The sequence below is a fragment of the Bombina bombina genome, chromosome 9 (genome assembly GCF_027579735.1).
Source record: "Bombina bombina isolate aBomBom1 chromosome 9, aBomBom1.pri, whole genome shotgun sequence".
In the NCBI taxonomy this organism is placed as follows: Eukaryota; Metazoa; Chordata; class Amphibia; order Anura; family Bombinatoridae; genus Bombina; species Bombina bombina.
Genome location: NC_069507.1, coordinates 267,009,439 through 267,081,527, shown reverse-complemented (window position 1 = coordinate 267,081,527; position 72,089 = coordinate 267,009,439). Strand labels below are relative to the sequence as shown.

Here is a 72,089-nt window from a genome sequence, read left to right as displayed (position 1 = left end):
CTTGTTATACCAACTGCAGAGTATAAAATATTTGAGAAATTGCATTTTTGGGTTTATTTGTGTATCTGAAGTAGCTGGTTTTGTGCTTTGAAACCACAGCCTATTACAATGGGTTAAGCTTCAGGTAATATCAGATCTTATTATGTTATCACTTTTATGTAAACAGACTTTCTTCCTTATCTTATATTTGTCTGAAACACCAACTCAATACATAGAGAGAACAATGGAAAATGATCATTTTATTACTTAACTATCATGCCCCCCACTGAGGGTGTAATCTCTTCTGCTGGCTGTGTTTACTTAGGCTTGTCACTAGCGTATACGCCAGTATCAAAACTTTCAGTATAGGTTGGGAAACCACAAGCTAAATCAGCTATTTCAAATGCTGAAATATGAGTAAAGGAGCTATTTGCAACCAATTTAATACACTCTAGCAGGTAAAAAGGATCATTGGGAATAATTTAAAGGGGAGAAAGTTTTTGGGTGAACTGTCCCTTTAATGTACAGGTTGAATAATGTGGGGCTGAGGCTGCATCCTTGTCTGACACCTCTCTTTTGTTCAAAGCTCTTTGTTTGTAGTTTGTTTATTTTTGCTTTACATTTGAGGGATGAATACATGGTCTTTATTATGTCATATTTCTTCCCACCAATTCCACTTTGCAGCAATTTCTTGTAAGTCCACAAAACATGCAAACACCTTCCCTGATGGTGAGCTTTTAACATACTTGTTAGTGATAGCTTGTAATTTGAATATGTGGTCTGTGGTTCTTTGTTTAGGGAGGAAACCTATTTGACTCATGTGCAGGGTTTTGCTATCTATTAGAAATTTTAATATTCTCTGGTTCAGGATTGTGCAGAAGAGTTTTCTCACATTGCTGTTTACACAGACTCCCCTGTAGTTATTTGGGTCAGTTAGATCCCCATGTTTGTGGATTGGGGTAACCAGACCTTATGTCCATGTTTCTGGGAAGTGCCCTGATTGTAAGATGATATTAAAACTAGTGTAGGGAGCGTATGTGAGGGGAACGTCATAAGGGAGGGGCTGCTGGGAGAGAACAATGGGTGATCTAGGTGTGCCAGGTGTGGGGGTTGAGACAGAGATAAGAAGAGAAGGCATTGGTCAGGAGAAGGGACAGGGGAGGAGCTGGGGGAAAAGGTGTTATAAGGAAGGGGACTGCAGGAGGGAGTCAATAACCTTTTTTCTTTGTTTCCCACCCTCCCACCCTAGACGCAGCAGAGCATGATGCAATAATCTGAGAGGTCACGTGAAAAAGCAGTACTTGCACGGCTAAGGGCAGGACGTTGACTAATTGGTCGAGTCGCAGTAAGACCGCCCATGCGCCTCAATAAGGGGAAGAACACAGCGCAACCGAAGGGCAGCAGGTGACCTGGCGGTCTACGCTGACTGGAGGATAGAAAACGGCAGCTGTTTTGACATAGTATTGATCATACAATCGCAACAAGCGGTGAAGTTTGTGCACGACACGTGGGCGGGGCAGAAGGGGAGGTGGGAGGATCCCGCGGCATACTCAGCCCTGAGGGGTGACCCGGTGGTCTATCTAGGGGGAGGGCTATGCCGTGGGTTCTCCCTTCTCCAAGCTGCCCTGACAGGGGGGGGTAGTTGTTACACCCCCCTAGGCGTCGTTCCCAAAATTCTGGTTTTAATGCAGTGGCATTATTTGATGCTTATTTTGAGTTGATTTATGGTTGAATTTTGCAAGATATAGTTTAAAGGTGGCAAAATTCAATTAAGTAATAAATCGTGGCCTTTCCACATTTCGCCATGACTACTGTGTCTGTGTTTTTATTTTTAGATAAGAATTAGATAAGCAAAATGGGGATCGGGGTGTTATGGTTTGATGTTATACAGGTATTGGGCAAAGGAATGCAGCCTCCTCACCTTAACAGTTTTGTGAGAGCCTCTTGGAGCTGTGGGCTGCTGTGAATCAGCATCTCATTTAGTATTTGGTCAGATCCACAAGCTTTTCTTGGTTTTAATGACTTTATGCCTTCTGCAACTTCCTGTAGTGTGAAGGGGAAGTCTAGAGGAGTTTGATAGTTCTTTAAAACATTTTCTAAATTTAACAGTTTTTTCATGAGTTTCTTTTTGTGACATACTGAGCTTATTAGGTTATAGATCTTTGTATAATGTTTGAAAATAATCTGTCCATATGTCACCATCTTGGATTGGAATATGCCCAGTGGCTTTTGAGGTGAATTTTTTCCACAAGCTCCAAAAGGAATTATTATCTGTTGATTTTTGAATTAGGGAGAGTGTTTTATTTAGGTGGTTTATTTTCTTGCATTTAAGGATAGTTTTGTACTCTTTTAGTTTACGGTTATATGTGCACCTCAGATCCTCTCGCAGTGGTTCTCTGTGTTTAAGGTTTGATAATTTTCTCACCTCAAGTCTTAAGGCTGCACATTCTTTATCAAACCAATCATTTTTATTGTTATTTTTCCTTTGTCTTTTGTCTGACAGTTTAAGGGATTTGTTTGCTGCTCTATGGAGAATAGTTGTTAAATCATTTGTTGCTTTATTAGTGTCATATGGAGTATAACTGTAGCTTCTATTAATGAAAGCATTAATTTGATTAATTATCTCCTCAGTTTCCAAGCTGTTCATAAAGATTTCCTTACTTTGTTGGGACCACAGGTAATAGGGGGCATTCTGTACAGATGTTTCCTGGCTTTCCACGTTGGGATTTTCTTTGAACTATTGATGTGTATGACAATTTGGTTATGGTCTGATAGGTAGGACTGGGGTCTTATGATCAGCCAACTGATCTTTCTGATGTCCAGGTCAGTTATCACATAGTCAATGACACTTTTACCACTTGATGAGTTAAATGTAAAACTTCCCAGCCTGTCTCCAGTTACCCTTCCATTTACAATGTACAGACCTAATCTTTTACAAACATCAAGGAGTTTTTTCCCATGTGTGTTTATTATTTTATCATAGCTGTTTCTCTGAGTGTCCATCAGGGTGTCAAAATTCATACTCTTTCCAAATATATGTTTATTTCCTTGGCTGGGGGTATAGTCCCTTGCATTGCTTGTACGAGCATTCATGTCTCTGATTAGCATAATTTGTCCTTTTGTTTGAAAGTTTGAGATCTCCCCCTGCAGTGTATTGAAGTATTCTGGGTCATAATATGGTGATTCCCGTGGTGGAATGTATATGGCACAGAGGTAGAGATTGTGAGATGTCTGTACAAGGTTCTTTGATATTTGTATCCACAGATGTGTTGCACCTCTCTTCACTGGGGTGATAAATGGTTTGAGACTCTCTTTGTACCACACTAATAACCCCCCTGAGAGTCTCCCTCCATTCTTATCTTTTGTTGTTGCAGGAATTATTAACTCTTTTTATAGTCCATAGGACAAGATGATGCTGTGCTTCTATCTTGCCATGTCTCCTGTAACAAGATAATATCATGGTTTCTTATATTTTGTTGAAAATCAGGATCTCTGATTTTGTCTCCAAAGGTGGAGGAAGTGAGTCCTTTTATGTTCCAGCTGCTAATTGTGAGAGTCCATCTTGTGTCCAGTCTATAGTGTGCTAATTAAGCTTTCAGGCTGTGAGAATTAAGGTTTGTTTGTTGTTTGTTTTCCCTCTTGCAGTTCATTTGTGATATCCTGGTTTGTTTCTAAAGCTTTTCATATAGTGCATGGATTAGTTCTCGAATTTCCCTAAGTTCTGAGTCTGCCTGCATATTTTGCCTTCTATTTCTTTGGAAGTCTCTGAAGTGGGCACTGTATTGGCTGTTGTTAGGAGCCCGTAGGTTCTCCCTGTACCGTCCATTTGAGGATATCAAGGATCTTTTACTTTTATTCCATGTATGTGAGTACCCACTCCAATGTGTAGTTGTTCTATCCCTGTTATTATCGGGGGGTGTCTCTCTAAATGTGAAGTGAGTATGTTGCGCTCCAGTGTTGTATCTTTTAGATTTTTGGCAAAAATACGTACCCCCCGTTTGTTCAGATGTACTTGATCATATAGGTGTGTACAGTTAATGTTGTGGTGTTGGGCCACCATTATGTTTGGGGTTTGAGCAAAAGCCTTTAGTTGCATATTGATGTTTTGGACAATATCACTGTGTATGTCACTCCTTGGTAATAGGCTAGAAAGGATGAATTTTGTTAGTGGGAATTTATTTCTTGTGATAGTTATCAGGTCTTCCATTGCATTAATATATTTCTCTGGATCTTGCAGTTCATTTGAGCCAGTGTGGATGATTATATATTTTGGGTTATTAAAATTTGGGTTTAGAATTCTCTCTTTTGCTTTTTCCATGTTTACACATTTGTACTTACCAGGGAAGAGGCGCTTTCCATCTAGGTATTTGCCATTTGAATCCATTAAGATGAGAACATCTGTTTCAGGGGTTTGCCTTGTGTGCTCTTCTGGTTTATTTTTTGTAAGATTCTGTAGTGATTTCTCAGGGATTTCCTTAGTGGCCCCCAGTACACTGGCCAGCTGCTCTGCTTGGTTTTCTGCTCTGACCTGGGCTGTAGTCTGTTGTTGCTTGACAGGGGGCTGTGTCTGGTCTTTGGGTGGTTTCTCTTGAGCAGACTGGGTCCCTGCTTGTGGTTCTTTCTGCCTTGTTTCTCCCAAGGTCACTGTCGCTGGGTTATGTACTATTTTGTTCTTTTGAAGGTTTGTTGTTGGTCTATGTGGAGCTATATATTGGTTGTTTGGGTGATTTTCCTGATGGCGTTTCAGTTCTTCCTTGGATTTCTTGAGATCACATTTTAATCTTTCATTGTCAATAATTAGATCAGAGATTTGTGATCTGATTTCCTGGATTTCCTGTTTGTGCTCCTGCTTGATGGTCATGAGCTCTTGCTTTACCCATTCTAAGTGATCTTTTTGTACAAGGTCCTTTTTTGTTGATTCACGGAACTCTGCAAAGTCTCTTTCTAGTGAGGCCAAACAGTCCCTTAGAGATTTGTCAGTTATGGGTGAGTGTTTCACTGCTTTATTCTGTTTCTCTGTCTGTGATGCCCTTGTATTTTCTGTTGATATAATATCTGATGAGGTTTTATTTAGTTCTTCTTCCCTAATAGCGAGTTCTCTATTCACCAAGCTTTTCTGTTTCAGTGTTTTAAACTGTGTTTCAAATAAATCCAGGCAGGATTCGCTTCCTTGTATCATTTCTGTGCCGTTATTATAAATATTTATTGTATAAAGCGTATTTTCACAGTCTTCTCCATCGTATACAATTATCTGTCTTCCGTTCCCATTTCCCTTTTTTTGAATGTTAATAAAGTTTTCCCGTAAGGTTTGGTGCCAGGCATCTTTTTGCTCTGTATGAAATAATAAGTTGGTTTTGTGCTTTTTTTTTGGTCTCTATAAGAATAATCAACGATAAGTAGTTCAGGGTTGTTGATGAGGATGTTTTCTTTAAATCCTTTTTGGGCTGCTCCAGTTTTGAGGTCCTCTGGGTATATAATTTTGTAGCATTCCTGGCCACTTGGTACAAGGTAATCCAGGGTCTTGCTGTTCCCGGGGTTCATTTTCTGTGCAGTATTATTGCTTAGATATTCAAAATAGTAAAATTGACATAAACCAGCTATAATATCCAAAAATATTGTATTCTGGTAACCTTTAGATCTTGTTAGTATTTCACTTGCATTCTAAGTAGTAGAAGACTCGTTTCCATGCATTAAAAGGATGTGATGCTTCTGTTGTCCCAGGGTATAGAGGTGGTAGTAGTATTTAGTTGAGACTTTTACTTTCTCTATGAGTAGATTCCAGGTTTTCCAAGTAGAAGTAGAATTATATTGTATTATATCCAGTAAAAATTCAGAAAGTTACCTTAATTCTCACAGCCTGTAGCTTAGAAGTTCAGCAGCATCTTGTTTTCATCATAAAATTTATAATCCTGTATTATCTCCAAACATATTGTATTCCAATATCTCTTCAGTCTATACTGTATGCAGAGCTAGAGTGTGCTAGAGTGTCCTCCACTGGATCTCAACGGTGCCAGCTTCCTGTGTGTCCTGCTGCTCTGCATATCCTCCACTGGATCTCTAATGTTCCAGCCTCCTGTGTGCCCTGCTGTTCTGTCTGTCCTCCACTGGATATCTAGTGTGCCAGCCTCCTGTGTGTTCTGCTGCTCTGAATATCCTCCACTGGATCTCTAGTGTGCCAGACCTCCTATGTGACCTGCTGCTCTGAATATCCTCCACTGGATCTCTAATCTTCCAGCCTCCTGTGTGTCCTGCTGCTCTGTCTGTCCTCCATTGGATCTCTAGTGTGCCAGACCTCCTGTGTGACCTGCTGCTCTGTCTATCCTCCACTGGATCTCTAATGTTCCAGCCTCCTGTGTGTCCTCCTGCTCTGCATATCCTCCCCTGGATCTCTAATGTTCCAGCCTCCTGTGTGTCCTGCTGTTCTGTCTATCCTCCACTGGATCTCAACTGTGCCATCTTCCTGTGTGTCCTGCTGCTCTGTCTATCCTCCACTGGATCTCTAGAGTGCCAGACCTCCTGCTCTGTCTATCCTCCACTGGATCTTTAGTGTGCCAGCCTTCTATGTGTCCTGCTGCTCTGTCTATCCTCCACTGGATCTCTTTTTTTTTTATATTTTACTTTTTATTCAGTTTTAGTTAAATTTACAACATGAACCATAATCATCAATCCTCAGCAAAAAATATATATACAAAGAACAAGGAAAAGAAGAAGTCTCATGTTATAGAACTTGAGGATAGATTGTGAATAAATGGCTTGTAAACAAAGTATAACATAATAGAATTCAGCAATTTTTAGAGTACACAAATAATTAAAGCCATCAATTTTCTAAACAGGATTTCAGTTCGACCGTTTGTCTATTCAACATCTACGGGGAAAGGGGATGGGGGAGGGCACAACGACAAAAAGAAAAAAAGAAAAAAAAGGGGGGCCTTTTTTACCAACGCCCTAATAAAACTGTCTCGGAGTGTCTAAGGGGATATATTAGATTATCTATTTCTTTCTGGGGGAAGATTTTAATGAATCTGGCCCATTTCTGGAAAAAGAGAGTTATTTCTCTTTCGGAAGTCAAAGTTATATCCATCTGCTCAATGACGCATTGCTTTTTCATGTAGTTTTTAACTTCTGATATACTCGGAGCTGAGGTATCTCGCCATTTATTAAGAATTAAATTCCTTGCGGCCAAAATTGTCATATTTATTATTTTTTTAAAGTTATGAGTGGAAGGGGATTCAACAAAGAAGATTACTTCTGCCAAAGAGAGAGAGAGAGGGCAATTTTAACGCCCTAGTAAGCCAAAATTCTAACTTCCGCCAGAACTGCGTTAATCGAGGGCAGGTCCACATCATATGGACTAAGTCCGCCGCTGGGAGCAAGCATTTTGGGCAAACATTAAAGTTGAGATTATGCCATTTAAATCCTTTGAGCGGAGTGTAGTAGGTTCTATATAAAATCTTAATGTGTGATTCCCTCCAGCTAGCAGATAAAGTAGTTTGTGTTATCGTGATTATAGACTTTTCAACCTGGTTGGGCCCGATGTCTAAATCTTGAGACATTAGATTCCATTTTTGCGTTATGTAATCTAGATTAAATTCACCCTTTTGGCTGACCAACAGGTCATACCAGGTTGAAATGGAGAATAGGTTGTTTTTAACAAGGATAGGCCAACTATCTAGTTTCCCCCAAGACCAAGACCAACCATATTTGTCGATAAGTGAAGAAAGATAATGCCTAGCCTGTAAGTACGCGAACAAGTCTTTATTACTTAGTTTGAATTCCTGTTTTAAGGTCTCAAAGGTTTTAATTAGATGAGCCTCCTGATCTATAAATTGTGTGAGGTAAGTCAATCCGAGGCTATTCCATTTCTGGAAGACCTGAGATTGGGTACCTCTTTGGAATTCCGGATTGCCACATAATCCTTGAAATTTCGGGATAGATAGATCTATGCCTAATTTATATCCTAGTTTTCTCCAAGCTTGTAATATTGTGGATATAGAACTAAGGCATTTCACTTAGGAATCAGATGCAAAGGGCAATGAATTAAGGCTGTGGGATTATATGGATATAATATATTTATTTCAAGAGTATTATTCGTGAAGTAATTCTTATTTAATAGCCAATCTATTACAGTTCGTGCTAAAAAGACCAAGCTGTAGCTGCTGAGATCTGGTAGAGCCATGCCACCATACCTCCTAGGCAGATGTAATCTAGTAATCGAAATTCGGGGCCTTTTGCACCTCCATAAGAAGTACCGAAGAGCCTTACATAAACTCTTCCAGTCTTTAGTTTTCAGGATGACTGGTACATTCTGCAGAGGAAAAAGGATCTTAGGAAGAAGAACCATCTTGAAAAGAGCAATTCGACCCGTCAATGAGAGGGGAAAATTTTGCCAGTTCTTCATATATTCCTTTACCTTGATTAGGACTGGAGAGATATTAAGATCATACCACTCTCGTGGATTTGCCGAAATATTAATGCCTAAATATCTAAAGTGAGATCTGACCTCATTAAAAGGTAATTCGGTCAAAGATATCTCACTTTTCCTAATCCACATTAACTCTGATTTGGCAAGATTAATTTTATATCCCGTAAATGCTCCAAAAGAATTTGTGATCGAGAGTAATTTGGGGATATTAAATCGAGTATTTGAGACGTAGACCAGTACGTCATCGGCATACAAAGCAATTTTTTGTTCCACTGACCCTATCTTTATGCCTTGAAGATCTTTTCTTATTTTGAGGGCAAGAGGCTCAATAGCTAGGTCAAACAACAGAGGAGATAAGGGGCAGCCTTGTCTGGTGCCCCTTTGAAGTTTAATTGGACCAGATTCTAGCTGGTTAATAGAAAGTTTGGTTGATAAGTTTTAACATAAACTTTTAATAAAATATACAAAGTTATCTTTAAATCCAAAGGATAGCAGAGAAGTCAGAATATGCTGGTGATGTACTGAGTCGAAAGCCTTCTCTGCATCTAGCGCTATTACCGCCAAGTCCATTTGGTCTTGAGATGGTACTTTCTCAGAGTTGTTGAAGTAATCAAGGATCAGAAAGAGTTCTCTGATTTTAGCTGTTAAGTTGCGTTTATTTAGAAACCCTGCCTGGTCCTCGTTAATGAGAGGCCCAATCTCGCTCTGTAATCTTTTAGCTAGAATCGAGGTCAATAATTTGTAATTGGAGTTAAGTAATGCTATAGGCCGATAGGCCTCCTTTTTTAGAGGGTCTTTACCTTGTTTTAAGATTAGCGACGTAGTAGAAGCAGAGAAAGATGTAGAAATGGGATTCCTCTCTATGTAAAAGTAGTTAAAGAGTGTCTTCAAATAGGGAGTAACAATCGGTGCCAAAATCTTGTAAAACTCATTAGGCAATGAGTCCGGCCCAGGAGCTTTGTCTGACCGCAGTTCCTTAATGGTTTGAAGAATCTCTTGATAAGATATAGGGGCATTAATTTTATTTATTGCATCTTCACCCAGGACTGGATGGTCCAGGCCTACCCAGAAATCTCTTGAAGCCACCAAGTCGGACTCCTTAAAGGAGTAAATCCCTTTATAATAATCTGAAAAAGTTTCTAATATCTCTTTCGGGTCATTGATCATAGAATCAGATTCTAAAAGTAAGTCGATTGGGGAATTCCCTTGAATATTTTTGTGTAATTTGGCCAGAAATTTACCGGCTTTGTCCCCATGACGATAGAACTTTGCTTTAGATTTTAAGTCAGCTTGCACCGTATTATGGGTCAATAAGGTATCTCTCTCTCCCTTGGCAGCAGAATATCGTCTCCAATTTAAAGGGGTGGGATAAGTTAAGTATCTATTATAAGAATTGGTCAAGGCTTTTAGTGCTTGATTTTCCCTAAAACTAGTTTTTCTTTTGAGCTTGACCATGTATGCAATGATCTCCCCCCTCATCACAGCTTTACCCGCTTCCCAGAGAGAGTTTGGATTATTGACTGAGCCCAAATTTAAAGAGAGAAATTCGTTCATTTTATTCATTAGCCAATTTTTAAACTTTAAATTATTTGATAAAAATTTTGGGAAAAAGAACCGCCGTGAAGAGTACATTTTACCATAAATTGGGATCTCTAATAAGATTGGAGCATGATCTGAGATGGTTATTTGTGCAATCTTAGTGGTGGAACCTATTTTTATTATTTTATCACTAACTAAGAATAAATCGATTCTTGAAAGGGAGTTAGCATTTCTGGCCTTACATGTAAATTATCTTTGATCTGGATGTTGTATTCTCCATATATCTTTAAGAGCCAAGTTACTTTCTAAAGTTCTAAACATTCTAGCCTCTAACTTGTCTCTCTTAGATTGCAAGTAGATATTTTTTTTCCCCCTGAGCCTATCAATAGGTATTCGTGGTGCCATATTGAAGTCCCCTGGCAGTATGACAATTCCTTCCCCCATTTGTAGAATATTAGTTTGAACCAAGTCCCAAAAGTTAGGATCAAAATTATTGGGGGCATAGATGTTACAAAGTATATAGACAAGATTTGCCAATTTAATTTTCAAAATTAGGGTTCTGCTGTTTGAGTCAGAGTATTTCGATAATATTTCATAAGTTAACCTCTTCCCCAGTAAGGTAGCAACTCCCCTCTTCCTACCAATGCTAGGTACATAAAATACCTCTTTCACCCAGGAAGTTTTCAATTTAACTGATTCTTCCGCATTAAGATGAGTCTCTTGTATAAAGGATATATCGGAGTTATGTTTCCTCAATTGCGAGACTATTGCCTTGTGTTTTACTGGAGAAGAGATACCCCCGACATTCCAGGACGTTAGAATCAATTTTCCTTTTTTAGACATTACTTTAAAAAAAAAAAAAAAAAAAAAAGAAAAAAAAGGGAAAAAAGAAAAAAAAGGGGGAAAAATATATTGCCCCCCCATCCCCGTCCCCAGAAGAGTAATTCTCCTTAAAACTTGGTACAAAAAAAAGAGAACAGATGAAACTGTAGAACCATTCACTTTTGCTTATCAGAAATGTGATTGAGTACATTTAAATTGTCAAAAATCCTGTTATCCTATTTAACAACTTTTTCCGTAAAAAAAAATTCTGCCTCCGCAGCGGTCTCAAAAAAATATGTGTGACCCTGAAATTCTATTTTAAGTTTAGCCGGATATAAAACAGTGGTGAAAATACCCTCTTTAATTAATCTGCCACATATTGGGGTGAGTTCTCTTCTTTTCAGAGACGTGGCATATGCGAAATCTTGAAAAATTGATATTTTAGTCCCCTCCAAAAGCACAGGCAAATTCTTACGGGATAATTGCATGATTTTAAGCTTATCTTGATAGCTCAAGTATCGTACAATTATAGGTCTGGGCCTAGATTTATTTCCTTCTGCATCCCTAAGTCTCCCTATTCTATGGGCTCTCTCTATTATTAAGGGTAGCAGTTCTTGTGGAAAATTTAGTAATTTGGGAAGAGATTCAGCTGCAAATTTCTGAAGATCTAAATAATCTGAAGTTTCAGGGACCCCAATTACCCTGACATTATTCCTTCTTGATCGATTTTCTAGATCTTCGATCTTGTTCTGTAATTCTCTAATGGAACTAGTATTTGTCTGTATTTTGGTGCTTTGGGCTGATGTGAGATCTTCAAGGTCGGAGACTCTTTGCTCCGCTTCTTCGATTCTCATCGTAAATTGCTTAACCTCATTAGATAGCGAATTTAAGTCATGTTTTATTTCTAACCTGAGTGAGTCAAATTTCGGGTTCAAGGCTTCTAAGATACTATTCACTAGCCCTTGCGAGTCTGTGCCCACGCTGATCCTTCTGGCAGAGCTAGGTTCAGGGTGCAGTTCAACTAAGGTTTCTGGCGGAGCTTTGTTCTTCCTTTCCCTGGGTCTGGATGCCATGGCCGGCGGAGTGCTTTTGTGAGTGGTTGGTAAATTTAAAAATCTATCCATAAATGAGTGCAGCTAAAAAGGAAAGTGAGGAGAAAGGGAAAAAGGGAAGGGAAAGAGGAAGAGGAGAGAGAGAACAGAATAATCAACCCCCCCTCCTCCCTCTCCTTCCCTCCCTCCTAGGGGGAAAAAAATGTGCTGTGTCTTAAAGTGATAAAATCCTAGTGAACTCAAGTGAATAAGTGACTAAACGGGAAAAAAAAAAAAGGGGGGAAGAAGAAAAGTGAAGGGTCCGGGAAAAGTATAAGGGAGGTGTTTTAATAGTGACTGTGAAGAAAGAAAGTGATCTAGGCCGACCAGGGTTATTCTCTCCCAGAGAATAAACTATAAGATTGCTGCGCTTTGACTAAAACAGAGCCCTTTAATAATTTAATACACCTTTTGGTCTATCAAGATTTTCCCCAAAGGGAACCTTCTTAACTTAGATGTCCCCGATGGAACAGTATTCACAAAGTAATATTAGCTTTACCTAAATCAATTTACCCCTGAGGATAGCAATGATCCTTTAAAACATGTGAGACTTTTCGCTGTTAAGAGTTAATAATCACCAGCAGCTTGAATCATATTGATCAACTTCACATTGTATGCATAAAAAGATAAAGAAATTATATACTTCCAATATAATTTTAACAGCTCATGCTTCAGGGCCATTAATTAATTTGATACACAGAAACATAACGCCTATAATCCATTGATAATTAATCCTAGCAAAAAACAGATGGCTTAGAGAATGCTTATCTTAACAAAGCTTTAACATGTTATCCTTGTGCCTTAGATCAGTGTTTTTCAACCAGTGTGCCGTGGCACACTAGTGTGCCATGAGAGATCCTCAGGTGTGCCACGGCAGACTGACAACAGTGTGACATATTTTTTAAACTTTGCTTGTTTTTTACTCCCAGTGCAGGGGTAGTTTGTAGGAGGCATGGCATAACAGCACAATACATACAGTATGTGTGTGTTTGTGTGTATGTGTATATATATATGCTGTATTAGGCTACAATGTGTGATTTTTTTTAAATTTTGGGATGGTGGTGTGCCACAGGATTTTTTAATGTAAAAAAGTGTGCCACGGCAAAAAAAAGGTTAAAAATCACTGCCTTAGATAATAAGGATTTAAGAGGAATATTGCCCCCTGGGCCGTGACCAAATCTTGTCCAGTTATTTTTAAGCAGTAGTGTTCCTCAAGTACTTGCAAATGGTGTTACAAAGTCCCAGGTCACCCTTTAGGGCAATGTCTTTTAGATTGAGGCAAATAAGACTTTCCCAGGGGATTCCAAACCTTAAACCATTGACTCCCAGCAAATACAGATCTTGACTCAAACAAGATTATTTTAAGAAGGAATTTTACTATCAAATTAAACCCCTGCTTTCTCCTACAGGGTGAGAAGACTGAGCAGGGAGCTAGGACCCCAGTTTGTGTCTGTTTACAGTTCCGTTCTAATTTTGCATTTTTATCTTGGGGGTAACTGCAAGCAGGGAAAACAAAGAGGGCTCAACAAACCCTTAGGTGCCTTTAGAACAGATATCGCTCACAGAGTACATATGTGTGAGATAGAATAAAGTACCAAGCTTACAGCTGTTCTGCACTCACCCCTCTTCCAGATTATTACCTTCAGTGTTAGCCGTTGATCTTTTGTGTGCTTGGGGGCGCTGGGCATAGGTAAGATGATTGTGTCCCGGGAGTAGGAGAGAATTGTGCTTACTGACCTTACACAAGGGAGTGAGAGATCCGTGACTCATTTAGAGTGGGCTGGTGCCCCACGATACTCGTGTCCAGCCTCAACGCCCGCCAGACAAATGAAAGCCGGCCTCCACAGCCAGAGGGACAAGATACAATGGCGACTCTGTTCCCCTTTCTCCGAAGCTCCAGACTCTAGAAAGAATACAATAGTCGCCAAGGAGAGACCCTGGGCAGCAAGCCAGTGAAAAGGCAGTTGCCTGTAGACCCGCCGGTCCCACCGGACCCGACCGCGACCCAAGCGGACACACTCCTGAGCTGTAAACCAACAGTGCTGTGCTTGTTCTGAGAAGCTGTTTCTTCTCCCCCCGCGCAGCACCGGTGTGGGGGGGGGGGAGAACAGGTAAGGGCGCTCAGTACCCTGTATGCAGACAGATATCTTCGGGCTATCTACCCCCTCTCACGCAGCTTCGGTGGGAGAGGGGGGACTGCCGCTGGAGGTGGTGAGGCATAGAGTAGCTCCTGCACGCGATGTCCTGCGTGGGGCTTCTGAGTTAAGATATGTTAAATCAGCGCAGATAGCAGGCGCTTCGGGAATCCCTCGGGGCTTGGTAAACACTTCAAGCCGGATGCAGGTCTCTTCTCCTCAGTTGCAGAGGGCCCTGGCGCGCGGAAAATCACCGCCAGTGGGTTACCTGCAGGACACAGGTGCTTGCGTTACACAACCTGAACGCAGGCTCCTCCTCCGGAACTCCGTGTTTTTGTGAATATACACATCCCTCCACTGGATCTCTAGTGTGCAAGCCTCCTGTGTGTCCTGCTGCTCTGTCTATCCTCCACTGGATCTCTAGTGTTCCAGCCTCCTGTGTGCTGCTGCTCTGTCTATCCTCCACTGGATCTCTAGTGTGCCAGCCTCCTGTGTGTACTGCTGCTCTGTCTATCCTCCACTGGATCTCAACTGTGCCATCTTCCTGTGTGTCCTGCTGCTCTGTCTGTCCTCCACTGGATCTCTAGTGTGCCAGCCTCCTGTGTGTCCTGCTGCTCTGTCTGTCCTCCACTGGATCTCTAGTGTGCCAGCCTCCTGTGTGTCCTCCTGCTCTGCATATCCTCCCCTGGATCTCTAATGTTCCAGCCTCCTGTGTGTCCTGCTGTTCTGTCTATCCTCCACTGGATCTCAACTGTGCCATCTTCCTGTGTGTCCTGCTGCTCTGTCTATCCTCCACTGGATCTCTAGTGTGCCAGACCTCCTGCTCTGTCTATCCTCCACTGGATCTTTAGTGTGCCAGCCTTCTATGTGTCCTGCTGCTCTGTCTATCCCCCACTGGATCTCTAGTGTGCCAGACTCCTGTGTGTCCTGCTGCTCTGTCTATCCTCCATTGGATCTCTAGTGTGCAAGCCTCCTGTGTGTCCTGCTGCTCTGTCTATCCTCCACTGGATCTATAGTGTGCCAGACTCCTGTGTGTCCTGCTGCTCTGTCTATCCTCCACTGGATCTCTAGTGTGCCAGCCTCCTGTGTGTCCTGCTGCTCTGTCTATCCTCCACTGGATCTCAACTGTGCCATCTTCCTGTGTGTCCTGCTGCTCTGTCTGTCCTCCACTGGATCTCTAGTGTGCCAGCCTCCTGTGTGTCCTGCTGCTCTGTCTGTCCTCCACTGGATCTCTAGTGTGCCAGCCTCCTGTGTGTCCTCCTGCTCTGCATATCCTCCCCTGGATCTCTAATGTTCCAGCCTCCTGTGTGTCCTGCTGTTCTGTCTATCCTCCACTGGATCTCAACTGTGCCATCTTCCTGTGTGTCCTGCTGCTCTGTCTATCCTCCACTGGATCTCTAGTGTGCCAGACCTCCTGCTCTGTCTATCCTCCACTGGATCTTTAGTGTGCCAGCCTTCTATGTGTCCTGCTGCTCTGTCTATCCCCCACTGGATCTCTAGTGTGCCAGACTCCTGTGTGTCCTGCTGCTCTGTCTATCCTCCATTGGATCTCTAGTGTGCAAGCCTCCTGTGTGTCCTGCTGCTCTGTCTATCCTCCACTGGATCTCTAGTGTGCCAGACTCCTGTGTGTCCTGCTGCTCTGTCTATCCTCCACTGGATCTCTAGTGTGCCAGCCTCCTGTGTGTCCTGCTGCTCTGTCTATCCTCCACTGGATCTCTAGTGTGCCAGACCATCCTGTGTGTCCTGCTGCTCTGTCTATCCTCCACTGGATCTCAACTGTGCCATCTTCCTGTGTGTCCTGCTGCTCTGTCTGTCCTCCACTGGATCTCTAGTGTGCCAGCCTCCTGTGTGTCCTGCTGCTCTGTCTGTCCTCCACTGGATCTCTAGTGTGCCAGCCTCCTGTGTGTCCTGCTGATCTGTCTGTCCTCCACTGGATCTCTAGTGTGCCAGCCTCCTGTGTGTCCTCCTGCTCTGCATATCCTCCCCTGGATCTCTAATGTTCCAGCCTCCTGTGTGTCCTGCTGTTCTGTCTATCTTCCACTGGATCTCTAGTGTGCCAGCCTCCTGTGTGTCCTGCTGCTCTGTCTATCCTCCACTGGATTTTTAGTGTGCCAGACTCCTGTGTGTCCTGCTGCTCTGTCTATCCTCCACTGGATCTCTAGTGTGCCAGCCTCCTGTGTGTCCTGCTGCTCTGTCTATCCTTCACTGAAACTCTAGTGTGCCAGCCTTCTATGTGTCCTGCTGCTCTGTCTATTCTTCACTGGATTTCTAGTGTGCCAGATCCTCCTGTGTGTCCTGCTGCTCTGTCTATCCTCCACTGGATCTATAGTGTGCCAGCCTCCTATGTGTCCTGCTGCTCTGTCTATCCTCCACTGGATCTATAGTGTGCCAGATCCTCCTGTGTGTCCTGCTGCTCTGTCTATCCTCCACTGGATCTATAGTGTGCCAGCCTCCTATGTGTCCTGCTGCTCTGTCTATCCTCCACTGGATCTATAGTGTGCCAGCCTCCTGTGTGTCCTGCTGCTCTGTCTATCCTCCACTGGATCTCTATTGTGCAAGACCCTCCTGTGTGTCCTGCTGCTCTGTCTATCCTCCATTGGATCTCTAGTGTGTCAGACCCTCCTGTGTGTCCTGCTGGTCTGTCTATCCTCCACTGGATCTCTAGTGTGTCAGACCCTCCTGTGTGTCCTGCTGCTCTGTCTATCCTCCACTGGATCTCTAGTGTGTCAGACCCTCCTGTGTCCTGCTGCTCTGTCTATCCTCCACTGGATCTCTAGTGTGCCAGATCCTCCTGTGTGTCCTGCTGCTCTGTCTATCCTCCACTGGATCTCTAGTGTGCCAGATCCTCCTGTGTGTCCTGCTGCTCTGTCTATCCTTCACTGGATCTCTAGTGTGCCATCTTCCTGTGTGTCCTGCTGCTCTGTCTATCCTCCACTGGATCTCTAGTGTGCCAGCCTCCTGTCTCCTGCTGCTCTGTCTATCCTTCACTGGATCTCTAGTGTACCAGCTTCCTATGTGTCCTGCTGCTCTGTCTATCCTCCACTGGATCTCTAGTGTGCCAGACCCTCCTGTGTGTTCTGCTGTTTTGTCTATCCTCCACTGGATCTCTAGTGTCCCAGCCTCCTGTTTATCCTGCTGCTCTGTCTATCCTCTACTGGATCTCTAGTGTACCAGCCTCCTGTGTCCTGCTGCTCTGTCTATCCTCTACTGGATCTCTAGTGTGCCAGGCCCTCCTGTGTGTCCTGCTGCTCTGTCTGTCCTCCACTGGATCTATAATGTGCCAGACCCTCCTGTGTCCTGCTACTCTGTCTATCCTCCACTGGATCTATAGTGTGCCAGACCCTCCTGTGTCCTGCTGCTCTGTCTATCCTCCACTGGATCTCTAGTGTGCCAGGCCCTCCTGTGTCCTGCTGCTCTGTCTATCCTCCACTGGATCTATAGTGTGCCAGACCCTCCTGTGTCCTGCTACTCTGTCTATCCTCCACTGGATCTATAGTGTGCCAGACCCTCCTGTGTCCTGCTGCTCTGTCTATCCTCCACTGGATCTCTAGTGTGCCAGGCCCTCCTGTGTCCTGCTGCTCTGTATGTCCTCCACTGGATCTCTAGTGTCCCAGCCTCCTGTGTCCTGCTGCTCTGTCTATCCTCCACTGGATCTATAGTGTGCCAGACCCTCCTGTGTCCTGCTGCTCTGTTTATCCTCCACTGGATCTATAGTGTGCCAGACCCTCCTGTGTCCTGCTGCTCTGTCTGTCCTCCACTGGATCTCTAGTGTCCCAGCCTCCTGTGTCCTGCTGCTCTGTCTGTCCTCCACTGGATCTCTAGTGTCCCAGCCTCCTGTGTCCTGCTGCTATGTCTACCCTCCACTGGATCTCTAGTGTGCCAGACCCTCCTGTTTCCTGCTGCTCTGTCTATCCTCCACTTGATCTCTAGTGTGCCAGACCCTCCTGTGTCCTGCTGCTCTGTCTATCCTCCACTGGATCTCTAGTGTGCCAGACCCTCCTGTGTCCTGCTGCTCTGTCTATCCTCCACTGGATCTCTGGTGTGCCAGATCCTCCTGAGTCCTGCTGTTCTGTCTGTCCTCCACTGGATCTCTGGTGTGCCAGATCCTCCTGAGTCCTGCTGCTCTGTCTATCCTCCACTGGATCTCTAGTGTGCCAGATCCTCCTGTGTCCTGCTGCTCTGTCTGTCCTCCACTGGATCTCAGCTGTGCCAGCCTCCTGTGTGTTCTGCTGCTCTGCATATCCTCCACTGGATCTCTAATGTTTCAGCCTCCTGTGTGTCGTGCTGTTCTGTCTGTCCTCCACTGGATCTCTCGTGTGCCAGCCTCCTGTGTGTCCTGCTGCTCTTTGTATCCTCCACTGGATCTCTAGTGTGCCAGACCTCCTGTGTGTTCTGCTGTTCTTTCTATCCTCTACTGGATCTCTAGTGTGCCAGACCTCCTGTGTGACCTGCTGCTCTGCATATCCTCCACTGGATCTCTAGTGTGCCAGCCTCCTGTGTGTCCTGCTGCTCTGTCTATCCTCCCACTGGATCTCTAGTGTGCCAGACCCTCCTGTGTGTCCTGCTGCTCTGTCTATCCTCCACTGGATCTCTAGTGTACCAGACCCTCCTGTGTGTCCTGCTGCTCTGTCTATCCTCCACTGGATCTCGAGTGTGCCAGACTCCTGTGTATCCTGCTGCTCTGTCTATCCTCCACTGGATCTCTAGTGTGCCAGACCACCTGTGTGTCCTGCTGCTCTGTCTATCCTCCACTGGATCTCTAGTGTGCCAGACCCTCCTGTGTGTCTTGCTGCTCTGTCTATCCTCCACTGGATCTATAGTGTGCCAGACCCTCCTGTGTGTCCTGCTGCTCTGTCTATCCTCCACTGGATCTTGAGTGTGCCAGACTCCTGTGTATCCTGCTGCTCTGTCTATCCTCCACTGGATCTCTAGTGTGCCAGACCCTCCTGTGTGTCTTGCTGCTCTGTCTATCCTCCACTGGATCAAGTCAAGTCAAGTCAAGAATACTTTATTAGCATGACATTATTAAATGTGTTGCCAAAGTAATCTTACAATGAAACAGATCAATAACAATTTATAAAGTAGGAGTATAGTGGGTAAATATGATAGTTCATATAATCTGATTGGGGGTTCTGGTCATGTGACAGTCTGCTACATATCTTGCTACTATCCTTGTAGCTTTGTTGTTTTCTCCTAAGAGTACACATAGGCCCCAATTTATCAAAGGGCTTGCGGACCTGATCCGACACTGCAGATCAGGTCCGCAAGACCTCGTTAAATGCGGAGAGCAATACGCTCTCCGCATTTAACATTGCACCAGCAGCTCACAAGAGCTGCTGGTGCAACGCCGCCCCCTGCAGACACGCGGCCAATCGGCCGCCAGCAGGGAGGTGTCAATCAACCCGATCGTACTCAATCGGGTTGATTTCCGGCGATTCCTGTCCGCCTGCTCAGAGCAGGCGGACAGGGTTATGGAGCAGCGGTCTTTAGACCGCTGCTTCATAAGTTGTGTTTCTGGTGAGTCTAAAGACTCGCCAGAAACACGGCCCTTCAAGCTCCGTACGGAGCTTGATAAATGGGCCTGATAGTCTTTCTTGTTCAGACATTTGTGGGAAGTCTGTTATTTCTCTCATTATTTTTGGGAAGTATTTATCCCTTAAGAGTTTGTATCTTGTACAGCACAAGAGGAAGTGCACTTCAGTCTCTATGTCCCCACTGTCACACTGTGCACATTGTCTGGCTGCCCTGGGTCTCCATTTTGTCTGATATCTGCCAGTCTCTATTTCCAGCTGGTGGTCAGAGATTCTGTATTTAGTGATTATCTGTCTGTGCTTTGGGTTGGTGACACTTGTGAGATACTCAGCTAGTCTGTACTCTCTCTGTAGTGACCTGTAACACTCCCTCTTGTTCTGTTACCCAGTCTGTACCTCCCAGTGCCCAGTGTACCTCTCCTTCAGAGCTGTTTGTAAGGTGTTTAGTGACACATGTGAGATACTCAGCTAGTCTGTACTCTGTAGTGACCTGTAACACTCCCTCTTGTTCTGTTACCCAGGCTGTACCTCCCAGTGCCCAGTGTACCTCTCCTTCAGAGCTGTGTGTAAGGTGTTTAGTGACACATGTGAGATACTCAGCTAGTCTGTACTCTCTCTGTAGTGACCTATAACACTCCCTCTTGTTCTGTTACCCAGTCTGTACCTCCCAGTGCCCAGTGTAGCTCTCCTTCAGAGCTGTGTGTAAGGTGTTTGGTGACACTTGTGAGATACTCAGCTAGTCTGTACTCTCTCTGTAGTGACCTGTAACACTCCCTCTTTTTCTGTTACCCAGTCTGTACCTCCCAGTGCCCAGTGTACCTCTCCTTCAGAGCTGTTTGTAAGGTGTTTAGTGACACATGTGAGATACTCAGCTAGTCTGTACTCTGTAGTGACCTGTAACACTCCCTCTTGTTCTGTTACCCAGGCTGTACCTCCCAGTGCCCAGTGTACCTTTCCTTCAGAGCTGTGTGTAAGGTGTTTAGTGACACATGTGAGATACTCAGCTAGTCTGTACTCTCTCTGTAGTGACCTGTAACACTCCCTCTTGTTCTGTTACCCAGTCTGTACCTCCCAGTGCCCAGTGTACCTCTCCTTCAGAGCTGTTTGTAAGGTGTTTGGTGACACATGTGAGATACTCAGCTAGTCTGTACTCTCTTTGTAGAGACCTGTAACACTACCTCTTGTTCTGTTACCCTATCTGTTCCTCCCAGTGCCCAGTGTACCTCTCCTTCAGAGCTGTGTGTAAGGTGTTTAGTGACACGTGAGATACTCAGCTAGTCTGTACTCTCTCTGTAGTGACCTGTAACACTCACTCTTGTTCTGTTACCCAGTCTGTACCTCCCAGTGCCCAGTGTAGCTCTCCCTCAGAGCTGTTTGTAAGGTGTTTAGTGACACATGTGAGATATTCAGCTAGTCTGTACTCTCTCTGTAGTGACCTGTAACACTCCCTCTTGTTCTGTTGCCCTATCTGTTCCTCCCAGTGCCCAGTGTACCTCTCCTTCAGAGCTGTGTGTAAGGTGTTTGGTGACGTGTGAGATACTCAGCTAGTCTGTACTCTCTCTGTAGTGACCTGTAACACTCCCTGTTGTTCTGTTACCCAGTCTGTACCTCCCAGTGCCCAGTGTACCTCTCCTTCAGAGCTGTGTGTAAGGTGTTTAGTGACACATGTGAGATACTCAGCTAGTCTGTACTCTCTCTGTAGTGACCTGTAACACTCCCTCTTGTTCTGTTACCCAGTCTGTACCTCCCAGTGCTCAGTGTATCTCTCCTTCAGAGCTGTGTGTAAGGTGTTTAGTGACACACGTGAGATACTCAGCTAGTCTGTACTCTGTAGTGACCTGTAACACTCCCTCTTGTTCTGTTACCCAGGCTGTACCTCCCAGTGCCCAGTGTACCTCTCCTTCAGAGCTGTGTGTAAGGTGTTTAGTGACACATGTGAGATACTCAGCTAGTCTGTACTCTCTCTGTAGTGACCTGTAACACTCCCTCTTGTTCTGTTACCCTATCTTTTCCTCCCAGTGCCCAGTGTACCTCTCCTTCAGAGCTGTGTGTAAGGTGTTTGGTGACACATGTGAGATACTCAGCTAGTCTGTACTCTCTCCGTAGTGACCTGTAACACTCCCTCTTGTTCTGTTACCCAGTCTGAACCTCCCAGTGCCCAGTGTAGCTCTCCTTCAGAGCTGTGTGTAAGGTGTTTAGTGACACATGTGAGATACTCAGCTAGTCTGTACTCTCTCTGTAGTTACCTGTAACACTCCCTCTTGTTCTGTTGCCCTATCTGTACCTCCCAGTGCCCAGTGTACCTCTCCTTCAGAGCTGTGTGTAAGGTGTTTGGTGACACTTGTGAGATACTCAGCTAGTCTGTACTCTCTCTGTAGTGACCTGTAACACTCCCTCTTGTTCTGTTACCCAGTCTGTTCCTCCCAGTGCCCAGTGTACCTCTCCTTCAGAGCTGTTTGTAAGGTGTTTGGTGACACTCTCTCATGGGCTGTTCTTTTGCTGATGTGGTTTTGCAGGTCTGATGTATATTCTCTAAATGCTTTTGATGCTGGGTCACAGAGTGCTTGGTGGTAAAGTGTGCTTGTGTCACTATTTGTGAGGTGAAACCAGAATTTGTACACCCGTTTTTTGCATTGGTAGCAACAATGGGAATCTTCCCAGCTCTGCTCTGCACCCATTGTTAGGGGCGCTTCTGTGTACCCGCAGTGCATATTTACAGAATTGGAGATGTGCAATTTCTGTGAGAGTTTTGTCCCATTCTCGGTAGTTCTGGGTCAGTGTTGGGCCCCAGACCTCACAGCCATACAGCAGGATTGGTACAATGGTGCTTTCAAATACCTTAAGTAACAGTTCTGTAGGAGGGTTTAGACTGGCTAGCGGCTTCTTTATTGCATGGAAGGCTCTAAGGGCTTTTTCTTGCAGTGTTTTGATGCCCAGTTTAAAGCTTCCTGATGCACTCAGTGTAAGCCCAAGATAGGTATAATTTAATGTGTGCTCTACCTCTTTAGAGAACAATAGGAATTTGAGTTTTTGCTGGAGATTTTTGGGCTTTTTCTGGAAAATCATGACTTTCGTTTTTTCCATATTCACTTCCATTGCCCATGACTTACAGTATGTCTGCAGTAGGTCTAGTTTTTCTTGCAAACCCACTGCTGTGGGGGACAGAATGAGCAGGTCTTCTGCATATAAGAGACAATGGATTTCCTTCCCATTCAGGGATATACCTGGTGCTGTGCATTTCTCCAGTTCTATGGGCAGATCATTAATGTACAGGTTCAATAATGCTGGGCTGAGGCTGCATCCTTGTCTGACACCTCTCTTTTGTTCAAAGCTCTTTGTTTGTAGTTTGTTTATTTTTGCTTTACATTTGAGGGATGAATACATGGTCTTTATTATGTCATATGTCTTCCCACCAATTCCACTTTGCAGCAATTTCATGTATAGGCCAGGGTGCCAGATTGAGTCAAATGCTTTTTTGAAGTCCACAAAACATGCAAACACCTTCCCTGTTGGTGAGCTTTTCACATACTTGTTAGTGATAGCTTGCAATGTGAATATATGGTCTGTGGTTCTTTGTCTAGGGAGGAAACCTATCTGACTCATGTGCAGGGTTCTGCTGTCTATTAGAAATTGTAATATTCTCTGGTTCAGGATTGTGCAGAAGAGTTTGCTCACATTGCTGTTTACACAGACTCCCCTGTAGTTATTTGGGTCAGTTAGATCCCCATGTTTGTGGATTGGGGTAACCAGACCTTCTGTCCATGTTTCTGGGAAGTGCCCTGATTGTAAGATGATATTAAACAGTTTTGTGAGAGCCTCTTGGAGCTGTGGGCTGCTGTGAATCAGCATCTCATTTAGTATTTGGTCAGATCCACAAGCTTTTCTTGGTTTTAATGCCCTTATGCCTTCTGCAACTTCCTGTAGTGTGAAGGGGAAGTCTAGAGAAGTTTGATAGTTCTTTATTACATTTTGTAAATTTAACAGTTTTTCATGAGTTTCTTTTTGTGACATACTGAGCTTATTAGGTTCTAGATCTTTGTATAATGTTTGAAAATAATCTGTCCATATGTCACCATCTTGGATTGGAATATGCCCAGTGGCTTTTGAGGAGAATTTTTTCCACAAGCTCCAAAAGGAATTATTATCTGTTGATTCTTGAATTTGGGAGAGTGTTTTATTGAGGTGGTTTATCTTCTTGCGTTTAAGGATAGTTTTGTACTCTTTTAGTTTACGGTTATATGTGCACCTCAGATCCTCTCGCAGTGGTTCTCTGTGTTTAAAGTTTGATAATTTTCTCACCTCAAGTCTTAAGGCTGCACATTCTTTATCAAACCAATCATTTTTATTGTTATTTTTCCTGTTTGTTGCTTTATTTGTGTCATATGGAGTATAACTGTAGCTTCTATTAATGAAAGCATTAATTTGATTAATTATCTCCTCAGTTTCAAAGCTGTTCATAAAGATTTCCTTACTTTGTTGGGACCACAGGTAATTAGGGGGCATTCTGTACAGATGTTTCCTGGCTTTCCATGTTGGGATTTTCTTTGAACTATTGATGTGTATGGATCACTACTGTGCCAGACCCTCCTGTTTGTCCTGCTGCTCTGTCTATCCTCCACTGGATCTCTAGTGTGCCAGACCCTCCTGTGTGTCCTGCTGCTCTGTCTATCCTCCACTGGATCTCTAGTGTGCCAGACCCTCCTGTGTGTCCTGCTGCTCTGTCTATCCTCCACTGGATCTCTATTGTGCCAGACTCCTGTGTGTCCTGCTGCTCTGTCTATCCTCCACTGGATCTCTAGTGTGCCAGACCCTCCTGTGTGTCCTGCTGCTCTGTCTGTCCTCCACTGGATCTCTAGTGTGCCAGACCCTCCTGTGTGTCCTGCTGCTCTGTCTATCCCCCACTGGATCTCTATTGTGCCAGACTCCTGTGTGTCCTGCTGCTCTGTCTATCCTCCACTGGATCTCTAGTGTGCCAGACCCTCCTGTGTGTCCTGCTGCTCTGTCTGTCCTCCACTGGATCTCTAGTGTGCCAGACCCTCCTGTGTGTCCTGCTGCTCTGTCTATCCTCCACTGGATCTCTAGTGTGCCAGCCTACTGTGTGTTCTGCTGTTCTGTCTATCCTCCACTGGATCTCTAGTGTGCCAGCCTTCTGTGTGTCCTGCTGCTCTGTCTATCCTCCACTGGATCTCTAGTGTGCCAGACTCCTGTGTGTCCTGCTGCTCTGTCTATCCTCCACTGGATCTCTAGTGTGCCAGACCCTCCTATGTGTCCTGCTGCTCTGTCTATCCTCCACTGGATCTCTAGTGTGCCAGACCCTTCTGTGTGTCCTGCTGCTCTGTCTATCCTACACTGGATCTCTAGTGTGCCAGCCTTCTGTGTGTCCTGCTGCTTTGTCTATCCTACCCTGGATCTCTAGTGTGCCAGACCCTCCTGTGTGACCTGCTGCTCTGTCTATCCTCCACTGGATCTCTAGTGTGCCAGACCCTCCTGTGTGTCCTGCTGCTCTGTCTATCCTCCACTGGATCTCTAGTGTGCCAGACCCTCCTGTGTGTCCTGCTGCTCTGTCTATCCTCCACTGGATCACTATTGTGCCAGACTCCTGTGTGTCCTGCTGCTCTGTCTATCCTCCACTGGATCTCTAGTGTGCCACACTCTCCTGTGTGTCCTGCTGCTCTGTCTGTCCTCCACTGGATCTCTAGTGTGCCAGACTCCTGTGTGTCCTGCTGCTCTGTCTATCCTCAACTGGATCTCTAGTGTGCCAGACCCTCCTGTGTCCTGCTGCTCTGTCTATCCTCCACTGGATCTCTAGTGTTCCAGACCCTCCTGTGTGTCCTGCTGCTCTGTCTATACTGTCAGTATATTTATGAAAATCTTAGCAGTATTCCCTAAACAATGTGTAAGTATATGGCAGGGAATATATTTAACAATCTTCCTTTAAACTAAACCTGCAATCAAACATACATTTGCTAAGACAATAAAATGAATCTAAATATCTGAATTCTTTATTATTAGTAAATAACTATGAACATGTTGATACGTAAATATTTGTAATGATTAGAATATGAATCAATATTATATGCGTTAAAACAAAAACTATTTAAAATATGCTATGCAAAGCTCATGCCAATTTACTTTAAAACCAATCTTTCATTCAGAGCTGCATTTAAAATATTACAATGAGACCTAAAATAGCAGTTACAAACATTCAGCAATATGATTTACAGTGCTAATTTAAGCAATAGTACAATATACACTTCTATTAAAAACATCAGAAATTGTATATATTATTTATGTAAAGACCCAATTCTGAGTTATAACTCTACAGTTGTATAGATAAAACAATTTAGCATCAAGGATATGTATTTAACAATATAGACTGAATATAAACTACAGCTATTATGCATATATCTGTGTTAAAATATTAATTGCAACCCTCTTTCTTTTTATATATATATATATATATATATATATATATATATATATATATATACGTTACCAAAATAGATAGTTCAGTTACCAAGGATTCCTTGTTTCATCTCAGAAAATATATAAGCAAATTTTTGCAATCACTGAGAAAAAGGTAGATCAGCTTGTTCAGAATGAATGTATTTTGGACGCCCAACAGTATATCATTCAAGTCAGAAAAAATCTGTGTCCCCTTCTCCTTCATGCATTCACTTAAATAACTTTTTCATTCATTGATGAAACCATGGGAGTGGCCCTACGAGATCTGACCATCCCATTGGTTAGGTGGGATGTCTATTTGGATTGGCCCTTGGTCACCATGGAAACGCATCCTTTAAGCAGTTAAATCTCAACTGCTATACCGGTATCTGCCCTTATGTGGCAGCAGACAGTACAAAACAAATTCATCCTTAACATTTCTAAACATTTTTAGACAGTGAAATATGTCTTTAAACTATGTAATAACTGCCATAATTTCTTGCATGAATCTTTCCCAATATTAATCATAGATGGATAACATCACATTACCTCTCTGGTCATTTTGATATGAAACATGTGTCTAACATTATTTATATTGTATTATATTAATTTATACTGCCAATTATTCTGAAATTAATGGCATTTATACATTCTAATATGTTTTCTTTCACTTAATATAATATGTTCTATGTCTCCGACAATTTCTGCATATATCAATTGATGCCTGCAATAGAGATGGAAACAATTGTTAGAAATGATCTAAGCATTCATGTGTCTATGGTCCATCTGAAGTAACATTAAGTATTATTAATCATTTACTTTTAGGTCCACAAATATTCTTAAAACTCAGAGGCTAAGTAAGACCTTTTATGTTTTCAAAACATATATATCATTTTTATGTATATATGAATTTATTTCCTATATAAATATCCCCTGCAGCAACCATCCACCTAATACAATGTGCTTAATTTCAATATATATCATGAATCATTCCAAACATACATGGAAAACTGGCATTGTTCCCCTTGCAAAATGCATCCAACTCTATCTGTGTCACCTTCCCCCTAGCTGTGTATTTGCAACACATCTTACTTTGAAATCACAAAACTTAGGTGACAAATACCAGAGGGCTTCCAAGCATATTTTTCTCTCATCACCAAATGTCTTGGAGTTATAAAACTCTGCATATATAGTCAAATGAATAGGGTCACTGAGTTAGTTCCTTTAGAAAAAAAAATGTTTGTGTATTTTACACCGCAGGGGTCGTGCTTCAAAAGGCTATGCTGATTTTCAATCCTGATAAACGTGTATTCATCCAGCTAACCCATCTGGTAAGGGGGTTGGGACCCCCTGTGGATTAGAAGCTGTGTTCAACAAACTCATGTTCAATTAATCCTGAGGTCTCATCTAACATATACAGTGTATAAAATATACATATATATATATACATATATATGTATACATATGTAATATTCATCATAATATTCATATACTCTGACATAAATCCCCCTTCCAACTTCAAATAGATGTAGGACACATGTATTTGAATTGGCTTAAAGTCAGTGGTATTTGATGAGGATCAACCGTATACCTCATAGACAGTCTCTTATGTAGAAAGTTTGTTATTTTGAGCCTTCATGTTTATCAGTTGGGCATCTTTAAACTACAGTACGTCTTTAGTTCATTTGGGGATATGACACTTCATTCTCCCTCTATGACTTGTAGTTGGGATCTGGGATGACATGCCCGCAATTGATTGATATGGACCCATTTATCTATGAAACTTTCATTTTTGGGGATCCTTATTTTATAGGCCACTGGAGATATTTTGTCAGTAATGACGAAAGGACCTTTCCATGAGGGAAGAAATTTCTTCTCCCTAACCTGATCTCTTCCAAAGTTATAAAGATAAACTTTATCATTTATTTCATATTCCTTTTTGGACGTTTTGAGATCATAATAGGTTTTAGTGGCAGTTGCGGCTCTTTCTAAATTCCTTTGAGCAAATGCAAATGCATATTGCAGGTGCTTTCTTAGGTTCTCCACATATTGATGTGTATTGGCAGCGTTTATCAAGTTTTGGTCTGATGTACGGTACAGCAGATGCTGAGGTAGAAACATTCTTCTACCAGTCATCAGTTCAAAAGGTGACATCTTGGTAGCATTACTTGGAGTTGCTCTTAATGCCATTAAGACTAGAGGTAGTTTTACATCCCAGTCTTTACCCGTTTCACTCACAAACTTTTTGAGGATTTTAACAATGGACTGGTTGTAACGCTCTACACCACCACTTAAGGCAGCTCTATAAGCAATATGGAGCTTTCTTTTAACCCCTAGTATTTTCCACATTTTGGTCATCACTTCGCTAGTGAAGTGGGTCCCCCGATCTGACTCGATTCTTTGGGGTAAACCAAATCTGGAAAATACATGGTTGATGAGCAACGCTGCACATGTTTCAGCACTATTGTTAGGTGCACTAATGCACTCTACCCATTTAGTGAACAGGCATGTCACTGTTAACATGTATTTGTTACCTCTTGATGACCTTGTTACTGGACCAATAAAATCAATTTGTATATCTGACCATGGCATTACCATCCCCCTTTTCTGCAATGGCGCTCTATGCGTTGGTGCAGTGGGTTGGAATTGTGGGCAGATTAAACACCCTTGACAGTAGGTTTGAACATCTTTCAACATGTGTGGCCAAAAAGCATAATCACTCAATATTTCGTACGTGAGTTTGGCACCACGATGACCAGATGTGGGAGCATCATGGGCATGTTGAAGCATTAGACCTCTGAATTTGGTGGGTACTATCCATTGCTGAATGCCAGTTTTGGAGGTTCTAATTAACAAACCATCCTGTAACTTGAATTGTGATCTGGATTTCATTAAAATTCTAAGATCTTCTTTGCCAATACAATCATCTTTTGAGATGGGGTTGCTTTCAGGATCTTCTATGTGTTTATAGAAGGTGCCTACAATGGGCGCTTCTTTTTGACTAGTGATCAGGTCCTCACTAGGAGAATCCTGACTCCATTGTACCAAGTTAGGCTCACTCTGTTGTTTTGCCTGGTTTCTGGTAATGGCTTCTACCTGAACTGCACCCATTAAGTGGTCAATATTAAGGAGTTCTCCAGTTATGGCTCCTTGTTTGGCTAATGAATCCGCAAGGTCATTGCCTTCCTTATCCGGACCTAGAACCCTGGAATGACCCTTGGTCTTTTTCCAGTGTATGGTTAAATCATTGGATACCAAAAGATTATCAATCTCGCAGAACAACTTGCCATGCTTGACTGGTTTGTTATTGCTTTTCTGCATGCCATTTCTTTTCCAAGTTGGCAGGTATTCAACAAAACTGTCACGCACATAATTTGAGTCAGTTATGATCACAAATTCATGAATACCATGTTTAATAGCCATTTCAATGGTTTTGAAAACAGCAGTTAGTTCTGCAACTTGGCTGGATCTTGGTCCAATGTTGAAACCTATAGATATATTTGAGAATCCATTTGCCCAAGTTATACCAATGCCAGCGACTAATCTGCGCTCATTATCTATAGTGGCATGGTAAGAACAACCATCAACATACACCCAAGGTAATGTTTGACAATGGTCCTCATTGTATATTTTATATGGGGAAAGCAATTGTTCCTCCAGAAAATCATCTTCTGATAATTCTTCCCCAGGATCTCTAGCTGTACAGTCGTGGAGCTCAGCAAGCCCTTGTGCGACTGGATTCTTTTTATTCTGCTTGTAGCGAATTTCTAATGGCCAGCCTTGCAAGGAAAGAGTCCACGATGTTATGCGGCTATTTGACAAATTCCCATCTCTTATTCTTTCACTTTGCAAATATAGCAAAGGCTGGTGGGCCGTTTCTACAATAATTTTCTTGCCCTGTATATAGCTGCGGAAATTTTGTAGAGCCCATACAGTAGATAAGAGGGCTTTTTCGCAATCGCTAAATTTTATTTCTACTGGGGATAGATTTTTGCTCGCATAAGCAATGGCTTTGTTCAAATTATCATGCTTTTGGTATAAAACAGCACTCATGCTTATATCTGTGTAACCTGTCTCTAAGAAGAAAGGTTTACCACCTTCAGGGTACGCTAAGCAAGGTGCTTGAGTGAGTTTTCTCTTCAGCTCTCTAATGGCTGTCTCTTGAGACTCACTCCAGTGCAATTTCACATCTTTCTTTAGAAGAAGTAGTAGTGGTTTAGCTAATTCCGCATAATTATCAATGAATTTGTGAGAATAATTCGTCATACCCAGGAATGATCTCAATTCCCTTAAATTAGTTGGGTTTTTAGAATTCACTATAGCTTCCACCTTTTTCTTCTGGGGATTTAATCCTTCAGAGGTAACTTCATGTCCCAAGAAGTTTACACGAGTGCGGCACCATTGAGCTTTTTGTAGGGATAATTTGACACCTGCCCTTTTAAGTTGGCTGAGGACGTGTTTAAGCTCTGAGACATGTTTTTCAAAGTCTGTGCTTTTGATTAAAACATCATCAACATAAGATAAGGTCCCCCTTTCCAGTGCATCAGGCATAGCCTTATGCATGAATACAGCAAATTCATGTTCAGAATTTATGTATCCAAATGGAAGTCTCTGGAATGCATATTGGACCTTTTGGAAAGAGAACGCTAGCTTATATTGGTCCTTTTCATGTACCTTTATGGTCCAGTATCCCTGTGCACAATCAATGGCAGTGAATATTTTGGATCCCTGCATTTGTGCAAGGCACTGGTCAATGTATGGTACAGGCCAACCAGACATGTACACTCGTTTGTTTAGCTGTCTTAAATTAGCACACAAACGCCATTGTCCATTGGGCTTAAGGACACCTAGAATAGGATTATTATAAGAGCTGTGCACCTGTCTGATAATACCTATTTCTTCCAAATTCCTTATGATCTCTGCAAGAGAATCATATGAGGCTAAGGGAAGTCTGTACTGTTTGACAAATACAGGTGGCGCATCGGGATCTGTTTGTATTCTTGCAATGTGCAAGTCTGTAGTACCACAGTCATAAGAATCCTTAGCAAAAATATCCTTGTATTCCATCAGGAGTTCTCGCAGCTGTTGGCGTTCATCATCGCTGGAACAGCCATTAGCTAAGGATATTTGCTCTTCGACTATTTGCTGAAATCCTGGAAAGATTTCAGGCTGTCCTATTTCATAGGCTTCTTCCAACCTAGAGGTGAGATCCCCTTGATTATTATTTACATTGCTCCCATGACTCTGGGTATTGGGGTAATCTTGCTGTTTGATTGGCTGATCAAACACTAGAGAGGCTTCTTCAATTTTACAGATGCCTTCCTCTGAGCTGAAGGGATAAATAGACTGAATATTAAATAGACCCTATGGCATAGATGCAAAGGATTGTTCTATTAATTGTTCTTCAGTTAAGTATCCTTCAGGTATTAGCCCAATTACATTATTCTGGAATCCAAAAGTGTAATAGCTTGATTCCAGTGCATATCCTATGGTAGTTCCCTTGGATAATGTTATATCCTGTGGGGTCATGTTATGCACAACAATATGTATTGGAACAGTTCCAATATTCACCATAGGAGTGTAGGTTACTGTGACACCCAGATTTTGTATTCTATGGGAGAGGCAAATCAGTGTTTCAGAAGTTTTTAATTTCTGACCTCTCTTTACCTGTAAGGGTAAAAGAAATTTATCAGCCCCAGCAGGAATTATGACATCGCTAGATACCTGCATATTTACAGCATATGGCAATTGCTGGTTTGACTTCAGGGCTGCATTTTCCTCCTGAAATACTTCAGGGTCCCCCTTTAACCTGCTCCAGAGGCAGGAGTTAATCAAATCTATTTGTATGGCATATCTATGTAAGATATCATTGCCAATGTATATTTGATTATGGGGAGTATTTAAAACTAAAAACAGGTGCTTCACTGACTTATTTCCTATAGAGATAGATAATAAGCACTTAGCTGTGATGTTATAGCTTTCAAACCTGTCATCCAGGTTGCTGACACTGTGGTCTTGGGGAGAAAGATATTTAATCACTTTAGGTTCAGCTATTTGCGCTAATAAACCTTCGCTTATATAGCTAGCTTCCTGTTTTAAGTTTAATTTAGCATACTTGGTTTTACCAAGGTCATGCACTTGTATAGGGATAAATAGATCCTCTTTAACTCTCTCAATCCCTGTGAGGTATTGAGCGTGGCCTCCGCCCTTAGGGATTTTATGATCCCCCTTGTGGAGTGATATGGTTAATCTAGGGAAATATTCGCTATTTTTCCAGGCGAAATTTTAAAAGTATTACCATCAGAGCCACTTAAAGGAGTCTGATCATCTATTTGTAGAATAGTGATTTCAGGTATAGAGTTATTCCTGAAATGAATCTCCACAGCGTCTGGTTTCTCTTCCACCACGTGACAGCTATGTCGGGTGCGATATATACCAGATTTTTCATAATTTATAGGCCTTTTAACTTGTGACTAAATTACATTATTTATGCAATCAATTATGGTGCTTAATCGCTTCAGGAGATCACTACCAATAATTAAACGATCAGTAGGCAGATCCACTATAATGACAGGGTGTCTTATGACCCTGTTCCCCAATTTAAATTTTAACCAGGCCGTACCGTAGACTTTTAGAGAATCACCCCCAACTCCTAATAGAGAACCGTCAAATTCTTTTATTTTAGGTTTGTGGGGTGTTAGCTCATTTAGCTGTGTGTAGTACCTGTGGGATAAAATAGTTGCCTGAGATCCAGTGTCAACTAATCCCATGATAGGGTTGGAGACTGAATCTTGCAGCTCAACTAATACATAATATCTTCCTGCATTTTCTACCATTTCACACATAAAATTGGCATTCTCATACATCTGTGGGCTTCGCCACGTGTTACCTGAATTCGCCACGTTTTCCTGTGTAGAGGAAGCTTCATACCTACCTGTTTCCTCTATGACAGGGTCGGCTGGATTCTTTTGTACTGCATCTGTGGAAATAAGGTTAAGAGAGTGCTGCAAAGGAAGAGATTTGTTAATTTTTCCCGGATGAGGTTGCTTGTTATCACGGCTAAATCGTCCGTTTTCGGTCTGTGGGGAGAGAACATGATTAGTATCATTGACATTTATTATTTCATTTTGTATATCTCTTCCCTCCCTTTCAGGTGATACCGCAGTGTTTATGACCTTGCCTGTGGTCCACTGCTGACCACTGGTTGTACAGCTTAAAAAGTATTGTTCGGTTGCTGAGCCGTAAGTTTTTGACTCATATTAGCGACTTGTTCGCTTAACCGAATTAGCTGGGTACTAAGCTGATCTACTTGATTGTACAAGTTACCTGTTACGGTTGCCTCCAGGCTGGCTGGAAGTTGGACCGTAGAAAAGGATGCTCCTAGCGCTCCCCAAAGGATCATCAGCACCGTAGACACTATAACTACTGCGTAGCCACCATCAGTAATGCAGACTCTATGAACCACCGCTGCTGGGCTGGTATCTCGCCGTCTGCTCTGCGCCCTGGACCTACGACCAGGCTCCAGTAGGTGAACCTCTTCCTTCTTTAGAGCGAAGCAGGATCAGGAACAAGAGCTCTTACAGGAGCTCAGTAGCTAAGGGAGTATGAAGAGCATAGCAATCCCTGTAGTGATTATAGCTGTCCCCAACAAACATGAGTCAAAGCTGCAAGTTAGAGGGTCAGAATAGGTCTGATGTGCTGGAACACACAGCCTGCTTTTTATTGAGGTTACATGCAAAAAAGACACTCTCAGGGGGGGAGGCATAAAATCCCCAATCACACATTTGATACATTTAGATAGAGAGACACTCCCTTTGACAGGCCACAACATTACTTCAGCAGATAACATTACACACAATAAAACAATGCAGTCCACCTTATCACTACTAGCAGTCTGATAAGACAATGGGAATGTTTTTCACTAAACTTAATTAGAGCTGATCCCAGCAAACTTGTATTTAGAATGCTTCTTGAAGCTGAACAAAGTTATCTCTGTAGTTCTGACCGAAGGGTCTGTCACATAGCACTTAATGGCACACAATGAAAACCAATGCCTCTGTAACAGTGCTCCCCCTCTGTGGAACACTCTGCCTGTGTGGCACCTGGCTCAGCAAGTCCCATTCACTGAACCAAGTGGGAGAAAGCCAGGGACAAGCTATTTTACAGGTCTGGGGACATAGTCTTAAAGGGGCATTGTTCACCAAAGTCACAATATGTCCCCAGACGGTTCTTAAAGGGCCATACACACCCAATAAAAGTTTATATGTTCTCAGGGGCACAATCTTCCAGGGGCCATAGTCATGAGGAAGGAGGCTGGCAAATAGGCTTCTCCACGATCCATGGAAGCAGGGCAATTTTTCATTTAAAGGGCCAGTTACAAATAGCAGTTTGTAACATTACCCTTACTCCTGGGCCTATCTCTTGATGCCCCATAATAATGATTCTTGGACCATTGGTTCCCCTCAGAATTAGAGCTGCTATTTCTATCCTGGCGTGGTTGTTCCTGGGGTGCAATTTGTTCAGCATTATTATTTTGGGGAGCATTATTTACTTGGGGTGTCTGGTTATCCTGAGAATACCTTCGCCGTCTATTGTATCTACCTTTGCGGGGGTACCCATTATTCTGTGGGTATTCTCTTTGGGCGTAATTATTCGCCTGAGTATGTCCCCCGCTTTGGCTATAGTCTCTCAGCGTCTCATCCCGTGTTGGGGGAGGGGTAGAGTTAAACCTCTGTGGAGATGGCCCGTTTTCTCTGGCCACTTCCGCATAGGTTTTCTTTTTAGACTCCAAATTTAGGGGTTCAGGTGACACCCTAGTTTCGGCCACTATTTTAGGATTTGGCTTTTTCTCCCTTTTATCCCCCTGTTCACTGGACTGCTGAATAGAGTATAACTTTGTAATCTCTTTGATCAGCCATTCCAATGAACAGTTCTCCTCAAAATCTCTAGCTAAGTTGATTTTGATGGGTGTGGGGAGCGCTTCAAAAAATATATTCACAAACTCTGAACCTTCAAATATGGGATCATCTTCAGCCATGCTGTACGCATTCTTCAATACAGAAAGGAACTCGATTGGACTTTGATTCGCACTACATTTTAAACCATATACAGCTATTCTCGCTGCCGTTTTAGTGCGATGTTGTCCGAATTCTTTTCTGCATTGTCGTTTTGTTTCACTCCAGGAACGAATATTCATATCCTTTAGTGAAGCAAAGAATTTGTGATGCTTACTTTCAAATACCCAGGGTAGAAATTCAATTTTTAATTGCTCACTTGTAACACTCATTATAGATAATGCGTTTTCAAAGGCCTCTAAGTGGTCAATTATGGAAGTGGCCCCCCCTTTAGAAAATGGGCGTACTGTATTCTTTAGGAATATAATTATTGTGGGGGTGTCATACACTTTATTTGGTATATCACTGGACCTTACTGGGGACTTATTGTTTGAGCTAGAGTGCCTTTCATTTGAAGCGTAATAATTTTCTGGTCCCCCAGAGTTATGTAGTTGTCTAGGGGAAAAAGTTATCTCTGGGCCTGAATTAGGGCTATAGTTTGGGTATCTTTGTCTATCCTCCCGCCTGGGATCTTGACTATCATTTCTGTCCCAGTCCTTATAGCTGCTAATTTGTCTCTGTAATTTATTTATTGCATGCTCGTATGCTTTTTCAGCCTCATGATATCTAGCTCTTAAAGTTTTATTTTCATCTTGGCACTTTTGATATTCTTCTTCGAAAGTTTTAAAATCAGCCATTAGTTCCTGATTATATTTATCTAAATCAGAAGCCTTTTGGCTAATATGGAAAACCTCTGTCTTTGAATAAAGGCATCTTGAAATTCTCGTAATTAATTATTTTCATCCCTTAGCCGCCCTAATTGTCTGTTCTGTCCTGCCATTTGGTTAGACATTTCACAGCTCAAATACATTAGGATCGGCCAAGTTTCGAAAATTAATTCATCACGCCCCCTAAGTTCCGTGCATCTATTAAGTTGCAGTAACATTTTATATAATTCCCCATCTTCAAACCACATATCTTTAACTAAATCTTTGGCCTTATCTTTACACTCATTAATATACCTGGAGACATCATCCCCAACATCAAGTCTAGTCATGATGTGATTCATGGCGTCTAATTTGAGCGTTTTTTTCTGAATCACTTCATTGACGGAGGACATTGGGGAGGACACAATTTCATCTTGCACAGAAACGCTAGCATTACTTTTTGCTGAAGACATCGTTATTTTAGGGTTGTACTTAATAAGATAAAACGCTAATACAATTTTGACCAATAAGAGAGAGAGAAAAATATAAAAATTATTTCTTCAAAATATCAATATCAATTTTGAAATATGACAAAATTAATATTTTTATGAATTTTTAAATATGAAAAATTAATATTTTTGATTAATTTCGAAATATGAAAAATTAATATTTTTATGAATTTTTAAATATGAAAAATTAATATTTTTATGAATTTTGAAATATGAAAAATTTATATTTTTATGAATTTTGAAATATGAAAATTAATATTTTTATCAATTTTTCAAAAATTAATTTTTAATAATATTTCAAAATATTAATATCAATCTTGAACACAAAAATCAATATTTCAATTTTCAAAAAAAAAAAACTTTTATATTTTCAAAATATCAATTTGAAATATGAAATTTCTTCTCTCTTCTATAATAATTTCTATTTACCACAAATATACTATATCAATATGATAATTATTTATAATATCTTACGCAAGTGCCTCCATATAATATGTCAGTATATTTATGAAAATCTTAGCAGTATTCTCTAAACAATGTGTAAGTATATGGCAGGGAATATATTTAACAATCTTCCTTTAAACTAAACCTGCAATCAAACATACATTTGCTAAGACAATAAAATGAATCTAAATATCTGAATTCTTTATTATTAGTAAATAACTATGAACATGTTGATACGTAAATATTTGTAATGATTAGAATATGAATCAATATTATATGCGTTAAAACAAAAACTATTTAAAATATGCTATGCAAAGCTCATGCCAATTTACTTTAAAACCAATCTTTCATTCAGAGCTGCATTTAAAATATTACAGTAAGACCTAAAATAGCAGTTACAAACATTCAGCAATATGATTTACAGTGCTAATTTAAGCAATAGTACAATATACACTTCTATTAAAAACATCAGAAATTGTATATATTATTTATGTAAAGACCCAATTCTGAGTTATAACTCTACAGTTGTATAGATAAAACAATTTAGCATCAAGGATATGTATTTAACAATATACAGACTGAATATAAACTACAGCTATTATGCATATATCTGTGTTAAAATATTAATTGCAACCCTCTTTCTTTTTATATATATATATATATATACGTTACCAAAATAGATAGTTCAGTTACCAAGGATTCCTTGTTTCATCTCAGAAAATATATAAGCAAATTTTTGCAATCACTGAGAAAAAGGTAGATCAGCTTGTTCAGAATGAATGTATTTTGGACGCCCAACAGTATATCATTCAAGTCAGAAAAAATCTGTGTCCCCTTCTCCTTCATGCATTCACTTAAATAACTTTTTCATTCATTTATGAAACCATGGGAGTGGCCCTACGAGATCTGACCATCCCATTGGTTAGGTGGGATGTCTATTTGGATTGGCCCTTGGTCACCATGGAAACGCATCCTTTAAGCAGTTAAATCTCAACTGCTATACCGGTATCGGCCCTTATGTGGCAGCTAAACATTTTTAGACAGTGAAATATGTCTTTAAACTATGTAATAACTGCCATAATTTCTTGCATGAATCTTTCCCAATATTAATCATAGATGGATAACATCACATTACCTCTCTGGTCATTTTGATATGAAACATGTGTCTAACATTATTTATATTGTATTATATTAATTTATACTGCCAATTATTCTGAAATTAATGGCATTTATACATTCTAATATGTTTTCTTTCACTTAATACAATATGTTCTATGTCTCCGACAATTTCTGCATATATGAATTGATGCCTGCAATAGAAATGGAAACAATTGTTAGAAATGATCCAAGCATTCATATGTCTATGGTCCATCTGAAGTAACATTAAGTATTATTAATCATTTACTTTTAGGTCCACAAATATTCTAAAAACTCAGAGGCTAAGTAAGACCTTTTATGTTTTCAAAACATATATATCATTTTTATGTATATCTGAATTTATTTCCTATATAAATATCCCCTGCAGCAACCTTCCACCTAATACAATGTGCTTAATTTCAATATATATATCATGAATCATTCCAAACATACATGGAAAACTGGCATTGTTCCCCGTGCAAAATGCATCCAACTCTATCTGTGTCACCATCCCCCTAGCTGTGTATTTGCAACACATCTTACTTTGAAATCACAAAACTTAGGTGACAAATACCAGAGGGCTTCCAAGCATATTTTTCTCTCATCACCAAATGTCTTGGAGTTATAAAACTCTGCATATATAGTCAAATGAATAGGGTCACTGAGTTAGTTCCTTTAGAAAAAAAAATATTTGTGTATTTTACACCGCAGGGGTCGTGCTTCAATCCTATGCTGATTTTCAATCCTGATAAATGTGTATTCATCCAGCTAACCCATCTGGTAAGGGGGTTGGGACCCCCTGTGGATTAGAAGCTGTGTTCAACAAACTCATGTTCAATTAATCCTGAGGTCTCATCTAACATATACAGTGTATAAAATATACATATATATATATATATACATATATATGTATACATATGTAATATTCATCATAATATTCATATACTCTGACAATACTCCTCTGGATCTCTAGTGTGCCAGACCCTCCTGTGTGTCCTGCTGCTCTGTCTATCCTCCACTGGATCTCTAGTGTGCCAGCCTCCTGTGTATCCTTCTGCTCTGTCTATCCTCCACTGGATCTCTATTGTGCCAGCCTCCTATGTGTCCTGCTGCTCTGTCTATCCTCCACTGGATCTCTAGTGTTCCAGACCCTCCTGTGTGTCCTGCTGCTCTGTCTATACTCCTCTGGATCTCTAGTGTGCCAGCCTCTTGTGTATCCTGCTGCTCTGTCTATTCTCCACTGGATCTCTAGTGTGCCAGACCCTCCTGTGTGTTCGCTGCTCTGTCTATCCTCCACTGGATCTCTAGTGTGCCAGACCCTCCTGTGTGTTCTGCTGCTCTGTCTGTTCTAAACTGGATCTATAGTGTGCCAGACCCTCATGTGTGTCCTGCTGCTCTGTCTGTCCTCCACTGGATCTCTAGTGTGCCAGACCTCCTGTGTCCTGCTGCTCTGTCTATCCTCCACTGGATCTCTAGTGTGCCAGATCCTCCTGTGTGTCCTGCTGCTCTGTCTATCCTCCACTGGATCTCTAGTGTGCCAGACCCTTCTGTGTGTCCTGCTGCTCTGTCTATCCTCCACTGGATCTCTAGTGTGCCAGACCCTCCTGTGTGTTCTGCTGCTCTATCTGTCCTCCACTGGATCTCTAGTGTGCCAGACCTCCTGTGTCCTGCTGCTCTGTCTATCCTCTACTGGATCTCTAGTGTGCCAGACCCTCCTTCGGGGAATGCTCCCCTTCATCAGACCCGGTCTGATGAAGGGGAGCATTCCCCGAAACGTTACCGATTAAACTATCTGTTTAAACTTAAGTCCAGAGAGTGCTGTTTCCTATTTTGCTATATATATATATATATATATATATATATATATATATATATATATTATTTATGTGTATATGTGTATTTTTTGTGTATATATGTATTTTTTCTGTGTATACGTTTTTTTTTCTGTGTATGTTTTTCTCTGTGTATGTGTATTTTTTCTGTGTCTGTCTTTCTCTGTGTATTGTATTTTTTCTGTGTATGTTTTTCTCTGTGTATGTGTATTGGTTCTGTGTATGTGTATTTATTTTCTGCGTATATGTATTTCTTTCTGTGTATATCTGTATTTTCTTCTGTGTAAATGTTTGTTTGTTTTATATGTGTATATGTGTGTATTTTTTCAGGGTATATGTGTGTTTTTTTGTGTATGTGTATTTTTTGTGTATATGTGTATTTTTTTCTGTGTCTATAGGGCTGATTTATCATATGTCGGGCAGACATGTTCCTCCGCTGAGCGGATCATGTCCGCCCTACATCGGTGAATGCCGACAGCATACGCTGTCAGCATTTAGCATTGCACAATCAGTTCTGGTGAACTGCTTGTGCAATGCTGCCCCCTGCAGATTGGCCGCTAGCAGGGGGTGTCAATCAACCCGATTGTATTCTATCAGTCTGATTGCTGTTCGCCACCTCAGAGGCGGCGGACCAGTTAAGGAGCAGCGGTCTTGAGACCGCTGCTTCTTAACTGCTGTTTCCGGTGAGCCTGAAGGCTCGCGTGGAAACAGCTGCATTGGGGCCGATTGACCGCTTGGTTAATCGGCCCTTATGTGTATTTTTTCTGTGTTCATGTATTTTTTTCTGCATATATCTGTATTTTTTCTGTGTATATGTGTTTTTTTCTGTGTATATGTATATTTTTTATGTGTATATGTGTATTTTGTTCTGCGTATATCTGTTTTTTCTGTGTTTATGTGTATTTTTTCTGTGTATATGTGTTTTTTTTCTGTGTATATCTGTATTTTTTATGTGTATATGTGTATTTTTTCTGCGTATATATGTATTTTTCTGTGTATATATGTATTTTTCTACGTATATGTGTATTTTTTTCTGTGTATATATGTATTTTTCTGCGTATATGTGTATTTTTTTCTGTGTATATTTTTTCTGTTTACCTGTGTGCTTTGTTCTGTATATACTGTATGTGTATTTATTCTTTGTATATATGTATATGTTTCATAACATTAGTTCTGCAATTACTACAGGAACATAATAGTCATATCTGACATTATTTATGTGCATGATATTTTTATTATTAAGATCTTGAATACATTCTTTTATGATGAAAATGTACTTCAAAGACTCTAAATCCATTTTTATCTGCTATTTTTAATGCCAGATGCAGGATCAGGTAGAGGTTTTGGTGGTGGAGGCGGTTCCGGTGGCGGCTCTATTGAAACAGTTCGGAAAAATTTCTCTGATATCTGGTTTTGGGGGAACATCAACGGCTGGGTGAGTGCATAAATTATTAAATATCTTTATTCCCCCGGGTCACATTATGAAGTGATTATTAAATATATATATTAAATATATATAGTGTCAGCAATATGCTGGATAGCATCATACTTTAGTACTCAGTGTTCAACCCCCTGGTATGTTTTTCACTTGCAGGCTGGAAAATTAAAATTTTACATTTTAACAAGCAAAGTTCCAACCTTTGCACACAGGGGCTCTGAAGTTCAAAACCTCTCTGCTCAGGTGAGATGATCTAAAATGATCCTCCAGCACTGCGAGATCAAAAGGCAGATTTTTCTTTACTTCTCCAAGGGGTGTTCCTTGCATTTCTGTATTTGAAGGAGAGACATGTCTAGTGCTGTATAGCACTGCATGACATGATAGTTCTGCTGCATTTACACTTTGTGCTTTTTATTTTATATCACTTTACACTTCAGATTATATTTTATTACATTTAAACTTTGCACTTTCTATTTTTATTTTATTTGTATTCAGCTGTGTATTTAGGATTGTGATTTTACAAGTTCTTGGGCTCCATTACATATGCAGCGTCGCCCGCAAAAGCCGGCGACACCGGTTTTTGCATGGTTTTGGTATCCAATATACAGTGCCGCATATAGATACGGCACTTATATTTCACCCGTCGCCCGCAATTTTTAGTCCCATATGTTAACATGGGACCGCGTTGCCAATCGGTATCCAATATTCAGCGCAAGGACTTACGTGACGAAAATGGAGAAATCTTTCTCCATTTTCACCTCACCACACAAGGCAGAGACAGCAAGCCTGGCGCTGAGTATGGGAGCACCGTAACTCCCGAAACTGCCTTCAAAAATAAACAAACGCATGCGCAATATCTACCTGTCTACCGATATCCCCCACCGCAATAACTAATAAAGGGTATTAACCACTATACCCCCAATCAAACCAACATCGGAACTAAGAAAAGTATTAACCCCTAAACCGTCAACCCCCCCACAACGCTATATGCCTAATTAAACTATTAACCTCTATATCCGCCATCAAACCCATATTGGAACTAATAAAAGTATTAACCCCTAAATCGACAACCCCCCTACAAAGCAATATGCCTAATTAAACTATTCACCCCTTATATCTGCCATCAAACCCACACCGCAAGTAATAACTAAATTATTAACCCCTAAATCCGCCAACCCCAAACATCGCAAAGTACCTATTAAAATAATTAACCCCTAATCCGCCATTTACTCACAACGCAAACTACCTATTAAAGTATTAACCCCTAAACCGCCAAAGCCCACAACGCAATAAACCTATCAAAGTATTAAATTACAAAGCCCCCTAACCTAACACCCCCTAACCTAACACCCATTACATTAACCCAAATTACAAAATACTAAAGTTACTATTGAAATTAAAAAAACTAACACTACTTTAAAAATAAAAACATAAACTAAGTATAAATTAAAGGGACAGTCTAGTCAAAATTAAAATTCTGGTGTAGACTGTCCCTTTAAGCTACAATACAGAAATTAAAAAAATCTAAGATTACAGAAAATAAAAAACACAATTACCAAATTTAAAAAAATATACCTAATCCCTATGAAAATAAAAAGCCCCCCCCCCCAAAATAAAAACAACCTCTACTCTAAGAATAAACTACCAATAGCCCTTAAAGGGGATTTTTGCAGGGCATTGCCCCAAGATAAACAGCTCTTTTACATCAAAATACACAAAGTCCCCCCTAACAGTAAACCCCCCACCCACCAAACCCCCCAAAAAAAGAACCTTACACTAAAAAACCTAAACTACCCATTGCCCTGAAAAGGGCATTTGTTGGGCATTGCCCTTAAAAGGGCATTTAGCTCTTTTACAAAGTGCCCACCATAATCTAAATAAAAAAATGTTGAGGTTGATACTCACCATTCCTGAAGTCCGACGGAGAAGGTCCTGTCCCATGCGGTGAAGTCTTCTTCCAAGCGGCAACCTTTTCTTCTAGTAACAGTCTGGTGTGGAGTGGAGGGCGGAGCTGAAGACCGATGACCGCAGAGCTGAAGACCGACGTCCCTGGAACTGAAGACCGGCAACCCTGAAACTGAACACCGGCGACTGCAGAGCCATGGAGCATAGAGGATCCTCTTCGTACGATCGCCGCCGTACACTGGATAGTGAATTCAAGGTACGCGATTAAAAATGGCGTCCCTTGAATTCCTATTGGCTGATTTGATTCTTCAAATTCAAATCAGCCAATAGGATGAAAGCTACTCAAATCCTTTTGGCTGATCAAATCAGACAATAGAATGAGAGCTACTGAAATTCTATTGGCTATTCAAATCAGCCAATAGGATTTGAGTAGCTCTCATCCTATTGGCTGATTTGAATTTGAAGAATTAAATCAGCCAATAGGAATTCAAGGGACGCCATTTTTAATCGCGTACCTTGAATTCACTATCCAGTGTACTTCGACGATCGTACAAAGAGGATCCTCTGCGCTCCGTGGTCGCTAGTCTTCAGTTCCAGGGTCACCGGTCTTCAGCTCTGCGGTCATCGGTCTTCAGCTCCGCCCTCCGTGCCGGATTGCTCCTGGAAGAAGAGGTCGCGCTTGGAAGAAGACTTCACCGCATGTGACAGGACCTTCTCCGCCGGACTTCAGGAATGGTGAGTATCAACCTGGGGGTTAGATTTAGGTTTTTTTTTAAAAAAAAAAAAAATTGGGGGGGGTTTATTTAGATTAGGGTGGGCACTTTGTAAAAGAGCTAAATGCCCTTTTAAGGGCAATGCCCAACAAATGCCCTCTTCAGGGCAATGGGTAGTTTAGGTCTTTTAGTGTTAGGTTCTTTTATTTTGGGGGTTTGGTGGGTGGGGGGGTTTTACTGTTAGGGGGGACTTTGTGTATTTTGATGTAAAAGAGCTGTTTATCTTGGGGCAATGCCCTCCAAAAAGCCCTTTAAAATGGCTACTGGTAGTTTATTCTTAGAGTAGGGGGTGTTTTTATTTTCATAGGGATTAGGTATCATTTTTTAAAATTTGGTAATTGTGTTTTTTATTTTCTGTAATCTTAGATTTTTTTATTTTCTGTATTGTAGCTTAAAGGGAAAGTATACACCAGAATTTTAATTTTGATTCGCAAGTCCCTTTAATTTATAACAGAAAAGACAGAGGGCGCCACATAGTGCAGATAAATGAGGGAAAAGAATTGGATGAAGAGATGTGTATGTAGCAGGTATCCTACTCACTTGATAGTAAGCACTGATGTGCAATACAAGCAGGCCAAAGAACAGATGGTCTTTGTTGTCCCGGCCAAGAGTATCAGGAGCGGTGCAGTTCCCAAAGAACTTCTTTGCTGTTTCCCAACTGTTGTTAGATAAAGATACAGTCTCTGCTAGTTTAGCCTGTTGTTAGATAAAGATACAGTCTCTGCTAGTTTTAGCCTGTTGTTAGATAAAGATACAGTCTCTGCTAGTTTAGCCTGTTGTTAGATAAAGATACAGTCTCTGCTAGTTTAGCCTGTTGTTAGATAAAGATACAGTCTCTGCTAGTTTAGCCTGTTGTTAGATAAAGATACAGTCTCTGCTAGTTTAGCCTGTTGTTAGATAAAGATACAGTCTCTGCTAGTTTAGCCTGTTGTTAGATAAAGATACAGTCTCTGCTAGTTTAGCCTGTTGTTAGATAAAGATACAGTCTCTGCTAGTTTAGCCTGTTGTTAGATAAAGATACAGTCTCTGCTAGTTTAGCCTGTTGTTAGATAAAGATACAGTCTCTGCTAGTTTAGCAGCAGCAGCACTTTATCATGATAGCCTGATGAAACCGTGCTGGGACACAGAGAAACGCGTTGCTTGTTTTTATATGCTTTTAAGCTGTATTAAACTCTTTTGTATCATTGCTGCTGAACTTCTGATTATTTCTGAAGCATTTGGTGCACTGTGCCTGACGTCCATTTGCACTTTTGACGTAAGTGCCGCTGCTGCTAAACTAGCAGAGACTGTATCTTTATCTAACAACAGGCTAAACTAGCAGAGACTGTATCTTTATCTAACAACAGGCTAAACTAGCAGAGACTGTATCTTTATCTAACAACAGGCTAAACTAGCAGAGACTGTATCTTTATCTAACAACAGGCTAAACTAGCAGAGACTGTATCTTTATCTAACAACAGGCTAAACTAGCAGAGACTGTATCTTTATCTAACAACAGGCTAAACTAGCAGAGACTGTATCTTTATCTAACAACAGGCTAAACTAGCAGAGACTGTATCTTTATCTAACAACAGGCTAAACTAGCAGAGACTGTATCTTTATCTAACAACAGTTGGGAAACAGCAAAGAAGTTCTTTAGGAACTGCACCGCTCCTGATACTCTTGGCCGGGACAACAAAGACCATCTGTTCCAGGTGCCTGGTGAGTCTGCCGAGCGACTCTTTGGACTCGGCCTGCTTGTATTGCACATCAGTGCTTACTATCAAGTGAGTAGGATACCTGCTACGTACACATCTCTTCATCCAATTCTTTCCCCTCATTTATCTGCACTATGTGGCGCCCTCTGTCTTTTCTGTTATAGATTGTCCTCTTGTGTCAGGGCACGACGCACCAGAGGAGCTGCCTGGAAACTATTGTGTGGACATTGCTACATATCCGCCATATGTGTTTTTTTCGCTCTGATTTAACTTTGGCACTTTGCAAATTATTGTGTGGACTCTGCCACCAATTTGTAATTGCCACTTATGTGTCACTTGTTGTTTATGCTCTGATCTAATTTTGTAAATTATTGTGTGGACACTGCCACATATCTGTAACACCTATTTTTTCATTTTTTTTTATTTTTTTGCAGTATGATAATTCATTGTGACTGATTCTTTCCATTTAATTTTGATATATTATTTATTTTATGTTAATGTATATATATTATTATTTTACTAGATATATATATATATATATTTTAGGTTTTAATTGACATTTATCTTAGATATCTGAACATTTTTATAGCACCTTTTGATTAATATTTTTTGGTTTTCCAGAGTTGCTATACCCTGTTGTTATTATCACCATCACCAGTTATAATTTAATTAATTTTTTTAGATTTTTTTTATTTTTGGCGCCTCTTACTGGTTATCTGTCTGCACTTTTGTTGCAGATAGTATATCCGTTAGATTGTTTATAATTTTCCATTTTCCCTTTAATTTATACTTAGTTTATTTTTATTTTTTAAGTAGTGTTAGGTTTTTTATTTTAATAGTAACTTTAGTTTTTGTAGTTCATTTAGGGAGTGTTAGGTTTAGGGGGTGTTAGGTTAGGTGGTGTTAGGGTAGGGTGCTTAGTAATTTAATTATTTATTTGCGTTGGGGGCTTTGGCTGTTTAGGGGTTAATACTTTAATAGGTAGTTTATCTTTATGAACTGCCGGCAGAGTTTATTGGATACGCTGATGTGCGAGGTGAAATTACAGGTGGCGCGGGTTGCAGCGCTTGCGCTGAAGCCTCCGCCGTAAATGTAATCTCGCCATTTATGTTTTCACAGTTTCTGTGTAACTTTCACAAATTAGGCTCATACTTGCAAATTACATCGCACTTTGCATTTCTTCTATTTCAATTAAAACTGAAAAACTTTCAGCTTCAGTTTCCCAGAGAGCATCATTATTTTCTGTGGGACAGATAATTAAACAGTGTGATCCTAATTTGTTAGGGTAACACATAAACTTTCAAAACATAATCAGAATTTGTAAAATCACTGCTGGATCTAAATCTAAATGTATTAAAATATAAAAAGTGCAAAGCTTAAATGCAATAATACTGAAAGGACCCAAACTGAAATGTATAGTGATATAAAATGCAATGCACAAAGTGTAAGTGTAAAAAGACTCTCATATCAAGCAGTGCTATATTGCACTGGGCTTCTCTCTGCTTCACATACAGATATTAGAGAGATCTCACAGTGCAAGAGAGTTCAGTCCTTTTTCTTTTGAACATTCAGTGAGTTCAGCCCCTGTGAAGTCTGCACTCTCCAAGCTGGAGAATCCTTTCAATTTCAGGGCCATAGTGAGAAATACATACATATCCTTCTCTTTGTTATATCCGGAATGTACTATTTACACACACAGAGAGTGAGAAATACATACGTATCCTTCTCTCTGTGATAACTGGAAATTACCATTTACACAGACAGAGACTGAGAAATACATACGTATCCTTCTCTCTGTGATAACCGGAATGTACCATTTATACACACAGAGAGTGAGAAATACATACGTATCCTTCTCTCTGTGATAACCGGAATGTACCATTTACACACACAGAGAGTGAGAAATACATACGTATCCTTCTCTCTGTGATAACCGGAATGTACCATTTACACACACAGAGAGTGAGAAATACATACGTATCCTTCTCTCTGTGATAACTGGAATGTACCATTTACACAGACAGAGAGTGAGAAATACAGGGAGTGCAGAATTATTAGGCAAATGAGTATTTTGACCACATCATCCTCTTTATGCATGTTGTCTTACTCCAAGCTGTATAGGCTCGAAAGCCTACTACCAATTAAGCATATTAGGTGATGTGCATCTCTGTAATGAGAAGGGGTGTGGTCTAATGACATCAACACCCTATATCAGGTGTGCATAATTATTAGGCAACTTCCTTTCCTTTGGCAAAATGGGTCAAAAGAAGGACTTGACAGGCTCAGAAAAGTCAAAAATAGTGAGATATCTTGCAGAGGGATGCAGCCCTCTTAAAATTGCAAAGCTTCTGAAGCGTGATCATCGAACAATCAAGCGTTTCATTCAAAATAGTCAACAGGGTCGCAAGAAGCATGTGGAAAAACCAAGGCGCAAAATAACTGCCCATGAACTGAGAAAAGTCAAGCGTGCAGCTGCCAAGATGCCACTTGCCACCAGTTTGGCCATATTTCAGAGTTGCAACATCACTGGAGTGCCCAAAAGCACAAGGTGTGCAATACTCAGAGACATGGCCAAGGTAAGAAAGGCTGAAAGACGACCACCACTGAACAAGACACACAAGCTGAAACGTCAAGACTGGGCCAAGAAATATCTCAAAACTGATTTTTCTAAGGTTTTATGGACTGATGAAATGAGAGTGAGTCTTGATGGGCCAGATGGATGGGCCCGTGGCTGGATTGGTAAAGGGCAGAGAGCTCCAGTCCGACTCAGACGCCAGCAAGGTGGAGGTGGAGTACTGGTTTGGGCTGGTATCATCAAAGATGAGCTTGTGGGGCCTTTTCGGGTTGAGGATGGAGTCAAGCTCAACTCCCAGTCCTACTGCCAGTTTCTGGAAGACACCTTCTTCAAGCAGTGGTACAGGAAGAAGTCTGCATCCTTCAAGAAAAACATTATTTTCATGCAGGACAATGCTCCATCACACGCGTCCAAGTACTCCACATCGTGGCTGGCAAGAAAGGGTATAAAAGAAGAAAATCTAATGACATGGCCTCCTTGTTCACCTGATCTGAACCCCATTGAGAACCTGTGGTCCATCATCAAATGTGAGATTTACAAGGAGGGAAAACAGTACACCTCTCTGAACAGTGTCTGGGAGGCTGTGGTTGCTGCTGCACGCAATGTTGATGGTGAACAGATCAAAACACTGACAGAATCCATGGATGGCAGGCTTTTGAGTGTCCTTGCAAAGAAAGGTGGCTATATTGGTCACTGATTTGTTTTTGTTTTGTTTTTGAATGTCAGAAATGTATATTTGTGAATGTTGAGATGTTATATTGGTTTCACTGGTAAAAATAAATAATTGAAATGGGTATATATTTGTTTTTTGTTAAGTTGCCTAATAATTATGCACAGTAATAGTCACCTGCACACACAGATATCCCCCTAAAATAGCTATAACTAAAAACAAACTAAAAACTACTTCCAAAACTATTCAGCTTTGATATTAATGAGTTTTTTGGGTTCATTGAGAACATGGTTGTTGTTCAATAATAAAATTAATCCTCAAAAATACAACTTGCCTAATAATTCTGCACTCCCTGTACATACGTATCCTTCTCTCTGTGATAACCGGAATGTACCATTTACACACACAGAGAGTGAGAAATACATACGTATCCTTCTCTCTGTGATAACCGGAATGTACCATTTACACACACAGAGAGTGAGAAATACAAACGTATCCTCCTCTCTGTGATAACCGGAATGTACCATTTACACACACAGAGAGTGAGAAATACATACGTATCCTCCTCTCTGTGATAACTGGAATGTACCATTTACACAGACAGAGAGTGAGAAATACATACGTATCCTTCTCTCTGTGATAACCGGAATGTACCATTTACACACACACAGAGAGTGAGAAATACATACGTATCCTCCTCTCTGTGATAACCGGAATGTACCATTTACACAGGCACAGAGAGTGAGAAATACATACGTATCCTTCTCTCTGTGATAACCGGAATGTACCATTTACACACACAGAGAGTGAGAAATACATACGTATCCTTCTCTCTGTGATAACCGGAATGTACCATTTACACAGATAGAGAGAAATACATACGTATCCTTCTCTCTGTGATAACCGGAATGTACCATTTACACACACAGAGAGTGAGAAATACATACGTATCCTTCTCTCTGTGATAACTGGAATGTACCATTTACACAGACAGAGACTGAGAAATACATACGTATCCTTCTCTCTGTGATAACCGGAATGTACCATTTACACAGACAGAGAGTGAGAAATACATACGTATCCTTCTCTCTGTGATAACCGAAATGTACCATTTACACAAAACACAGAGAGTGAGAAATATATACATATCATTCTCTCTGTGATAACCGGAATGTACCATTTACACACACACAGAGAGTGAGAAATATATACATATCATTCTCTCTGTGATAACCGGAATGTACCATTTACACACACAGATAGGGAAAATTACATACATATCCTTCTCTCTGTGATAACCGGAATGTACCATTTACACACACAGATAGGGAAAATTACATACATATCCTTCTCTCTGTGATAACCGGAATGTACCATTTACACAGACAGAGAGGGAGAAATACATACGTATCCTTCTCTCTGTGAGAACCGGAATGTACCATTTACACACACTGATAGGGAAAATTACATACATATCCTTCTCTCTGTGATAACCGGAATGTACCATTTACACAGACAGAGAGGGAGAAATACATACGTATCCTTCTCTCTGTGAGAACCGGAATGTACCATTTACACACACAGAGAGTGAGAAATACATACGTATCCTTCTCTCTGTGATAACCGGAATGTACCATTTACACACACAGAGAGTGAGAAATACATACATATCCATATCTCTGTGATAACCGGAATGTACCATTTACACACACAGATAGGGAAAATTACATACATATCCTTCTCTCTGTGATAACCGGAATGTACCATTTACACACACAGATAGGGAAAATTACATACGTATCCTTCTCTCTGTGATAACCGGAATGTACCATTTACACAGACAGAGAGTGAGAAATACATACGTATCCTTCTCTCTGTGAGAACCGGAATGTACCATTTAGACACACAGATAGGGAAAATTACATACGTATCCTTCTCTCTGTGATAACCGGAATGTACCATTCATACAGACAGAGAGGGAGAAATACATACGTATCCTTCTCTCTGTGATAACTGGAAAATACCATTTACACAGGCACAGAGAGTGAGAAATACATACGTATCCTTCTCTCTGTGATAACCGGAATGTACCATTTATACACACAGATAGGGAAAATTACATACATATCCTTCTCTCTGTGATAACCGGAATGTACCATTTACACACACAGATAGGGAAAATTACATACGTATCCTTCTCTCTGTGATAACCGGAATGTACCATTTACACACACAGATAGGGAAAATTACATACGTATCCTCCTCTCTGTGATAACCGGAATGTACCATTTACACACACAGATAGGGAAAATTACATACGTATCCTTCTCTCTGTGATAACCGTAATGTACCATTTACACACACAGAGAGTGAGAAATACATACGTATCCTTCTCTCTGTGATAACCGGAATGTTCCATTTACACAGACAGAGAGTGAGAAATACATACGTATCCTTCTCTCTGTGATTACCGGAATGTACCATTTACACACACAGAGAGTGAGAAATACATACGTATCCTTTTCTATGTAATAACCGGAATGTACCATTTACACACACAGAGAGTGAGAAATACATACGTATCCTTCTCTCTGTGATAACCGGAATGTACCATTTACACACACAGAGAGTGAGAAATACATACGTATCCTCCTCTCTGTGATAACCAGAATGTACCATTTACACAAAGAGAGAGTGAGAAATACATACGTATCCTTCTCTCTGTGATAACCGGAATGTACCATTTACACAGACAGAGAGTGAGAGATACATACATGTCACTTACTAGACATGATTGTGTACATATATGTCGCTCACTAAACATGATTGTGTACATATGTGTCACTTACTAAACATGATTGTGTACATATGTGTCACTTACTAGACATGATTGTGTACATATGTGTCACTTACTAAACATGATTGTGTACATATGTGTCACTTACTAAACATGATTGTGTACATGTGTCACTTACTAAACATGATTGTGTACATATGTATCACTTACTAAACATGATTGTGTACATAAGTGTCACTTACTAAACATGATTGTGTACATAAGTGTCACTTACTAAACATGATTGTGTACATATGTGTCTGTTACTAAACATGATTGTGTACATATGTGTCACTTACTAAACATGATTGTGTACATATGTGTCACTTACTAAACATGATTGTGTACATATGTGTCACTTACTAAACATGATTGTGTACATATGTGTCACTTACTAGACATGATTGTGTACATATGTGTCACTTACTAAACATGATTGTGTACATATGTGTCACTTACTAAACATGATTGTGTACATATGTGTCACTTACTAAACATGATTGTGTACATATGTGTTATTTACTAAACATGATTGTGTACATACGTGTCACTTACTAAACATGATTGTGTACATATGTGTCACTTACTAAACATGATTGTGTACATATGTGTCACTTACTAAACATGATTGTGTACATATGTGTCTGTTACTAAACATGACTGTGTACATATGTGTCTGTTACTAAACATGATTGTGTACATATGTGTCACTTACTAAACATGATTGTGTACATATGTGTCTGTTACTAAACATGATTGTGTACATAAGTGTCACTTACTAAACATGATTGTGTACATATGTGTCTGTTACTAAACATGATTGTGTACATAAGTGTCACTTACTAAACATGATTGTGTACATATGTGTCACTTACTAAACATGATTGTGTACATAAGTGTCACTTACTAAACATGATTGTGTACATAAGTGTCACTTACTAAACATGATTGTGTACATATGTGTCACTTACTAAACATGATTGTGTACAGATCTGTCACTTACTAAACATGATTGTGTACATATGTGTCGCTTACTAAACATGATTGTGTACATAAGTGTCCCTTACTAAACATGATTGTGTACATATGTGTCACTTACTAAACATGATTGTGTACATATGTGTCACTTACTAAACATGATTGTGTACAGATGTGTCGCTTACTAAACATGATTGTGTACATGTGTCACTAGCTAAACATGATTGTGTACATATGTGTCACTTACTAAACATGATTGTGTACATATGTGTCACTTACTAAACATGATTGTGTACATATGTGTCATTTACTAAACATGATTGTGTACATATGTGTCACTTACTAAACATGATTGTGTACATAAGTGTCTGTTACTAAACATGATTGTGTACATAAGTGTCTGTTACTAAACATGATTGTGTACATAAGTGTCTGTTACTAAACATGATTGTGTACATATGTGTCACTTACTAAACATGATTGTGTACATATGTGTCACTTACTAAACATGATTGTGTACATATGTGTCTGTTACTAAACATGATTGTGTACATATGTGTCACTTACTAAACATGATTGTGTACATATGTGTCACTTACTAAACATGATTGTGTACATATGTGTCACTTACTAAACATGATTGTGTACATAAGTGTCACTTACTAAACATGATTGTGTACATATCTATCACTTACTAAACATGATTGTGTACATATGTGTCACTTACTAAACATGATTATGTTCATATGTGTCACTTACTAAACATGATTGTGTACATATGTGTCACTTACTAAACATGATTGTGTACATATGTGTCACTTACTAAACATGATTGTGTACATATGTGTCATTTACTAAACATGATTGTGTACATATGTGTCACTTACTAAACATGATTGTGTACATAAGTGTCTGTTACTAAACATGATTGTGTACATAAGTGTCTGTTACTAAACATGATTGTGTACATAAGTGTCTGTTACTAAACATGATTGTGTACATATGTGTCACTTACTAAACATGATTGTGTACATATGTGTCACTTACTAAACATGATTGTGTACATATGTGTCTGTTACTAAACATGATTGTGTACATATGTGTCACTTACTAAACATGATTGTGTACATATGTGTCACTTACTAAACATGATTGTGTACATATGTGTCACTTACTAAACATGATTGTGTACATAAGTGTCACTTACTAAACATGATTGTGTACATATGTGTCACTAGCTAAACATGATTGTGTACATATGTGTCACTTACTAAACATGATTGTGTACATATGTGTCACTTACTAAACATGATTATGTACATATGTGTCACTTACTAAACATGATTGTGTACATATGTGTCACTAGCTAAACATGATTGTGTACATATGTGTCACTTACTAAACATGATTGTGTACATATGTGTCACTAGCTAAACATGATTGTGTACATATGTGTCACTTACTAAACATGATTATGTACATATGTGTCACTTACTAAACATGATTGTGTACATATGTGTCACTAGCTAAACATGATTGTGTACATATGTGTCACTTACTAAACATGATTGTGTACATATGTGTCACTTACTAAACATGATTATGTACATATGTGTCACTTACTAAACATGATTGTGTACATATGTGTCACTAGCTAAACATGATTGTGTACATAAGTGTCACTTACTAAACATGATTGTGTACATATGTGTCACTTACTAAACATGATTGTGTACATATGTGTCACTTACTAAACATGATTGTGTACATATGTGTCACTTACTAAACATGATTATGTTCATATGTGTCACTTACTAAACATGATTGTGTACATATGTGTCACTTACTAAACATGTTTGTGTACATATGTGTCATTTACTAAACATGATTGTGTACATATGTGTCACTTACTAAACATGATTGTGTACATAAGTGTCACTTACTAAACATGATTGTGTACATATGTGTCACTTACTAAACATGATTGTGTACATATGTGTCGCTTACTAAACATTATTGTGTACATATGTGTCGCTTACTAAACATGATTGTGTACATATGTGTCACTTACTAAACATGATTGTGTACATATGTGTCACTTACTAAACATGATTGTGTACATATGTGTCATTTGCTAAACATGATTGTGTACATGTGTGTCACTTACTAAACATGATTGTGTACATGTGTCACTTACTAAACATGATTGTGTTCATGTGTCACTAGCTAAACATGATTGTGTACATATGTGTCACTTACTAAACATGATTGTGTACATATGTGTCACTTACTAAACATGATTGTGTACATGTGTGTCGCTAGCTAAACATGATTGTGTACATATGTGTCTGTTACTAAACATGATTGTGTACATATGTGTCACTTACTAAACATGATTGTGTACATATGTGTCACTTACTAAACATGATTGTGTATATATGTGTCACTTACTAGACATGATTGTGTACAGATGTGTCACTTACTAAACATGATTGTGTACATATGTGTCACTTACTAGACATGATTGTGTACATATGTGTCACTTACTAAACATGATTGTGTACATATGTGTCACTTACTAAACATGATTGTGTACAGATGTGTCGCTTACTAAACATGATTGTGTACATATGTGTCACTTACTAAACATGATTGTGTACATGTGTGTCACTTACTAAACATGACTGTGTACATATGTGTCGCTTACTAAACATGATTGTGTACATATGTGTCACTTACTAAACATGATTGTGTACATGTGTGTCTGTTACTAAACATGATTGTGTACATATGTGTCACTTACTAAACATGATTGTGTACATATGTGTCACTTACTAAACATGATTGTGTACATAAGTGTCACTTACTAAACATGATTATGTACATATGTGTCACTTACTAAACATGATTATGTACATATGTGTCACTTACTAAACATGATTGTGTACATATGTGTCACTTACTAAACATGATTGTGTACATATATGTCACTAGCTAAACATGATTGTATACATATGTGTCACTAGCTAAACATGATTATGTACATATGAGTCACTTACTAAACATGATTGTGTACATATGTGTCACTTACTAAACATGATTGTGTACATATGTGTCACTTACTAAACATGATTGTGTACATATGTGTCACTTATTAAACATGATTGTGTACATATGTGTCACTTACTAAACATGATTATGTACATATGTGTCACTAGCTAAACATGATTGTGTACATGTGTGTCACTTACTAAACATGATTGTGTACATATGTGTCACTTACTAAACATGATTGTGTACATATGTGTCACTTATTAAACATGATTGTGTACATATGTGTCACTTACTAAACATGATTATGTACATATGTGTCACTAGCTAAACATGATTGTGTACATGTGTGTCACTTGCTAAACATGATTGTGTACAGATGTGTCACTTACTAAACATGATTGTGTACATATGTGTCACTTACTAAACATGAGTGTGTACATATGTGTCCCTTACTAAACATGATTGTGTACATATGTGTCACTTACTAAACATGATTGTGTACATATGTGTCACTTACTAAACATGATTGTGTACATATGTGTCACTTATTAAACATGATTGTGTACATGTGTGTCGCTTGCTAAACATGATTGTGTACATGTGTGTCACTTACTAAACATGATTGTGTACATATGTGTCACTTACTAAACATGATTGTGTACATATGTGTCACTTATTAAACAAGATTGTGTACATGTGTGTCGCTTGCTAAACATGATTGTGTACATGTGTGTCACTTACTAAACATGATTGTGTACATGTGTGTCACTTGCTAAACATGATTGTGTACATGTGTGTCACTTACTAAACATGATTGTGTACATATGTGTCACTTACTAAACATGATTGTGTACATATCTGTCACTTACTAAACATGATTGTGTACATATGTGTCACTTACTAAACATGATTGTGTACATATCTGTCACTTACTAAACATGATTGTGTACATATGTGTCACTTACTAAACATGATTGTGTACATATGTGTCACTTACTAAACATGATTGTGTACATATGTGTCACTTACTAAACATGATTGTGTACATGTGTGTCGCTTACTAAACATGATTGTGTACATGTGTGTCTGTTACTAAACATGATTGTGTACATGTGTGTCACTTACTAAACATGATTGTGTACATGTGTGTCACTTGCTAAACATGATTGTGTACATGTGTGTCACTTGCTAAACATGATTGTGTACATGTGTGTCGCTTACTAAACATGATTGTGTACATATGTGTCGCTTACTAAACATGAATGTGTACATATGTGTCGCTTACTAAACATGATTGTGTACATATGTGTCACTTCCTAAACATGATTGTGTACATATGTGTCACTTACTAAACATGATTGTGTACATATGTGTCACTTACTAAACATGATTGTGTACATATGTGTCGCTTACTAAACATGAATGTGTACATGTGTGTCACTTACTAAACATGATTGTGTACATGTGTGTCGCTTACTAAACATGAATGCGTACATTTCCTGTCTCACAGCTCGGACGGCACCGGTAGTGTAACACTGGTGGTACCTGACTCTATAACTGGCTGGGAAGGCTCCATGTTCTGTGTATCTGATAATGAAGGGTTTGGGATGATCCCAGATCCAGCAAAATTCACATCCTTCTTGCCATTCTTTGTGGAATTATCTTTACCGTATTCCATTGTCCGAGGAGAGACCCTGGTACTCAGAGCCTTTGTACCAAACTACCTGGAGCAGTGCATCAAGGTAACCAGTGCTGTGCTTACTGCTGACATCTTCCTGTGTAGCACTGTGTATGCTGCTGACCTCTCCCTCTGTATTATCTGTGTAGCACTGTGTATACTGCTCACTTCTCCCTCTTTATAATCTGTGTAGCACTGTGTATACTGCGGACCTCTCCCTCTGTATTACCTGTGTAGCACTTTGTTTACTGCTGACCTCTCCCTCTGTATTAGCTGTGTAGCACTGTGTATACTGCTGACCTCTCCCTCTGTATTAGCTGTGTAGCACTGTGTATACTGCTGACCTCTCCCTCTGTATTAGCTGTGTAGCACTGTGTATACTGCTGACCTCTGCCTCTATATTAGCTGTTTAGCTCTTTGTATACTGCTGACCTCTGCCTCTATATTAGCTGTTTAGCACTGTGTATACTGCTGACCTCTGACTCTATATTAGCTGTGTAGCACTGTATATACTGCTGACATCTGCCTCTATATTAGCTGTGTAACACTGTATATACTGCTGACCTCTGCCTCTATATTAGCTGTTTAGCACTGTATATACTGCTGACCTCTGCCTCTATATTAGCTGTTTAGCACTGTATATACTGCTGACACCTGCCTCTATATTAGCTGTGTAGCACTGTATATACTGCTGACATCTGCCTCTATATTAGCTGTGTAGCACTGTATATACTGCTAACATCTGCCTCTATATTAGCTGTGTAGCACTGTGTATACTGCTGACATCTGCCTCTATATTAGCTGTGTAGCACTGTGTATACTGAAAACATGTTCCTTTATATTAGCTGTGTAGCACTGTGTATACTGCTGACCTCTGCCTCTATATTAGTTGTGTAGCACTGTGTATACTGCTGACCTCTCCCTCTATATTAGCTGTGTAGCACTGTGTATATTGCTGGCCTCTATATTAGCTGTGTAGCACTGTGTATACTGCTATCCTCTGCCTCTATATTAGCTGTGTAGCACTGTGTATACTGCTGACCTCTCCCTCTAATAGCTGTGTAGCACTGTGTATACTGCTGACGTCTCCCTCTAATAGCTGGGTAGCACTGTGTATACTGCTGACATCTGCCTCTATATTAGCTGTGTAGCACTGTATATACTGCTGGCCTCTGCCTCTATATTAGCTGTGTAGCACTGTGTATAGTGCAGGCCTCTGCCTCTATTTTAGCTGTGTAACACTGTGTATACTGCTGACTTCTCTTGTGATACCTGCAGGTTCGTGTGACCATGGGAAGCTCCTCTGATTTTGTTGCTGAGCCCCAGGATGTGCCCCAGGACGTCTGCATTTGCCTTGGAGAAAGAGCCTCCTATACCTGGACTCTGGTTCCTCAAAAATTAGGTGTTGATCTTAACAATCATGGTGTACCAGACCTCCTGTGTCCTGTCTATACTCCTCTGGATCTCTAGTGTGCCAGACTCTCCTGTGTGCCCTGCTGCTCTGTCTATCCTCTACTGGATCTCTAGTGTGCCAGACCCTCCTATGTGTCCTGCTGCTCTGTCTATTCTCCACTGGATCTCTATTGTGCCAGGCCTCCTGTGTCCTGTCTATACTCCACTGGATCTCTATTGTGCCAGACCTCCTGTGTCCTGTCTATACTCCACTGGATCTCTAGTGTGCCAGACCTCCTGTGTCCTGTCTATACTCCACTGGATCTCTAGTGTGCCAGACCTCCTGTGTCCTGTCTATACTCCACTGGATCTCTAGTGTGCCAGACCTCCTGTGTCCTGTCTATACTCCACTGGATCTCTATTGTGCCAGACCTCCTGTGTCCTGTCTATACTCCACTGGATCTCTAGTGTGCCAGACCTCCTGTGTCCTGTCTATACTCCACTGGATCTCTAGTGTGCCAGACCTCCTGTGTCCTGTCTATACTCCACTGGATCTCTATTGTGCCAGACCTCCTGTGTCCTGTCTATACTCCACTGGATCTCTAGTGTGCCAGACCTCCTGTGTCCTGTCTATACTCCACTGGATCTCTATTGTGCTAGACCTCCTGGGTCCTGTCTATCCTACCCTGGATCTCTAGTGTGCCAGACCCTCCTGTCTGTCCTGCTGCTCTGTCTATCCTCCACTAGATCTCTAGTGTGCCAGCCCCTTATGTGTGTCCTGCTGCTCTGTCTATCCTCCACTGGATCTCTAGTGTGCCAGCCTCTTGTATCCTGCTGCTCTGTCTATCCTCCTCTGGATCTCTAGTGTGCCAGCCTCCTGTGTCCTGCTGCTCTGTCTATCCTCCACTGGATATCTAGTGTGCCAGACCCTCCTGTGTGTCCTGCTGCTCTGTCTATTCTCCACTGGATCTCTATTGTGCCAGCCTCCTGTGTGTCCTGCTGCTCTGTCTATCCTCCACTGGATCTCTAGTGTGCCAGACCCTCCTGTGTGTCCTGCTTCTCTGTCTATCCTCCACTGGATCTCTAGTGTGCCAGACCACCTGTGTGTCCTGCTGCTCTGTCTATCCTCCACTGGATCTCTAGTGTGCCAGCCTCCTGTGTGTCCTGTCTATCCTCCACTGGATCTCTAGTGTGCCAGCCTCCTGTGTGTCCTGCTGCTCTGTCTATCCTCCACTGGATCTCTAGTGTGCTAGACCCTCCTGTGTGTCCTGCTGCTCTGTCTATCCTTCCCTGAATCTCTAGTGTGCCAGACCACCTGTGTGTCCTGCTGCTCTGTCTGTCCTCCACTGGATCTCTAGTGTGCCAGACCACCTGTGTGTCCTGCTCCTCTGTCTGTCCTCCACTGGATCTCTAGTGTGCCAGCCTCCTGTGTGTCCTGCTGCTCTGTCTATCCTCCACTGGATCTCTAGTGTGCCAGACCACCTGTGTGTCCTGCTGCTCTGTCTATCCTCCACTGGATCTCTAGTGTGCCAGACCACCTGTGTGTTCTGCTGCTCTGTCTATCCTCCACTGGATCTCTAGTGTGCCAGACCACCTGTGTGTCCTGCTCCTCTGTCTGTCCTCCACTGGATCTCTAGTGTGCCAGACCTCCTGTGTCCTGTCTATACTCCACTGGATCTCTAGTGTGCCAGACCTCCTGTGTCCTGTCTATACTCCACTGGATCTCTATTGTGCCAGACCTCCTGTGTCCTGTCTATACTCCACTGGATCTCTAGTGTGCCAGACCTCCTGTGTCCTGTCTATACTCCACTGGATCTCTAGTGTGCCAGACCTCCTGTGTCCTGTCTATACTCCACTGGATCTCTAGTGTGCCAGACCTCCTGTGTCCTGTCTATACTCCACTGGATCTCTATTGTGCCAGACCTCCTGTGTCCTGTCTATACTCCACTGGATCTCTAGTGTGCCAGACCTCCTGTGTCCTGTCTATACTCCACTGGATCTCTATTGTGCTAGACCTCCTGGGTCCTGTCTATCCTACCCTGGATCTCTAGTGTGCCAGACCCTCCTGTCTGTCCTGCTGCTCTGTCTATCCTCCACTAGATCTCTAGTGTGCCAGCCCCTCATGTGTGTCCTGCTGCTCTGTCTATCCTCCACTGGATCTCTAGTGTGCCAGCCTCTTGTATCCTGCTGCTCTGTCTATCCTCCTCTGGATCTCTAGTGTGCCAGCCTCCTGTGTCCTGCTGCTCTGTCTATCCTCCACTGGATCTCTAGTGTGCCAGACCCTCCTGTGTGTCCTGCTGCTCTGTCTATTCTCCACTGGATCTCTATTGTGCCAGCCTCCTGTGTGTCCTGCTGCTCTGTCTATCCTCCACTGGATCTCTAGTGTGCCAGACCCTCCTGTGTGTCCTGCTTCTCTGTCTATCCTCCACTGGATCTCTAGTGTGCCAGACCACCTGTGTGTCCTGCTGCTCTGTCTATCCTCCACTGGATCTCTAGTGTGCCAGCCTCCTGTGTGTCCTGTCTATCCTCCACTGGATCTCTAGTGTGCCAGCCTCCTGTGTGTCCTGCTGCTCTGTCTATCCTCCACTGGATCTCTAGTGTGCTAGACCCTCCTGTGTGTCCTGCTGCTCTGTCTATCCTCCCCTGAATCTCTAGTGTGCCAGACCACCTGTGTGTCCTGCTGCTCTGTCTGTCCTCCACTGGATCTCTAGTGTGCCAGACCACCTGTGTGTCCTGCTCCTCTGTCTGTCCTCCACTGGATCTCTAGTGTGCCAGCCTCCTGTGTGTCCTGCTGCTCTGTCTATCCTCCACTGGATCTCTAGTGTGCCAGACCACCTGTGTGTCCTGCTGCTCTGTCTATCCTCCACTGGATCTCTAGTGTGCCAGACCACCTGTGTGTTCTGCTGCTCTGTCTATCCTCCACTGGATCTCTAGTGTGCCAGACCACCTGTGTGTCCTGCTCCTCTGTCTGTCCTCCACTGGATCTCTAGTGTGCCAGACCACCTGTGTGCCCTGCTGCTCTGTCTATCCTCCTCTGGATCTCTAGTGTGCTAGCCTCCTGTGTCCTGCTGCTATGTCTATCCTCCACTGGATCTCTAGTGTGCCAGACCCTCCTGTGTGTCCTGCTGCTCTGTCTATCCTCCACTGGATCTCTAGTGTGCCAGACCCTCCTGTGTGTCCTGCTGCTCTGTCTATCCTCCACTGGATCTCTAGTGTGCCAGACCACCTGTGTGCCCTGCTGCTCTGTCTATCCTCCACTGGATCTCTAGTGTGCCAGCCTCCTGTGTGTCCTGCTGCTCTGTCTATCCTCCACTGGATCTCTAGTGTGCCAGACCACCTGTGTGTCCTGCTGCTCTGTCTATCCTCCACTGGATCTCTAGTGTGCCAGACCCTCCTGTGTGTCCTGCTGCTCTGTCTAGCCTCCACTGGATCTCTAGTGTGCCACACTCTCCTGTGTGTTCGCTACTCTGTCTGTCCTCCCCTGGATCTCTAGTGTGCCAGCCTACTGTGTGTCCTGCTGCTCTGTCTGTCCTCCACTGGATCTCTAGTGTGCCAGACCCTCCTGTGTATCCTGCTGCTCTGTCTATCCTCCACTGGATCTCTAGTGTGCCAGACCCTCCTGTGTGTCCTGCTGCTCTGTCTATCCTCCACTGGATCTCTAGTGTGCCAGACCCTCCTGTGTCCTGCTGCTCTGTCTATCCTCCACTGGATCTCTAGTGTGCCAGACCCTCCTGTGTGTCCTGCTGCTCTGCCTATCCTCCACTGGATCTCTAGTGTGCCAGACCCTCCTGTGTCCTGCTGCTCTGCCTATCCTCCACTGGATCTCTAGTGTGCCAGACTCTCCTGTGTCCTGCTGCTCTGTCTATCCTCCACTGGATCTCTAGTGTGCTAGACCCTCCTGTGTGTCCTGCTGCTCTGTCTATCCTCCACTGGATCTCTAGTGTGCCAGACCCTCCTGTGTCCTGCTGCTCTGTCTGTCCTCTACTGGATCTCTAGTGTGCCAGACCCTCCTGTGTGTTCTGCTGTTCTGTCTATCCTCCACTGGATCTCTAGTGTGCCAGACCCTCCTGTGTCCTGCTGCTCTGTCTGTCCTCTACTGGATCTCTAGTGTGCCAGACCCTCCTGTGTCCTGCTGCTCTGTCTGTCCTCCACTGGATCTCTAGTGTGCCAGACCCTCCTTTGTGTCCTGCTGCTCTGTCAATCCTACCCTGGATCTCTAGTGTGCCAGACCCTCCTGTGTGTCCTGCTGCTCTGTCTATCCTCTACTGGATCTCTAGTGTGCCAGACCCTCCTGTGTGTCCTGCTGCTCTGTCTATCCTCCTCTGGATCTCTAGTGTCCCAGCCTCCTGTATCCTGCTGCTCTGTCTATCCTCCACTGGATCTCTAGTGTGCCAGCCTCCTGTGTCCTGCTGCTCTGTCTATCCTCCTCTGGATCTCTAGTGTGACAGACCCTCCTTTGTGTCCTGCTGCTCTGTCAATCCTACCCTGGATCTCTAGTGTGCCAGACCCTCCTGTGTGTCCTGCTGCTCTGTCTATCCTCTACTGGATCTCTAGTGTGCCAGACCCTCCTGTGTGTCCTGCTGCTCTGTCTATCCTCCACTGGATCTCTAGTGTGCCAGACCCTTCTGTGTATCCTGCTGCTCTGTCTATCCTCCACTGGATCTCTAGTGTGCCAGACTCTCCTGTGTCCTGCTGCTCTGTCTATCCTCCACTGGATCTCTAGTGTGCTAGACCCTCCTGTGTGTCCTGCTGCTCTGTCTATCCTCCACTGGATCTCTAGTGTGCCAGACCCTCCTGTGTGTTCTGCTGCTCTGTCTGTCCTCTACTGGATCTCTAGTGTGCCAGACCCTCCTGTGTCCTGCTGCTCTGTCTATCCTCCACTGGATCTCTAGTGTGCCAGACCCTCCTGTGTCCTGCTGCTCTGTCTGTCCTCTACTGGATCTCTAGTGTGCCAGACCCTCCTGTGTGTCCTGCTGCTCTGTCTATCCTCTACTGGATCTCTAGTGTGCCAGACCCTCCTGTGTATCCTGCTGATCTGTCTATCCTCCACTGGATCTCTAGTGTGCTAGACCCTCCTGTGTGTCCTGCTGCTCTGTCTATCCTCTACTGGATCTCTAGTGTGCCAGACCCTCCTGTGTGTCCTGCTGCTCTGTCTATCCTCTACTGGATCTCTAGTGTGCCAGACCCTCCTGTGTATCCTGCTGATCTGTCTATCCTCCACTGGATCTCTAGTGTGCTAGACCCTCCTGTGTATCCTGCTGCTCTGTCTATCCTACACTGTATCTCTAGTGTGCCAGACCCTCCTGTGTGTCCTGCTGCTTTGTCTATCCTCTACTGGATCTCTAGTGTGCCAGACCCTCCTGTGTGTCCTGCTGCTTTGTCTATCCTCTACTGGATCTCTAGTGTGCCAGACCCTCCTGTGTGTCCTGCTGCTCTGTCTATCCTCCACTGGATCTCTAGTGTGCTAGACCCTCCTGTGTGTCCTACTGCTCTGTCTATCCTCCACTGGATCTCTAGTGTGCCAGCCTCCTGTGTCCTGCTGCTCTGTCTATCCTCCACTGGATCTCTAGTGTGCCAGACCCTCCTGTGTGTCCTGCTGCTCTGTCTATCCTCCACTGGATCTCTAGTGTGCCAGACCTCCTGTGTGTTCTGCTGCTCTGTCTATCCTCCACTGGATCTCTAGTGTGCCAGACCCTCCTTAGTGTTCTGCTGCTCTGTCTATTCTCCACTGGATCTCTAGTGTGCCAGCCTCCTGTGTCCTGCTGCTCTGTCTATCCTCTACTGGATCTCTAGTGTGCCAGACCATCCTGTGTGTCCTGCTGCTCTGTCTGTCCTCCACTGGATCTCTAGTGTGCCAGCATCCTATGTGTCCTGCTGCTCTGTCTATCCTCCACTGGATCTCTAGTGTGTCAGACCCTCCTGTGTGTCCTGTTGCTCTGTTTGTCCTCCACTGGATCTCTAGTGTTCCAGTTCTCCTGTGTGTCCTGCTGCTCTGTCTATCCTCCATTGGATCTCTAGTGTGCTAGACCCTCCTGTGTGTCCTGCTGCTCCATCTATCCTCCATTGGATCTCTAGTGTGCCAGCCTCCTGTGTGTCTTGCTGCTCTGTCTATCCTCCACTGGATCTCTAGTGTGCCAGACCCTCCTGTGTGTCCTTCTGCTCTGTCTATCCTCCACTGGATCTCTAGTGTGCCAGACCCTCCTGTGTGTCCTTCTGCTCTGTCTATCCTCCACTGGATCTCTAGTGTGCCAGACCCTCCTGTGTGTCCTTCTGCTCTGTCTATCCTCCACTGGATCTCTAGTGTGCCAGACCACCTGTGTGTCCTGCTGCTCTGTCTGTCCTCCACTGGATCTCTAGTGAGCTAGACCCTCCTGTGTGTCCTGCTGCTCTGTCTGTCGTCCACTGGATCTCTAGTGTGCCAGACCCTCCTGTGTGTCCTGCTGATCTGTCTATCCTCCACTGGATCTCAAGTGTGCTAGACCCTTCTGTGTGTCCTGCTGATCTGTCTATCCTCCACTGCATCTCTAGTGTGCCAGACCCTCCTGTGTGTCCTGCTGCTCTGTCTGTCCTCCACTGGATCTCTAGTGTGCCAGACCCTCCTGTGTGTTCTGCTGCTCTGTCTATCCTCCACTGGATCTCTAGTGTGCCAGACCCTCCTGTGTGTTCTGCTGCTCTGTCTGTCCTCCACTGGATCTCTAGTGTGCCAGACCCTCCTGTGTGTTCTGCTGCTCTGTCTATCTTCCACTGGATCTCTAGTGTGCCAGACCCTCCTGTGTGTCCTGCTGCTCTGTCTATCCTCCACTGGATCTCTAGCATGCCAGACCCTCCTGTGTGTCCTGCTGCTCTGTCTATCCTCCATTGGATCTCTAGTGTGCCAGACTCTCCTTTGTTTCCTGATGCTCTGTCTATCCTCCACTGGATCTACAGTGTGCCAGACCCTTCTGTGTGTCCTGCTGCTCTGTCTATCCTCCACTGGATCTCTAGTGTGCCAGACCCTCCTGTGTGTCCTGCTGCTCTGTCTATCCTCCACTGGATCTACAGTGTGCCAGACCCTTCTGTGTGTCCTGCTGCTCTGTCTATCCTCCACTGGATCTCTAGTGTGCCAGACCCTCCTGTGTATCCTGCTGCTCTGTCTATCCTCCACTGGATCTCTAGTATGCCAGACCCTCCTGTGTGTCCTACTGCTCTGTCTATCCTCCACTGGAACTCTAGTGTTCCAGCCTTCTGTGTGTCCTGCTGCTCTGTCTATCCTCCACTGGATCTCTAGTGTTCCAGACCTCCTGCTCTGTCTATCCTCCACTTGATCTCTAGTGTTCCAGACCTCCTGTGTGTTCTGCTGCTCTGTCTATCTTCCACTGGATCTCTAGTGTTCCAGACCTCCTGCTCTGTCTATCCTCCACTGGATCTCTAGTGTGCCAGACCCTCCTGTGTGTTCTGCTGCTCTGTCTATCCTCCACTGGATCTCTAGTGTTCCAGACCTCCTGCTCTGTCTATCCTCCACTGGAACTCTAGTGTTCCAGACCTCCTTTGTGTTCTGCTGCTCTGTCTATCCTCCACTGGATCTCTAGTGTGCCAGACCCTCCTATGTGTTCTGCTGCTCTGTCTATCCTCCACTGGATCTCTAGTGTTCCAGACCTCCTGTGTGTCCTTCTGCTTTGTCTATCCTCCATTGGATCTCTAGTGTTCCAGACCTCCTGTGTGTCCTTCTGCTCTGTCTATCCTCCACTGGATCTCTAGTGATCCAGACCTCCTGTGTGTCCTTCTGCTCTGTCTATCCTCCACTGGATCTCTAGTGTGCCAGCCTCCTGTGTGTTCTGCTGCTCTGTCTATCCTCTACTAGATATCTAGTGTTCCAGACCCTCCTGTGTATCCTGCTGCTCTGTCTATCCTCCACTGGATCTCTAGTGTTCCAGACCCTCCTGTGTATCCTGCTGCTCTGTCTATCCTCCACTGGATCTCTAGTATGCCAGACCCTCCTGTGTGTCCTACTGCTCTGTCTATCCTCCACTGGAACTCTAGTGTTCCAGACCTCCTGCTCTGTCTATCCTCCACTGGATCTCTAGTGTTCCAGTCTTCTGTGTGTCCTGCTGCTCTGTCTATCCTCCACTGGATCTCTAGTGTTCCAGACCTCCTGCTCTGTCTATCCTCCACTTGATCTCTAGTGTTCCAGACCTCCTGTGTGTTCTGCTGCTCTGTCTATCTTCCACTGGATCTCTAGTGTTCCAGACCTCCTGCTCTGTCTATCCTCCACTGGATCTCTAGTGTGCCAGACCCTCCTGTGTGTTCTGCTGCTCTGTCTATCCTCCACTGGATCTCTAGTGTTCCAGACCTCCTGCTCTGTCTATCCTCCACTGGAACTCTAGTGTTCCAGACCTCCTTTGTGTTCTGCTGCTCTGTCTATCCTCCACTGGATCTCTAGTGTGCCAGACCCTCCTATGTGTTCTGCTGCTCTGTCTATCCTCGAGTGGATCTCTAGTGTTCCAGACCTCCTGTGTGTCCTTCTGCTTTGTCTATCCTCCATTGGATCTCTAGTGTTCCAGACCTCCTGTGTGTCCTTCTGCTCTGTCTATCCTCCACTGGATCGCTAGTGATCCAGACCTCCTGTGTGTCCTTCTGCTCTGTCTATCCTCCACTGGATCTCTAGTGCGCCAGCCTCCTATGTGTTCTGCTGCTCTGTCTATCCTCTACTAGATATCTAGTGTTCCAGACCCTCCTGTGTATCCTGCTGCTCTGTCTATCCTCCACTGGATCTCTAGTGTTCCAGACCCTACTGTGTATCCTGCTGCTCTGTCTATCCTCCACTGGATCTCTAGTGTGCAAGCCTCCTATGTGTTCTGCTGCTCTGGCTATCCTCCACTGGATCTCTAGTGTTCCAGACCTCATATGTGTCCTTCTGCTCTGTCTATCCTCCACTGGATCTCTAGTGTTCCAGACCTCATATGTGTCCTTCTGCTCTGTCTATCCTCCACTGGATCTCTAGTGTTCCAGACCTCCTGCTCTGTATATCCTCCACTGGATCTTTAGTGTTCCAGACCTCCTGTGTGTTCTGCTGCTCTGTCTATCCTCCACTGGATCTCTAGTGTTCCAGACCTCCTGCTATGTATATCCTCCACTGGATCTCTAGTGTGCTAGACCCTCCTGTGTGTTCTGCTGCTCTGTCTATCCTACACTGGATCTCTAGTGTTCCAGACCTCCTGCTCTGTCTATCCTCTACTGGATCTCTAGTGTTCCAGTTCTCCTGTGTGTTCTGCTGCTCTGTCTATCCTCCACTGGATCTCTAGTGTGCCAGACCCTCCTGTGTAACCTGCTGCTCTGTCTATCCTCCACTGGATCTCTAGTGTGCCAGACCCTCCTATGTGTTCTGCTGCTCTGTCTATCCTCCACTGGATCTCTAGTGTTCCAGACCTCCTGTGTGTCCTTCTGCTCTGTCTATCCTCCACTGGATCTCTAGTGTTCCAGATCTCCTGTGTGTCCTTCTGCTCTGTCTATCCTCCACTGGATCTCTAGTGTTCCAGACCTCCTGTGTGTCCTTCTGCTCTGTCTATCCTCCACTGGATCTCTAGTGTGCCAGCCTCCTGTGTGTTCTGCTGCTCTGTCTATCATCCACTGGATCTCTAGTGTTCCAGACCTCATGTGCGTCCTTCTGGTCTGTCTATCCTCCACTGTATATTTATTAGATAATGTTATGAGTGTAACTGTACTGTGTAATGTATACATTTATTAGATGGTGTTATTATGAGTGTAACTTTACTGTGTAATGTATTTTTTATGTGTTTTGTGCAACATTTTTGTTTCACGAAACAGTTAACCAGAGCTCTGAAGTTGCGGTAATCATACAACTCGTAATAACAGCGATAAGCCCAATGAGCGCAAACATCCATGATTAACCCTTTCTCTCTTGAACGCAAACGTTTGCTCTCCAGTTGTAATCTGGCTCATTGTGTTTTATTTTTGTAATTATCTTCTCTAATTACATAATCACAGGTGAGATCAGTTTAACGCTGAGTGCTGAGACCTCTCACATTGGAGCAACATGTGACAGCCCCAGTGACTCTTCCCAGCCATCCCGCAAGGACACCGTGATACAGAAACTTCTTGTAGAGGTGACATTTTATTCCTCAATAATTAGAGCTCACAGTTAATATAAATGTACACACATTACAGTGTATGAGCAAGCATTAATCATACGTGTTTGTGGTCTCCCCCTTCTCTCTATCAGCCTGAGGGGGTCAAGAAAGAAGCCACTAGCAGCAACCTGATCTGTGTACAAGGTAAAATGACGAGGCCTGATTAGCTGCTGTGTGTTTAGCTGACCCTAATCTGTGTATAAAGCTCTGATCTATTGCATGCTGGGAATTATTTATAACTGTTTTATCCATTATATGTTTTATAATAAAATTTATATTTTTCTGCAGACTCAAACTCCCAGACGCCAATAACCTTATCATCTCCAGAAAATGCAGTGCCAGATTCACAATTGGCTTTTGTCACCGTTGTGCGTAAGTGCATTATCCCAGTGTATAAACCCTACAGAATCCATAAACGTCACCCACCCAATATCATACACCCCCCCACCCTCCCACATACAGCAATCACTGACCTCTTGTTAGTATGGTGGCAGGTCACTACCCCTCCTCAATAGGAAGTCACCCACAACACCAGCCCTATCTGAGCACTCAATAGGAAGTCCCCACAACACCAGCCCTATCTGAGCACTCAATAGGAAGTCCCCACAACACCAGCCCTATCTGAGCACTCAATAGGAAGTCCCCACAACACCAGCCCTATCTGAGCACTCAATAGGAAGTCCCCACAACACCAGCCCTATCTGAGCACTCAATAGGAAGTCCCCACAACACCAGCCCTATCTGAGCACTCATCCTGTTCCTTTCTTACCAATTTCACTTTTATATCCTGCAGCCGACCCTCTGGGTCTCCCATTACAGAATCTTGAGAAGCTCATCCAGATGCCGACTGGTTGTGCTGAGCAGAACCTTGCCCGTATAGCAACCATTATATATGTGCTGGAATATCTCAACGCCACAGGACAGCTGACCCCTGAGATACTTGAGAAAGGAAAGAGATTCCTGGCAGAGGGTGAGCAGGACCCATTATACCCAGCTATAGGCTTCTCTATAGATCTGTATAAGTTACCAGCAAACTTCTCAGTCAATATTGTTCCTCACACCTGACCAGCATAATTCTTCCTTCTGTGCCTTGTTTTTTTTACACTCTATGCTAAAACTTCCCTAATGTTTCCTCTATAAAACTAATGCCTTATATGGCTTATATGGCTTCCCCCCATACTGTATATGGAATAAAATAATTTTATGTGTCCTCTGCCTTACCAGAAACAACATACTTGAGGTGACTTGTACTTGCTTTTTTGTGTGTACTTAAAGGGACAGTATACCCCAGTTTTAATATAACTGCATATGATATACACTACTATAAATAATAAAATGCACAGATACTGATATAAAAATCCAGTATTAAAACGCTTAAATCTTACTTAGAAGCTTCCAGTTTAGCTCTGTTTAAAAGGTTACTGGAACACCCACTGCAAGTGGAAAATAGCAGACAACCCCTTCATTTAGATATGAAAAGACCCTGTACACAAACAGGAGCAAGCTGGAGTAGGTATCTGTCGGTATTCTAAAACTTTGTTGCTTGGTTATTTAAAAATTATCAAAACTATCTATTTAAAAATAAAAACTATATGGGCTATATAAATAGATCATCTACAAAATATTTATGCAAAGAAAAATAAACGTCTCATGATTCAGATAGGGCATGTCATTTTAAACAACTTTCCAATTTACTTTTATCATCAATTTTGCTTTGTTCTTTTGGTATTCTTAGTTAAAAGTTAAACCTCGGTAGGCTCATATGCTAATTTCTAAGCTCTTGAAGGCCGCCTATAATATCAGTGCATTTTGACATTTTTTTACAACTAGATGGCGTTAGTTCATGTGTACCATATAGATAACATTGTGCTGACGCCTAGAGTTACCCTAGAGTCAGCAGTGATTGGCTACAATGCAAGTCTGTAAAAAAAAACCCTGAGATAAGGGTGCAGTCTGCAGAGGCTTAGATACAAGGTAATCACAGAGGTAAAAAATATATTAATATAACTGAGATAAGGAGCAGTCTGCAGAGGGTTAGATAAAAGGTAATCACAGAGATAAAAAGTATATTAATATAACTGAGATAAGGAGCAGTCTGCAGAGGTTTAGATACAGGGTAATCACAGAGGTAAAAAGTATATTAATATAACTGAGATAAGGAGCAGTCTGCAAAGGCTTAGATACAAGGTAATCACAGAGGTAAAAAGTATATTAATATAACTGAGATAAGGGGGCAGTCTGCAGAGGCTTAGATACAGGGTAATCAAAGAGGTAAAAAGTGTATTAATATAACTGAGATAAGGAGCAGTCTGCAGAGGGTTAGATACAGGGTAATCACAGAGGTAAAAAGTGTATTAATATAACTGAGATAAGGAGCAGTCTGCAGAGGGTTAGATACAGGGTAATCACAGAGGTAAACAGTATATTAATATAACTGAGATAAGGGGCGGTCTGCAGAGGCTTAGATACAGGGTAATCACAGAGGTAAAAAGTATATTAATATAACTGAGATAAGGGGCAGTCTGCAGAGGCTTAGATACAAGGTAATCACAGAGGTAAAAAGTATATTAATATAACTGAGATAAGGAGCAGTCTGCAGAGACTTAGATACAAGGTAATCACAGAGGTAAAAAGTATATTAATATAACTGAGATAAGGAGCAGTCTGCAGAGGGTTAGATACAACGTAATCACAGAGGTAAAAAGTATATTAATATAACTGAGATAAGGAGCAGTCTGCAGAGGCTTAGATACAGGGTAATCACAGAGGTAAAGAGTATATTAATATAACTGAGATAAGGGGGCAGTCTGCAGAGACTTAGATACAGGGTAAATACAGAGGTAAAAAGTATATTAATATAACTGAGATAAGGGTGCAGTCTGCAGAGGCTTAGATACAGAGTAATCACAGAGGTAAAAAATATATTAATATAACTGAGATAAGGAGCAGTCTGCAGAGGCTTAGATACAGAGTAATCACAGAGGTAAAAAATATATTAATATAACTGAGATAAGGAGCAGTCTGCAGAGGGTTAGATACAGAGTAATCACAGAGGTAAAAAGTATATTAATATAACTGAGATAAGGAGCAGTCTGCAGAGGGTTAGATACAAGGTAATCACAGAGATAAAAAGTATATTAATATAACTGAGATAAGGAGCAGTCTGCAGAGGTTTAGATACAGGGTAATCACAGAGGTAAAAAGTATATTAATATAACTGAGATAAGGAGCAGTCTGCAAAGGCTTAGATACAAGGTAATCACAGAGGTAAAAAGTATATTAATATAACTGAGATAAGGGGGCAGTCTGCAGAGGCTTAGA

The 72,089-nt window shown here is 42.0% G+C and overlaps 1 protein-coding gene across 1 annotated transcript; it reads left to right on the top strand.

The window, feature by feature from the left end:
- The first annotated feature begins 11,833 nt into the window (after positions 1 to 11,833).
- On the top strand, positions 11,834 to 69,833 carry LOC128640576 (alpha-2-macroglobulin-like). The gene is made up of 7 exons (XM_053693047.1): positions 11,834 to 11,853; positions 57,082 to 57,313; positions 58,528 to 58,651; positions 68,626 to 68,744; positions 68,861 to 68,912; positions 69,057 to 69,140; positions 69,562 to 69,833. The coding sequence occupies exons 1-7, from the start codon at positions 11,834 to 11,836 to the stop codon at positions 69,831 to 69,833; spliced, it is 903 nt and encodes a 300-aa protein (XP_053549022.1).
- The last annotated feature ends 2,256 nt before the right edge of the window (positions 69,834 to 72,089 follow it).

Coding starts and splice junctions, on each gene's coding strand:
- LOC128640576 (XM_053693047.1), top strand. CDS start 11,834: ATGGCCGGCGGAGTGCTTTT. Junction 57,314..58,527: donor ACCTGGAGCAGTGCATCAAG/GTAACCAGTGCT, acceptor TGATACCTGCAG/GTTCGTGTGACCATGGGAAG. Junction 68,745..68,860: donor TACAGAAACTTCTTGTAGAG/GTGACATTTTAT, acceptor TCTCTCTATCAG/CCTGAGGGGGTCAAGAAAGA.